Consider the following 58,766-nt stretch of genomic DNA (forward strand, 5'->3'; position numbering starts at 1 on the left):
CATAATGTACCTAACCTGGCTTTTTATGAGGAAAATCAATCACGACTGAGTTGTGCATGTCACGCCACTGCCCCTCCACACACCATCCAAGTATGTGCTTTTCTTTTGAAGGCTAATTTGCAGGGCCTTTTGTTCAGTCAAGGGCACTGCCACTGCTAAGTGCAAAGTTTGGTGAGTTCCTGGTAGATAGGATTCTTATGAAACAGTCATCATCTGCAAGTACATTCTCTGGGGAGGTATTTGGGCCAGGAAGCTACATACACATGTAGTATGTTTTGGAAAATTTTGCCCATGTATTTTAATTGTATTGACTTTCTTTTGTGTTGTTTAGATAAATAAACTTTTTTTTTTTTTTGTCCAAGTGGTATCTGTGCTTAATCTTTTCATCCATCTAAACCTGCTATTGAAATCAGTTTAGTGGATGTATAATTAAGCTAGATTTAATAAATATAATACATTATCTAGCTTTTACACACCATTTTAAAGTTATGAGAGAAATTTTTAAGACTTCCTAATTTAGGCTTTGCATCCTATGGCCATACAGTGTAGGAACCATGGAATAGAGTCATCTGTAGCCCAGGTCATCTTTTCAATATAAAAGTTCATCAGATACAAAAACAGACTCATATCTGCATGAAATATACAGGTGCTTTGGTGGATTGTTTGAGAAAAGAAAGAAAAAAACAAAAACAAAAAACCCCCACCATTTTCTTTTGCAATGAGTCCATTTTCCACTATGGCCCCGACAATGCATTCTCCATCGTAGTACTTCAAGATTGGGAAACTCCTCTAATTAGAACCCTTTAGTAATTTCTCTTTGCTCTTTGGTAAAATGTAAAATCCTTAATAAAACTAACAGTTTTCTGCCTATTGCTCCCATCTCATTTCAAGTCTTACTGTTCTATTAGCTTTTAAGTTCTTGAATGTATCAAGATCTTTTCAAGTTCACAACCTTCATATTTGTTTTTCTGCCTGGGAAGTTCTTTTCCACTCTCTTGGCTGGTTATCTCTTTTAGACTAAGTATTAGCTAAGACTTAGAAAGTAAATATCTGCTCCATCACTCATCAGGCTGGTATAATAAACATAGATAAAACCAGCTGCAAAGTTTATAGGAAACTATTTCTTCCAAGAACATTCTATAAAAAGTTCTAACAATCCCTCCTTTCAGTGATTACTATCTTCTTAATTGCTAAGGAAACTTTTCTTTAAAACCACAGACTATCAGAAGTTTTGTTATTTAAAACTACATTATTAAGAATAAAACATCCCACTCTTGTCTGGGAATGAGGTTCTTGAGAATCTCATAGGGAATTAGCCTCAATTTTCAAGCAAGGAAAGAGCTTAAGATAAGGGGCTTCTGGACACAACAGTCCACATCTACTTTAACTTTATGTAGTTTCCAAGAAAACGACCCTGGATTCTTCCCAGACCTGATGTTGACCTCTGATTTACTTTGAATCTATCCAAACACTGCTTCATTTAAATGTCGCCCAATGCCAGCATCCCTGGTGGTCTAGTGGTTAGGATTTGGAGCTCTCTTAAATGTCGCCCAAACTCCATTCTTACCCAAAATTCTACAATAACATTTATCTTTTTGTTGTTTGGTCAAATGCCTCACAGTTTTTCTGTGTGATCTCCCTCATTGCAAGTAATCTGACTTTGTCAAACTATACGTTGGCCCCTTGTGCCTATAGACTGGTTGGGCAAGGGCAAACGACACTTCTCCAAAGGGGTTGTTCTAATGTTTTAAAGATAAAATAGGTGCTCCTAATCTACTTCTCTCATAAGCACCTTCTGCTTTTCCTTCACAGTATATTGTATCCTTCAAGACCTCAAGGCAATGCAATAATTTGAACAAATATTGAGTTTAAAACATTAACAAGTTATATTTGTTCTACTCCACTGATAGTTTTGTAAAGTTGAAAGCACTCTAAATGCCCTGTTACTCCTTTCACTGGAGACTTAACGTTATTAGTTGTTAAGTCCCAAAGCCTGATGGAGGAGGGGGAAAGCTGAAGGGTCAAGAATGAGAACAGTAGAAAGAGGTAAAATGACTGAAATGAAACTATAATTTTGGGTTACTTCTGAAGCCTAAAAACTACCAAGTAGCCACTCAGTAACTATCTGTCAAATAAATGAATGAATATATGTGCCACTAAGCAAAATCACTTTAATATATGTATATTTAACATTCAATTTCTCATAAGGCTGTTATTTGCATCTTGAGGATAAAAATTCAAAAATAGTGTGTCCAGCTCTTGACATTGGATAATGTGGACACATATTTATCTTATGCCTGTCACCTTTCCTTTCTGACAAGTTTCTACTCTGCTCTATCACGGTAAAACAACCACGCTAGGCTGACGGGCCTCTTATCACTTTACACTTTCCTCACCCCCTCTGTCCTGTGACTTTTGGTATTTTGTTTAATCCTAAATACTCCACTTATTGCTCATGTCAAAAACAGATACCTTATCATTGGAATTTGATCTGAGGGCAGAAACTCCACTGCAGTAATTAGTTCAAATATTAAGAATCAAGAAAAACGTTTTTAAAAGAAATACCAGCTATCCATCATCTAAATCCTAAATCATCAACTATTTTTATCCATTCTCCTTTACAATTTTGAGTTTCTTAAAAATGTTTTATTGTATTCCTATGCAAAACAGAGGTAACAAATAAAAGTAGCCGTGTACTAAGTACCACTGCTTCTTGCTTCAAAGAAAGCATGGTAGATTTGCTATTACTTGCAAGACATACATGTAAAATATACATGAAATATTCTAGTTGTATGAGTAATAAAAATTACAAAAACTTCAATAAATAAAATGTGTGCCTAATGTATAATGTAGCAATGTTCTTACAAAGAAGTTTTTAAAAAATGGAATCTTCTTTTAAGAGCTTCTAAGGTTTGTGAACTTTAAAATACCCAACACAGAAATCTCTGGTTGTCTACTGCTTTCCTGAATTCTTGTCTGCACTATAGCCTAGCTATCCTGAATAAAGAAAATTGTCCAACCTAATGTTTCTTTCTGCTTGCTTTATTTTGCTCAGACTTTCATTTTCTAGATAACAACTATCCTTACACTATTATAGGAATATAAAAATAACTCCTGACTTTTCCATTCTCTTTCAGCACATGCATATTCATACCATGACTGCATGACCTTAAATATATTAGTTAACCTCAAAGAGCCTGTTTTCTCACCTGTAAAAGAGGATAATGATACCTATCTAAAAAGGTTGTAAAGGTTTTTGAAATAAAGTCAGTAAAGGTTTTAGTACAATCCTTTGTATTTGGCAAATGAATTGTAAATTGTATATTATCTACATTATGACCTTCATCAATGTCCCCTTATTAATTTCTGATTTTAGTAATTTGAGTATACTGTCTTTTTTCCTTAGTTAATCCAGCTAAAGATTTGTTAATCCATTGGTCTTTTCAAAGAACCATTTTTTTTCCATTGATTATTTTTTTCATTTACTTCTGCTCTAATCTTATTTCCTTCCTCTTTATGGCTACAAACTCAATGAATACAATATATTCAAGAATTAATTTTTCCTCAAATGCCTAAACTCTACGAATAAAGAAGTATTTCTGAGTCCTGAGGCCAAGAGCAGTCTATTGGTTAGATTTACTGTTTAAATCCTTATGGACAGCTCTCAAATAATTCACAACAGAATATTACTACGTCTTTATAAAGATATTTGGAAAAGGCAAGAGGTCGTGGACGAGAATATGTTAAGGCATCTTCTATTTTGTGAGACTTGTGCCAGACTGAAAGAGAGCAATACCATGGGCCTCCTGAGTATTTACAGGAAAAATTGAAATCTCATTTCTAGATTATCATGTCATCATGAGACATATCAGAATTTGGTCTGTTTCTGAAGAAAATAAGCAGGACAAGAACCACCTGTCATTCTATAAACACTGATTTTCCCCTCTTGAGAAAAGATCATGGCTGTAATTGACACAATTACTATAATGTGGGTTCCACAATTCTCCCCAAAGATGTAGCTCATATGTCCTTTTCTAAAGGTCTGCTCAGAAGAGTTACTTTCTCTCTGATTTTCATCTGCATCCCTTGCTTTGCTTTCACACTTCATCTTACCTGACCCAGGATGCCCTCCATTACCAGATACCTCATCCAACCCACCTACCCAGTGCTTCCTATGTTTCAGAATTATGATTTTTCTGAGTTAGAGACTCATGATCATATCTAAGGAGATGGGATTTTCTGTTAAAAAAAAAACAAAACAAAACAAAACAAAAAAAAAACAAAACTTCAGCAGAAATCGAAAAGCTCGAAAAGACATCCTTTAGTAGGGGTGTCGAACTCAATCAGAGAAGGGGCCAAAATCTAAAATCCAGCCTAAATCGAGGGCTGAATGGTTTACTGAACAGTCATAAACTGTCATTGTGATGGAAACGCAGCGGAGTGCAGTGATGACAGCGCGGTGCGGGCCACATTGCAAGGCCTGGAGGGACGGATTTGGCCCACGGGCCTTGTGTTTGACACATGTGGTTTAGACTAAGGGGTAGTTAGTCTAAAGTTTAGACTAAGGGGTTGTTAATGGATACTTACCTGAATTGGGAGGCTTTCTACAGAAAATAATGAAACACTGGTTTAAGCAATAAAGACATTTACGGTATTACCTTTGAAAAGAAGCCCATAGTTGGAATACTCCAGGTTTAATTCATCAGCTCAATAGCATCATCAAGGACTCAGGTCTTTCCACTTTCTTCTGAGTCATTTCATTGTGTTGGCTTTGTTTTTAAGTTGTCTCCTCTGTGGTTGCAAGATGGCTGCAGCAGGTGTCCAGGACAATTGCCTTTTCCTTGTGTGGATCTTCCTTTCACATTTTAAGAATGAAATTTTTAAAGATTATATTTAAAAATTTTGGCATCTCCGTGCTGTTAATCTATTTCATCTTTTCGAATCAAATCACCAATAGTATCTATTAAAATTAAAATGTCTGTGTAAAATAATTTATTTTAGTAAGATTCATGGAACAGTTGCTGAGTGAACTAGGGATTTTTAGGATTGGGGTGAGGAGAGGAGTGTAGACTATTGGAAGGTGAGAAGCTAGTAGGCTTAAATCCAGTGGGAACAGTTTAGACCCAAGAACAAAAGGTTTGAGCTAGGACTTCTTGGCCTCTTAATTTCTTCTCTTTTTTTTTTTTTTTTTTTTTTTTTTTTTTTTTTTTTTTTTTTTTTTTTTTACCACCTTCTAAAAGATTTGTATTCTATAACTTGTTTTGGCTCACCTTTCTTAATCTCATAATCTCATTCCATCAATAACAACTATTGCACCACCTCACAATATTCATTTTAAGCATTTTATTCAAAGGACATCATCTTCTTTCCTTCCAGCATATTTTATTGTGCAAACTGCAATATTCCTGTGGCTCAATAAGATCTCCAATTCACTGACTCTGTAAAGTGTTGACTGTTAAGCATCCCATCATTTGTCTCTTTCATTGTTCGGTGGCCAGAATTAAGTCACATGCTCTTTTGAAACCAAAACCGGTAAGAAAAATATAGGATTGGTTTAAAACAATCATGATTTTTTTCCTGATTTGGAGATAGAGAGATCTTCTTCGAATACCTACACCTAGAATCCAAGGCAAAAGGAAGAATAAATGTTGGATAGTTAACCAATAGTAACTGTATAGCAATAGTGTTAACGTTTATGCTTTTAGTCCTAGCTATGTGACAGTTTTTGAAGTCACTTTTCATTTGTCAAGAATAAGGTAGGTATCAGGAAAAGAAACACAAAAATAGCTGTTTTTATCAATCACATTCTAGAACTGGTTCTACTAAATTCTTGTTGGATGACTTTAAGTAAGGCATCTGACCTCTGTTTGTCTTAATTTCCACATTCACAACATGATATAAATATCTGTCATGGGATAGCTGGAAAGATAATTACACTGCATAAATGCAAAGCAGTATCATTTCCACATCTTAGCTGCCCACACTGCCTGTTTATTCTATTTTCATGTATTCATTCAGGTATACATCTTTTCAACAAATAGTTGCTGACAGTCTACTTAAAGTTAGATATTGGATGAATACTTTGGAATCAAAAAGTTTTCATCATGGCCCCTATATCTAAAGTATTAACCAATGAATTACTTAGCAGAAACTGTTTTAACTCTTGGAGTATAGAATCAATAAGGCAGTGTAAGATGTAATACAAGAAAGATAAAGTGGGGTAATGAGAGGTGTTGTGTAATCATAATGATTGCTTCAACTGGAATGTGAACTGTCCTGTTTACAAAAGTGCCTGCAGCCAAATGTGTGAATCCACAGGTGCCTACATTGCTTTTCTTAGCTTACGTATTGTTTGGTTTTAATATTTACTGTATGTAATATAGGCAAAGCAATGATATGGATTTAATAAATAATAAATTTTATAATAAAATAGTGAACAAAAACTGAAAGAAGATTGGTTCATGCCTGAGACAACATGAAATTGACATTAATGGACTAAGGAAAAAAACAGCTTTCCTGATGAACTAATAAAGAACTGTTCTGAAAGCTCTTCATTGTTTGGAATGACAAGGAAACATTGATGACTTTAAACTCAGCTAACTAACCGGTTGTCTTAAGAACCCAATAGCCCAAAGAGATTTTTCAATTTTGGGAATTTTTTCTCACATTTCAGAAAAATGTAAGATGTTAAAACACAATTACTTTTTTTTTTTTTTCCTATGCTTGTTCTTAAAAAAAATACAAGGGATAAGAGGGATTTTTTTTTTTTTTTTTTTTTTTTTTTTACCAGGATTTGGAATCCATTATTTATCTTTGTGATGGGATAACAATATATTTTGGATGAAGGGGATTTCTGGAGGAAATTATGTTTCTGAGCAACAATGCTGGCTTGTGTAGGAAAGTAATAATATGACAAGATTAGAAAGTAAATAGCTTCAGTTTACCCTATTAAATGGGAATAGCAAATCATTAAAATAATTTAAACTTACCATAATTTTGTATCTGGTTTCTCAAACAGTTTTGTGGATTTAGAACCAGCATTTGATGGGAAGGAAAAATTCCCAACCTCAAAGTCCTCCTAGGATGTGTCAGGCCACCAGAAGAAAAGTTTGTCACTACAAAATAACTCCCTTAGCAGGGTAAAACTATATGTCAAGTTTATAGCTTTGGTGTGGTTCAGGGGAGTTTTATTCATAAGTTGAAACAATTTACAACTCTGCTTAGCTTTGATATCTGGGGAACAATTGTGGTTCCTTTTGAGCAAAGGTATCTTGTAGTCTGCGAAGCTTGTGATCTACTCAGCCTCCATTCAAGCAAGGTTGAAGGGACTGCTGTTGAAGCAAGAATCACTCCAGCCCTGTCCATGCACATGGGCCACTCTTCTGTTGCCTTCTTCTACTGCAATAATAAAAAGTACTATATCAATAACTGGCAAAGAAAAGATAAAATGTTAGGGAAGTAAGATGCTGGAATTAAGACCTTCTTGGCCTACAGAGAAACTTAGTTGCTTAATGTAGTTGTGAGATAACCCATATCTATGAAAAACTGGCCTTTTTTTTTTTTTTTCAGTTTACTTGATTAAAGGAAAAGTGATAATAAGAAACACTCTAATGCTCCTTAAAAGTAACTCGGGGCCAGGAACTATACATAAAGTCTTTATGTAAATTGTCCAATTTAATCCTCTCAACAATCCATGACATAGGTTTATCCCCACTGTACAAAGGAAAACAAATGGAGGCAACAGAGTTTAACTTACTCAAGATCTCACAGATATTAAGGATGAAGCTGGAATTCAGATACCAGAAAGTCTAACTTCAGAAACTGAGTTCTTACTTTACATAGACAGCCTTTCCTTTTCCCCTCATAATTTAGCTTTTTCCTTTATTGTTTCTTCACCAGAAAAACCATCTTTTAAAATAAATATTTTAAAAGTACAGTAGAAAGCTGTAACTTAAAATACCATATATGACATCACGCAATCTTAAGACAAAATACCTATTTTAGAAGTCCTATGAATAATCTGGCAAAAATAATTACCCTATTCTTTAATGTAGTTGATTGAATAAAAAAAAATTCTACTTAAGACAAGTTGAAATAATGTAGGAAAACAGACTTCAACTTTTTCCTTTTCATTCTGAAAGGTATAACAGATTCAAGTGTTATATTCTCAGATCCTCAGAGCTGACCATCCAACTTTTAACATATTTCTTGTTTCTCTCAAATCATTTCCCATTTCTCTCAATTGCAAATCTATGCCATTTCCAAATTCCATAAGATTTAACTCTCATTCCATTTCTTCAGACAAGTTTTTGCCTACTGCATCACTGAAAAAAACAAACAAACAAAAAACTGAGGCTACCAGGCTTGAAATCCAGGAATTCTCTCCTACTGGACTAACAGATTTACCCATATACATCCTTTCCAATCTCCCCTCAGGTCTTCTCTCCTTCTGGTTCAAATCAAATTCTAGCAGTGCTCTTGGTTCCATTTCCTCCCATCTCTTTAAGGAACCTGAGTCATTAATTTTCTATCATATCATTTGTGCTGTTGTAGATTTGCCAAATACACTACTACCATACCCACAACTTCTTATGAGGGAGAGCAATCCATCCATAGTTTTTGCAAAAGAGCAGCTATATTTTATACCATGTAAATTCTATGTACCAACTAATTGGACAATGTGGGCAACTATTTCAAAGGGTAGCTAACTTATAGGCTGGCCAAAGAATTAAGACATGTTCCTGTCATGAAAAGATAAGCAGGGTCTGTCAGTTTCTTAAAACTTCTCAAAAGTGCTCACTGCTTTAAGCATGAGACCCATCTTTAAGTGAGGTGATTTTTTATTATTAAAAAAGTTTTGAAATGATCTTTGATGCATGTCTTGTCCGTGAATGTCATTCACTTTGATGTGGAAGCAAGTTTATATCGTATAGTTGCTAGAACGCTAAGAATGTTAATATTGGAATAATAATGTTGAACATTATTAATGATAAGAATACAACTCACAGAAGCCTATTTTATGGGTTTTAAATACATCATCTTAATACTATTGTAATTAACCAGTTATTATTAACAGGAAAGGAGCCAAGGGAAGATCTGCCCAATGACATAGGTATGTCATTGGGCAGATCTTCGCTAGGAAGCTACTACACTCCCCACGGGACCAACAAAGGGGAGATAGGCGCCTGCCCAGTAAGTGGGACATAGGGAAGGTGCTTACTCTCAGTCACACCTTGAGAACAAAATGGGCATGGCCACTACAAGAGTGCAGAATTTGGGATATTTAATTTCCTAAACAAAGAAATTTGCTCTCTTGGGCTCTTGGCACTCTTACTGCTTTGGGGACTCTTGGGACTTGTGTGACTCTGGGTTTGTAGGGCTACCTTGCATTTGCCTACATGGTCCACGGCCATGCAGCCCCCACACACAATGGACTAATAGACTGCAACTAGCCTGATGCTGAACCGGACCCAGCTCCAACATGGAAAGGAAACTGGACACTGGCTCTGCTTCTAGCTTTACTAAAACCCCAACTATACTTCCATGACTGAACTAAGAGAAATGGGATTTTGGAAATGGAGAAATCTAATTCCACAAAAATAAAGCTTTCTACCATATCTCAGCCTCCCATGGGGGCCTCCAGAAATGCTTATCCCAATGGTAACCCAAGTACCCAACTCCCATTAACAATGGAGAAAGATCACTCATGTTTTTTTTCTGATTACAATCTCTGATTCTTACAATAATTATATGGTGTAGTTCCAATATTCCTAATTTTCAGATAAAGAACCTAAGGCTAAGATCACTCAGTTAATGTGTGTGGCTGAGCTTGGAGTCTGGATCCAAAGTTTATGTCCTCTTTATACTATATCTGTTTTTGTTTTTTTCTAACCAAAAGTATAAAGGCATTGCTTAATTTTATCTTATCATTTGTCATCTTGGCTTGGCATCAAAATAACTGAAGTTGGTCTCTGTGTGTGTGTGTGTGTGTGTGTGTGTGTGTATGCCACTCACAGTGTTCTTGGTAACTTGGGTAATAAGAATCCAAGAAGGTGATATAAGGTTTTTCCACCTCACTCTTGTAGGAAAAAACAAAGGTTCCCTGCTGGAGGGGCTAAGAAATGTCATATCCTGCCTTGGCCGGTTTGGTTTAGTGGATAGAGCCTCAGCCTGCAGACCACAGGGTCCAAGTTCAATTCTGATCAAGGGCATGTACCTAGGTTGCAGGCTCCTCCCTGGCCAGGGCCCAGGAGGCAACCAATCGAAGTGTCCCTCTCACATTGATGTTTCTATCTTTCCTTCACTCTTCCATCCTCTCTAAAAATTAATGGAAAATATCCTCAGGTGAGAGTAAAATAAAAATAATGAAAGAAATGTCATATCCTATGAAAGAGACATCATGAAAATGCCTATAGAAAGTTATCATTTTTTTTCTATGGGGAAGGGAATGGAGTCTGTGTTGATGAAAATGCCTTGGTGGCTGCAGTGGCTGGCAGTGGCAGCAGCAGCAGGGTAATGGGGGTGGCGCCTTCCCCTGATCAGCCTGTCGCCTAAGCCATCAGTAAGACATCCCTTGAGGGCTTCTGGACTGTAAGAGGAGGCAGGCTGGACTGAGGAGACCCCTGCCTCTCCCCCCCTACTACCGCCCCCCCCCCCCCACACACACACACACACGAATTTCCTGCACTGGGACTCTAGTGAGTATATAAACAGCATAAAATTAACAGATGAGTGATTAAAGGAAAAATAAAATCAAGCTAGGGCCAAATATCAAATGCATGATATAGGTTCTGTAAATAGTTAGGGTCTGTAAAGATTGCTTCACTGGGAAGGAGTGATGCCTTTGGAAGACTTGATAGTTTCTTCATAGGTTAACGTTTAGAGGCACACCCCTCTGGATCAGAGAGGCACTTAAGGACAGAGTAAGCATGGAGATGACTTGCCAAGAGCAGTTTACTAGTGCCTTTGAAGGAAAAGCTACACTTACAAAGACTGACCTAAACTTCAACACTTACATTTTTTTCCAACTGGCCCATAAACTGGGGTTCAAGTGGAGAAAATAAGATATTGTTCAGAGTTACGATTGGGGGTGGGGTTGGGGTGGGGGAGTGTCAAAGATTTCTGAGCAATAACCAACAAACAAAAAAAAACCTAGCTGCTGATGTGAGTCATTTTGCATCGAGTTTGAACTTCTAACAGTGGCAGAGCTTGTTTGCTTCACATAAGCAGATGAACTCACATTTAAAAACGGAGTAAATCTGTTGGGCCATGACTCAATGCACCCAAATGATCCGGATCTTACTCTCTAGCCTTCAGGATCAACACACACAATAATACTCCTGGGGTGCGGCCTCACATATTAGTCAGCATTGCTGGTCTGGGTCAAGAGACCAAACCAAACGCTAAGGAATTAAATTTCCTGGAGAACTGAGCCTCCTTCCAGGTTCTCCTCCGCCTTGCTGTGAATTGTTTGTGTACAAACACCTAGGGCACATGTGTCAAACACAAGGCCCGCGGGCCAAATCCATCCCGCCAGGCCTTGCAATGTGGCCCGCACCGCGCTGTCATCACTGCACTCTGCTGCGTTTCCATCACAATGACAGTTTATGACTGTTCAGTAAACCATTCGGCCCGCGATTTAGGCTGGATTTTAGATTTTGGCCCCTTCTCTGATTGAGTTCGACACCACTAACCTAGGGCCTCAGAAGGCATGGCAGGGCAGGGCCCAGGGTCTGCACTATTACCAACCGCCTCGGGTGGACTTGATGAGATGGTTCAGACTATATTTTGAAAAGCAGAACAGAACGGGTAAGGATGGTGATACAGAGCCAGCTGTACAAAGGTGTTCCTGTTTTGCAACTGTGGAGGCTCAGGCTTTGTCCGGGCTTATTCACACCTTTGACCCTTCAGACAGCGGGGGCGTTGTGGCGTCAGCCCTGAGGCACCTGCGCCCGACGAGGAAACTCGCCCACATCCGGGCCAGCGCCGCCGGCGCCGCCCAAACCGCCGGTCCCCAAAGCTCCTCGGGCTTCTCTCCGGTTTCATTTGAGCCCAGGGCCACGCGGCTCCTCGCCTCTTCCCGCCGGCGCCCAAGGTCCATCACCAGCGGCTGTTCCTGGAGGGTCTCCACCGGAAGCGACGCCTAGTCCCGCCCCCCCTGCTCGCCGGAGCCGGAAGTCGGCGGCTGCCGCCCGGTCCCGCCCCCCTCGCGGGCCCACGCGCACCATGCTCCGCGGCGCCCGCTGCCTGCGCGGGGCTCCCTCGCCTCCCTCCGCGGTCCTGGCGGTGGCTCTGCTCTCGTCGCTGTCGCGCTGCTCCCTCCCGGAGCCGGAGCCCCCCGCGGTCTCGGCGCTCAGCCCCTTCTTCGGCACCAAAACCCGCTACGAGGATGCCAACCCCGGGCTGCGGCGCGACCCCGTGTCGCCGCGGCGCGACCCGGAGCTGCTGGAGGAGACCTGCACCCCGGTGCAGCTGGTCGGCCTCATCCGCCACGGCACCCGCTACCCGACGGCCAAGCAGATCCGCAAGCTGCGGCAGCTGCACGGGCTGCTGGAGGCCCGCGGGCCCCGGGCCGACCCGGCCGCCGGCAGCCGAGACCTGGGCGCCGCGCTGGCCGCCTGGCCGCTGTGGTACGCGGACTGGATGGACGGGCAGCTGGTAGAGAAGGGGCGGCAGGACATGCGGCAGCTGGCGCAGCGCCTGGCCGCCCTCTTCCCGGCCCTCTTCCGCCGCGAGAACTACGGCCGCCTGCAGCTCGTCACCAGCTCCAAGCACCGCTGCGTGGAGAGCGGCGCCGCCTTCCTCAAGGGGCTGTGGCAGCACCACCACCCGGGCCTCACGCCCCCCGACGTGGCAGGTGACCTCCGGGGGCGCCGGGCCAGTCCCCTGCCCCCGATCCCGGACTTCCCCAGTCCCGGCCTTTCACTCCCCTCTGTCTCTCAACCCCCATCTCTCCCATGGTTTGGTCTGGATTTGAACTTGGACGACTTGGCCATCTCGCTTCTCATACATACCCCATTTATTTGTTCGTTTATCAGGTGTGAATATGGCATCTTCCACGTGCAGGACGTGGTGGTAGTAGACATCAGGGGATCCAGGAGGAAAAAGAGACCGACCAGGGCCGTTTCTGATCATCCATTCCCAGATCGAATTGCCCCCTCTGAGCAAACAAGCCCTCCTTTTCTTCCCTCCCTGGCTGCTCGTTCTGCAATTGGGCACGCTTTAAATACCATCTAGAACTTTCTTCCTCAGGCTTTGTTTCTGATACTATTTGGATTTTTTTTTTTTTTACATCATTCCCCCCCCCCAGATGTTGGTTCTAGACCTATCTCCTATATTGGGAAGATATTCTCAAATTTTCCTTACTGATCTGCTTTTTTTTTTTTTTTTTTTTTTTTCCTGTTTTGTTCTTATGTGTACTGTAGAGTGACCTTCGTTGTAGCTGTGGTCCGTGGTAACACGCAGTACTTCACTAATTTATGTCATTACTTATTCTTTTGCAAAATTTGAGATTCCATCTGGCAGAGCCCTTTTAATTTAAAGGTGGGAGAGCTGAGCCCAAGAATTTGCCCTGTGGACTCAGGCCCAGATTCCAGGTCTTCTGTTTCCCAGGAATTATGCTCCCCCCTTCAGAAAATGTTCAGTAGACACTAATAGCAAACATTTAATACCTGCTATGTGTGCAACAGCTCCCTGAGGTGGATAGTATTTTTTGAGAAACAAACACTAAATAATTTGTCTAATTTGATATAGCTTGCTATGGACCCAGAGAATCTGATTTAGAGCTTGTCTCTTAATCCTCACACTATATAAATAACTTCTGTTTGTCTGTATCTTAAGGATAAGAGTAAAAACATCACATTTTTGTGCCGGAGACATGATCGAGTGTGAATACTTTTTTGATCAGTTTTAAGGTCAGAGTTGAGGAGAGACATCACTTCGTTTCCGAGTCCAAGTGCAAAATGAAGTAGACTGGTTTCTCATTTCTCCAGTAGCATCCCTAAGCAGTGCAGCCGTAGCCCAGGGTTCTTCCATGCCTTGTGATTTATTTGGCTGACTTGGAATTAGTCATTGTTGAATTGTGCTTTTTAGTTATAGCTAGGCCTTTTCTATTAATATGAGTGAAAATTCCCCATGAAGAAGTTAAATTAACTGAATGTTGAAAGTAGAATATACTTTAGTATAGCATAGTTTATACAAGGTGGGGTAAAAGTAGGTTTACAGTTGTTCATATGGAAAACAATACAATAAATAATAATACAGGAATAAACTCTGTTTTGCATACTCACAACTGTAAACGTCTTTTGGCCCACCCTGTATAGTATAGACAAAAAGGGGCCATTGGACCTTCTAGGTGACATTGGCCTTGAAGTACGAAGCCAGGAATCAGAAGAGTCCAAAATAAGCCTACCCCCCTCACCGTTTTCAGTCTCAGAATAAACATTTTTGCCTACCTAATTATTATCTGGAGACAATTTGGCTGTTGTGTACATTTGGGCTTTTAAGGGAGGACATAATTAAATTTTGTATTCTTACAGAAACAACAATGCCTTTGTTTCTGTTTAAAGAGCAGCAGTATTAGATAATAGCAAGGATGAAATATCCTGACCCACCTGGAAAATTGTGTTTTGAGATCACAGAAAGATGACAGATCACTTACTTTCCTACTTAACATGCTTTCTTAAGAATTGTAATCTAATTTGCAATTAAAGTGGGCAGAATTATACATTCAGGTCCTGAAGTGGATATATATATATACACATATATATGTGTGTGTGTGTGTGTGTGTGTGTGTTTTCCACACCCATCTAAAGCAAAACAGTGTAACTAGATTTAATTTTCTCATTTTATATACAGAAATAGTATACTTGTGTTCTTTTCATGGTCAATGAAAATTCATCCCAGTGGTTGATGCATGATTATGAATGCTTTTTCCAATACATACTTGTTCCCAAGTTGAGGAAATAATACAACTTGTAAAATTTTAAATGGGAAATTTGGGGGAGCTTCAGTTAGAAAACAAACCAAATCAGAAGCTCCTAGCACAATGAAAAACAAAAGTGTAGATGTATTTTGTGCCATTGTTAGTAGTAGGGTTGAGGAAGTTAATTTAGAAAATAAAATGTTTTTAGGCTTTGGCTTAGAGTAGAAAAATAGATTATATCTTTTGAATGATCTCTAACCTAGTAATTAGAAATTTTGCTATTTTGCCCAAACCGGTTTGGCTCAATGGATAGCGCGTTGGCTTGGGGACTGAAGGGTCCCAGGTTCGATTCCGGTCAAGGGCATGTACCTTAGTTGCGGGCATATCCCCAGTGAGGGGTGTGCAAGAGGCAGCTGATCGATGACTCTCATCGATGTTTCTAACTCACTCTCCCTTCCTCTCTGTTCAAAATCAATAAAATATATATATTTTTAAAAGAACTAAAAAAAAAAGAAATTTTGCTATTTTTAGTTTTTCAAGTTTTCTGTGCCTAACAGAAATAGTACTTACATAACACATTTTTGTATGTCTTATGACTTTCATGGCTAATTTTTTTTTTTTTTTTGCTTTCTTTAAGAAAGCATTCATTTGAATTATCTTTATTGTGTAGTTTTGTTATAACACATTTTCTTTTGATACTCTGTTTTAGTCTTCTCTAGCTTATACTCATGAATTACTATTACGAAAGGGAGTAGTTTTGCCCTATATCTTTTTTGAATAATATGTGCTTATTTTAAACATGAATAAATGGGTTTTTAGTGTTGTTTTTTTTACCCTTGAAACAAAACATTCATTAATTTGAAATTGTCGCTTATGTCTTTTCAGACATGGAGTGTGGACCTCCAAGAATTAATGATAAACTAATGAGGTTCTTTGATCATTGTGAAAAGTTTTTAACTGAAGTGGAAAGGAATGATACGGCTCTTTATCATGTAGAAGCCTTCAAAACTGGACCAGAAATGCAGCACATTTTAAAAAAAGTTGCAGCTACTTTGCAAGTGCCAGTCAACAATTTAAATGCAGGTAACGTACCTATTATCTTTCATTTGAATTCTGAAGTAGTTAAATGGTTTTTGAACTCTGAAAATGGAAAAAATATGGAAGAATAAAGTTATTCCTTTTAAAAGGCCCACAATTGAATCTACAATAAGAAAATAATATTTTGCCCTGACCGGTTTGGCTCAGTGGATAGAGTGTCCGCCTGTGGACTCAAGGGTGCCAGGTTCGAGTTCAGTCAAGGGCATGTACCTTGATTGTGGGTACATCTCCAGTGGGGGATGTGCAGGAGGCAGCAGATTGATGTTTCTCTCTCATCAGTGTTTCTAACTCTCTCACCCTGTCCTTCCTCTCTAAAAACATCAATAAAATATATATTTTTTTAAAAAAAGAAAATACTTTTTTGGTCATGCTTAACTATTTTTAGATTGAAATTCTTTGAGTTTTATGTAAGTTAATGTACAAGATTCTTACTATACTGGAATTTTTTTGAAGGCAGAGGTATATAAAGTTTCAACTTTCAGCATTATATATAAAACAAAAATTATTTTTTCTCATACAAGTTATCTCCTCATACAAGTGCTTTTAAAGCAATTATAGAAGTACGTGTTCATGTTTTGAAAGGGTTAAGTTTTAGAAAGTGAAAGGCACAGTAGTGTGATTTATTTTATTTTTTTAGGCTTTAAACTTAGAGATGCCGAGAAAATGGACAGTGGTGTCTGTCATAAAGTATTGAAGTAGAGATGAGCTGACTGCAGTTTATCATGCAGCCTAGGAGACTTGAGGGTGAAAGTGACATTATTAATAATTATGCCAAGAAAGCAGATGGAAAACCAGGACATATGGTCACTTAGAAATGGGAAGTTAAGAAAAAAAATAATAATTTTTTTAGGAATTTGTAATGCATAAGAGTAGGTGTTGACAGATATTCATACAGAGATTGTGGATTTCATTATATTGTGAATAAATTTCCAAAAGACTAGAAATAGGAGATATTGGAGATAAAAATGTAGACTTGAATCTGACAATCGTGGAGACTGAATGCTTAACATTTAAAGGATCAAGCAAGTGAAAATGCCTAGATGAGTTTAGCATTTAAACTTGAATTTTTTCTCTTTCTCCCAATTGTTTGGTCACTGCCAGTTTTAAAAATTATTTATTTTATTAGGAAATAATTCAAGCATATACATAATAATAATGGCTAATATGATGAATGTTGTTATACCCACACTTACTTTTATCAAATTTTAATATTATGCTTCAGTTGTTTTAAGAATATTGAGGTCTTTTGGTTCTGCTGTAGGATCTCATTCATCTCCTTTTCTCCCCAGAGGCAAATTGTAATAAATTGAGCATTTAAATCATTCCTTGCCAATTTTTTTGGTGTTTGTTTTGTTTTGTGGTGGGTTTTTTTTAGATTTTTAAAATAGATTTTTAGTGAGAGAGGAGGGAGAGGGAGAGAAACATCCATTGTCTGCCTCCTGTACGCCCCCTACTGGAAATCAAGCCTGAATCCTGGGACTGGAGCTGTTGTAGTACAAATTTTTTTTAGTTTAATTGGGCTGAAATTTAGATATCCTCATGGTTTCTCCAAACAGTTCCTGTTCCTCCCCTTTGGATTATACAGGGTTAGCCTTAATCTTTGATAGCCAGGAAGAAAGTGGCAACTAACTTTATCCAGGCTGCACATGGCATTCTATGGATTTTTAGCCTTTGAAAAATTGCGAAGTAGTAACCTACAAATTTTACCTTTCCCCCCTCAGATTTGATTCAGGTAGCTTTTTTCACCTGTTCATTTGACCTGGCAATTAAAGGTGTTAAATCGCCTTGGTGTGATGTTTTTGACACAGATGATGCAATGGTAAGTGTTAATTTTGCAGTTTCTATTCTTTTTTGCGTGATTTGTTGCTGCTTAAAGTATCTTCTCAAAAAATAATCAGAGTATTGAATATTAACTATCTTTGACTAACTCATAATTTTTCTTACCTAAAGATAGGGCCCACCTACTTATAACTAGTTTGGGTTCATAAAACTCTGGAAAACATTCTTCCATTGTGATTTGATTTCTAGGCCCATCTATAATTAAAAACAAATGTAACCCAATATCAGATTTTATTGCTGGAGAGGATTAACTCCTTTTTATAGGAAGCCAAGGCTCAGAGAGGATGAATGATTTTCCAAATATCTGTTTCTTTTGTAACAGTTTGCATGATAAATTGAGTTCTGTTCCACCTGGTGATGGCAGTAATTCATGTACAGTTTCTTTCTGCCTACCGTATTTTTCGGACCATAAGACGCACATTTCCCCCCCCAGAAGGGGGGGGGAAAAGTCCCTGCGTCTTATGGTCCAAATATAGCCTACACATATACTTTTAAAAAAAAGTTTTTTTACTTGCCCGGCTCTGTGTGGTCGCTGTGTGCTTGCCCGGCTCTAAAATGGTTCTAAATGCTGCTGTTTACTTTACAGGGTTGATTACATGTGTTTATGACTGTGATGTTGGGTTTTAATGCACATAAAATATTTTAGGACACTATTTGTTTCAGAATCTTTTTTTCTTCATTTCCCTTCTCTAAAAACTGGTGCGTCTTATGGTCCGGTGCGTCTTATGGTCCGAAAAATACGGTACATCATATTTTTTCCTCCTCAGTCATATACCTTCTTTGGAGACAGGCCTCTGGTAACTTTTAGGGAGGTAAATTCTGGCCAGTTTTGAGATTTTAGAAGCCAGAGAGGTGAGGTGGGAGAGCATTAATTTTTTTTTTTTTAAGTATTGAGGATTGCAGCATTGGATAGAATCCTGGGGATGAGATAGGATGTTTTTATGTACGGCTCATTAAGGAATATAGACTTTTGAAACCTTAGTCATCTTTATCTCTTGCATACATATGAAACCTTCAATATTCCATATGAAAATAAATTAACTTCAAAATTTAACCTCAAATTTTGAAAAGTGGTATACTATTTTCCAGATAGAAGCAGGCTTTTAAGGTGAGAACTAATGCATCTTTGAAGGTAAAGGAGGGCTTTATTTTGTTCTCACAGACAAGTGACCAGCACGCAGGTTTTGTATGTTATATTGTGCCAATGTGCAACTAGGCTTAGTGGCTGAGGTGGAAGAAGGGGGAAGGGCCCTCAGTAGATGATTGCTTTAGGATGCTAAGCACTAAAAGTAATAGGTGTGTTATATTTTCTCTCTGTGATCTTTTTCTTTGTCCTGGGTACCCAGGATCTTTCTCTCCTCTCTTATCTCCACAACTCATCTTTTCAGAAACTTGTGTTCTCTCTTTGTTATGCCCTTTGCTTAGGATGATGATAAAACTTTCCCTTTAAATGGGATACTTTTAAAGTGAAATGAACACCATTAATAAGTATGCTGGTACAGATATAAACTGAGAGTTATGGTCACCATTTATATATGTGTCAAAATAGTGCATTTCCCTTTTCTCCCTACACATATTGCTCTACCCTGACTGTCCTTCCTGTCTACTTAAAAGGATCTGTGTAATTATATTGGGTCCACCTGGATAGTTTAGGGTAATTTTCCCATCTTAAGGTCTTTAACTTAATCACAAATTCTCTTTTACTATGTAAAATAACATTCAGAGGTTCTAGGGATTAGGATATAGACATATTTGAGATAATTTATTCTGTTAACACATATATGTAATCTTTTTCTTTTGCAAACCTCAAGAAACTTCACCCTTAAATACTTGGGCATGCCTCTCAACAAGAAGATTCTCCTACATAACCATAATAAACTATAATTATATATATAGAACACATGTCTTTAATAACCCACTGTTCTAATATACTGAATTCAAGTTTTCACATTTGTCTTAATAAAGCTCTATATTTGTAGCTATACATAGGTATATATATATAATAATTTTTATTGATTTCAGAGAGGAAGGGAGAGGGAGAGAGAGAGCAAAATATCAATGATGAGAGAGAATCATTGATCAGTGCCTCCTGCACACCTCACACTGGGGATCAAGCTTGCAGCCAGGCATGTGCCCTGATCAGAATTTGAACCGTGACCTGGTTCATAGGTCAATGCTCAACCATTGAACCAAGCAAGCCAAGCTCAAGTCTTTTTGATGTAAAGTTTTAATAGTGCAAATAGGATTTTTAATTTTTTTAATTTATTTTATAAATTTCCAGTTATAACTACTGTTTCATTTCTTTAAAAAAAAAATAAAATTGGTTTTTATTTATTTTATTATTTTTTAAAATATATTTTATTGATTTTTTACAGAGAGGAAGAGAGAAGAATAGAGAGTTAGAAACATTGATGAGAGAGAATCCTCAATCAGCTGCCTCCTGCACACTCCCCATTGGGGATGTGCCCGCAACCAATGTACATGCCCTTGACCGGAATCGAACCCGGGACCTTTCAGTCCACAGACCGACGCTCTATCCACTGAACCAAACCGGTTTCGGCTACTGTTTCCTTTCTGATACCATTTTGTTTTATTTTCTGAATAGATTTGATAGAACTTTAATTTTATTTTATTTTTACTTTTTAAAAATGTTTACTTTGGGCTTTTTGCTAACTTTCTGATTTAGATGCCTCTTTATTGTATGTTTAGTTTTGGTTTGGTTATATGGCACTAGCCTGCTCTTGCTTATTCTTACTTAGTTTCTCTTGCAAGCATGTCAAACTCATGGCATTAAATGAGGCATATGACCCACCGCCTGAGAGTTTGACATGCTTGCCTAGGGTCTCTTGGGAGAATGGCTCATAACTACTACACAGGCTCTCATGTACCTCTATTGGGTTGCAGGTTTTAATTCTCTAGTTTTGGTTGTTTATCTGATCAAATAATACTTGAATACAAAGTTTAACTTTCAGGTAAAAAAAGACTACCGTAATCACCAATTCCTATTCAAGACAACTCCACAGATTAATTACTGTTGTTAATTGATATATATCTTTCCACCCTTTTCTATGCTATTTATAATCTGTATTCTTAAAAATGCAAACAGTCTAGTGTCTGAGTGTGTTTTGGTAACAAATGGTCATTTTACTATTTTTATTCTTAATTTGTTCTTCTCATTCAGCAGTATATCTTGGAGAGCTTCCATGTCAGTACTTGTAGATCTGCAGTATAGAATTTTTTTCATTGATATACATATCAATGAATTTTTTTTTTTTAATTTTTTTTTTAGGGAGGGAGAGAGAGGAAAGGCCAGTGAGAGAGAGAAAGAGAAACATCAATTGGCTGCTCCTGAGTGGTCCCTATAGGAATCAAGCCAGGTTCAACGCTCTCACCAGAAATTGAACCAGCAACCTTTTGGTGTATGGTATGATGCCCAACCAACAAGTTCACACTGGCCAGGACAACAGAGTAGAATTTTTAATAACTGCATAATATTCCATAGGATGTGTATACTATAGTTTAGTGAACTCTCTATAAATGATATTTTGTTATTTCTGGAATTTTTTTTGATTCCTGTAAGCAGTGCTGCTGTAAGACATTCTTGTATGTTCTCTCCTGTGTTCCTCTGTGAATATTATTTTATTAGAATTGGAATTAAATGGGTCTTATGATATATGTTTTTATGGATTTTGCCAATTTGCCCTTTGAATATCTATAACAACATACATTCCTTTCAGCAGTACCAGTTTTCCATATTTTTGCCAAACTGATACATTAATCAAAGTAACTCATTTCCTGATTTCTACCTTTCTAAAATTCTTAAACATTCCTGATCTGTTCTTGGCATCTTTCTGTACTGTAATAATATTCCATGTGTATCTTTTATGTTTATATATTTTTGCTATCATCTTAATATAATTTTAGAAGAAAGGGGATGTGAACACATGTCTTTAATAACCCACTGTTCTGAACTGTTATGGATGCTGGACTTTTGACCGTGAGGTCTAACTTGCTTTTATATGCTGTCTTCTAATTCCACAATTTAAATTTACATGTCAACACATATCTCTGTGTGGCATAAATCTTTGGGTCCAATTAGTAAGTACTTGAAACGGTAAATGTAAATTAGGGAATCTGTTACATGAATAAAAATGTAATGATTTAAAAATGATTTAAAAAATTTTTATTTTTAGGTATTAGAATATTTAAATGATCTGAAACAATATTGGAAAAGAGGATATGGGTATACTATTAATAGTCGGTCCAGCTGCATCCTGTTTCAGGATATCTTTCAGCACTTGGACAAAGCAGTTGAACAGAAAAAAAGGTAAAAACTTAAAAAATAATTTTTTTTTAAATCTTCACCTGAGGACATGTTTATTGATTTGAGAGAGAGAGAAACATTGATTTGTTATCTCTTGCATGTACCCCCACCAGGCATCAAACCTATAACTCGAGCCTTTTGGAATCGAACCCAAGGCCTTTTGGAGTACAGGATGATATCCAACCATCTGAGCCACACTGACAGGGCATGATGTATATTCTGAATGCCCAGTTAAGCTTATGGAAAATATTTTTTTATGGGTGATTTTTAAAAATAGGTTTTGCTTGTGTATTTGGCTCTACTCAGCAAAACAGCCTAGATTTGCTATTTAACCATTGTTGCTTTTTGGGCGGCTATGATTAGAAAAACAGAATGAATTTAACAAAGAAATGTGATGTACCTGCATTTTATTCTACTATTTCCTTACCCATTATTTCTATCAGTGTATTTCTATTCTGCTTTTTCAAAGTAAAGTTTATATTCTGGAATGTAATTGCTTGCCTCATGAGATCTTTTTGTGAGTGATACTTTCAGACACCAAAATTAATTGCTATAAATATTTGTTATTTTCATTGAATAACTTTCATTATCCTTTTTCTAACTTTTTATTGACTCTCAAATCTCTGGTATTTTCAGATTTCCACTGGATAAGGGTATGGCTTTTAAGGTTGTGTAGTTCCATATTTTAACATAAGATGGCAGCATTGAAATAAATGTATAAAATAGCCATTTGGTTAATTAGCCCACTTTAATAGGAGAGCTTTGTCTTTTAAAGTTCTTAGAAATGCATGTAGATTCTAAGTCCTCAGAACCTATTTTTTTTAAAAATATATTTTATTGATATTTTACAGAGAGAAAGGGAGAGAGATAGAGAGCTAGAAACGTCGATGAGAGAGTAACATCTACCAGCTGCCTCTTGCACACCCCCTACCAGGGATGTGCCCGCAACCAAGGTACATGCCCTTGACCGGAATCGAACCCCGGGACCCTTCAGTCCGCAGACCGACGCTCCACCACTGAGCCAAACCGGTTTCGGCCTCAGAACCTATTTTTAATGATCTTTTTGCTAACTTTCTGAAGTCAGTGTTCCAGGGAATTTTAGCTCAGTCTACCAGGAGGTGCCAACTCAGTTTTAGTGCTAGTTATTGAAAGAGACGATCTAAATGAGGGGAAAAAGCAATGTACTCTGAATGCAGATTCAAATGGCCAAGTTGCTTCTGGAAAGATACTTTTTGACTCTCAGTGGAACTTTGTTTATTTCACTGCTCTCTCCTCAGTGCCTATGAACAAGTGAGGAATGCAGTTGGAATGCTCAGTGGATATGAAGGACTATCCACAGTTCTTTTTCTTCAGTATTCCCTGTTTTAGTCAATGACACCATCAACCTCCCAGGCAGCCAAGCACAAACCCATGCATTATTTTTACTGTCTATCTCATCTACTACATCTACTCATAATATTGTGATTTTTTTTCTTTTGACTTCCAGTTTTATATCAATCTCCCACTTTTCTTCACCCCCACTGCTACTGTTATTGGTGAAAGTAGTGTCCATCTGTTACTAATGGGAGTGGGCTTCTTGCTATATCCTGAGAAAATGAATTTTCTGAGATTCACAGGGGATGATGAGATATTGTAGAAAGTTTTATTTCTGTGGAAAGTTTTATTTCAAATTCTTTAGTTTTCAAGGTTTAATTTCCCTCATTACCACCAAAGAAGAAGTCCCATTTTGCCTTATCAGGGCTGAAATCAGAGCCAGTGTCTAGAATTTTTTTCCATATTTGCACACTCCAGTCCAGTATCAGACTAGCTTAGCTTGTGTTCCCAACTTCAGTCCATTAGTCCATTGTGTGTGGAGTCTGCATGGCTGTGGGCCCTACAGGGGAAATGGGAAGAACCGGGTACAAGAGAGCTCCGTGAGCCAAGAGCAGTAAGAGAGACGGTTTCTTTGTTTAGGGATTATGTCTTCCTAAATGTTCACAGGCTTGCATTGGCTGCACCCATTCTGGCCAATCCATGGTTCTCCAGGCTTGACAGTCAGACAAGTACCTTCCCTAGTCACCCCAGCTTCACTGTATATGCATCTGTGTCCCCTTTGTTGGACTCCTTTACCCCCAGTGATCTGCAAGCTGCCCAATGGCCACGCTTTTAATGTCTGGCCTTCCCTTTGCTCCTTTCCTATTACCAATCCCTAGCTAATTACATAGGTATCACTACCAGCTCAGTTTATGCTAGCTAATATTTTCTCCTAGATTTTAGTACCTGCCTCCTACGTGCTTTCCTAAATTTCAGTATTACTCCGTTCTAACAGCTTATGCAGGCAAAAGGTGAATACATTTAAATTACTGTCTCAAAGAACTCATGTCTGGTTTGGAGGATATTTGTAAAATCACTAAAAAAAAAAAAAAGTGCTGAAGGAGAATAAATTTGAACTGGGGTTTGATAAAGGCTTGATGGGAGGGAGGAATCTTTGAGATTGGTTATTGAAAACTTCTGTCACTAACCTCAGCCTATCAACCCTTAATATTTTTTATTTTTTTAAATAGCCTTATTGAGGTATAGTTGATATAAACAGCACATACTTAAAGTGTTCAAATTGATGAGTTTTTATATATGTTTATACCCATGAAATTGTTACCAAAATTATGGTAATGAAATATCCGTCACATGCAAAGATTTCTTTGTGATTCTTTGTAATCTACTTTCCACCCTCCCTACCCCACACCCATTCCAAACTGGGCAACCACTGATCTGCTTTCTGACGCTATAAATTAATTTGTGTGTTTTTTTTAGAATTTTATATACTGGAATCATAATACATACATTTTTATTATTTTTTTTGCTTCTTTCACTCAGCTCAATATTATGCGATTTATCCATATTGCTGTGGCTATCAATAGTTAATTCCTTTTTAAGGCTGAGGAATATTCCCTCCATGGGTACACCACAATTTGTTTCTCCCCTCTCCTTATGATGGGCATTTGGGTTGTTTCCAGCTTGAGGCTATTAAAAATAAAGCTCCTATGGACCTTTGTGATCTTTATATGGACATATGCACATCATTTCTCTTGGATAATATCTAGAGCTAGAATAGCCGAGTCATATATAGTTGTATGTTTAACTTTTTAAGAAACTGCCAATGTCTTCCCACCAATGTATGAGAGTTCCTATTATTCTTCATCCTAATAAATACTTGGTATAGTAGATCTTTTTAATTTTAGCTTTTATAATGGGTATTTTATAGTATCTTATTTGGTTTTAGTTTGCATTTCCCTAAAAATGAATGATATTGAGCTGCCTTTCATATTTTGCGGGGCTCCCCTTCTCTGTGCTGCAGCCTGGAAACTCCAGGCAGTAATCTGGGACACTTGTTGGGATTCACCTGATTTGCCTTCCTTCACTCTTACTCTATTGTTGAATGTCTGAAAAATGCTCTTATATTTTGTCTGATTTTACAGTAGTTCAAGGCAGGAAGGTAGATTGGTCCCTGTTATTCCATCTTGAATGGAAGCAGAATTTATTTTTATGTCTTTGCTTGAAAAAAAGTCTTTATGCTTGAGCCATTTTAGTTCTACATTTGTGTTAAGCTGTCAGACAGATGCTTCTCCAGATGCCTCATTGGAGCTGATATTTCAATCAGATGTATAAGAAGATAAAAAAAAAATTTCTGTTAATTTTCTTCCCAAAGCTACTCATATTTCTGGCAGTTCATGTTGCTTATTTGTGCACTTACATAAGTAATGGGATTATTTGGATCATGTTTAAAAACACTTCTTTCATAACATTAGTTGAGTGTGAAACTTGAATTAAGAGCTTAGAAAGATCTAAGATGAGTATATTTAGGGGAAAAACATGCAATTATTGATTGTTTTTCTGGTTGAACTTTTTGAATGATTTGAAGTGCTTTTTTTGGAGTGTTTTACCTATTTTGAAAAACATATAGTAATCAGCCTTTATTTAACAACAGAATTTTAGACTTCAAATTAAATTTCACTTTTAATTAAAGGTTTAATAAAATTTTACCAGCTTATAATAGTAAAAGAAGGCTGTAATTTGGAGCACTGAATTCTTATCTTGCTAGATAACATTAGGCAATTCACTTGTCTTTCTTATTTCTAAAATGAGATAATTTGACTACTTCTCTACACTAAAACATTTATTCCAACAGTGTATTTCTATATATACATTCATATAGATTAATCACTTGTTTTCTTATATTTGTATTGATACTTTACATTTTTTAGAATGTCCTTCCTTGGGACTTGGGTATAGATCTCAAGAGCCTAGCAGATGTGTGACACTCTTTGTTGGGAGACAGAGCAAAAAATAGTGTGTTCCTGAAAGGAACAACTTACTTAACAGAAATACTGATTTATTTTACAGAAACTTGGCACATACTTTTAATGGCCTTTGATAAAAATTAGATCATAAAGACTCTCGTGTATTTACTTTGACATCTTTAGAGTTATAAAAACCAATAAAAAAGCCCTACCTGTATTTGTGACCACACACAAATTCCATAACTCTTTAACTCCCACTAATTGAAGATATTTAAGTCTCCAGTTTTGATGTTTGGATATAATTTAGAATAGAAGTATTTTTCCATTTAACATTTAATGCTACTTTGTAAAGAAAAATTGAAATGTAAGTCATCTGAAAGGGTAAACTGGTATAAGCATGAGCAGCTGTTTAAGATGGATTATGTTAACTCTTTGGAATAAAAATAACCACTTTTGAGTCATATATATTCCCATGACAGTAGGTTTTTTGTTGTTTGTTTTGTTTTTAATAAACTCTTCTTTAGATTAGTTTTAGGTTTATAGCAAAATTGAGCAGAAAGTACAGAGAGTTCTTTTCCCATACACTCCTTTGCCTACCCCTTACTATTGACATTCTATATCACAGTGGTCCATTCGTTATTGATAATCCTCCAACGAAACATCATTATCACCAAAGTCAGTACTAGTTTGCATTAGAGTTCACTCTTGGTGTTGCACATTCTCTGGGTTTGGACAAATGCTTAATGACATGTACCCATTATACAGAATAGTTTCACTGCCCTACAAATCCTCTGTTCTTTGCCCTATTCATCCTCCTCCAACTCCAACCCCTTGGAAGCACTGATCTTTTTACTGTTTTCATAGTTTTACCTTTTTGAGAATGTCATATAGTTGGAATCATATGCTATGTAGCCTTTTCAGATTGGCTTTTTTCACTTAGTAATATGCAGTTAAGTTTCCTCCATGTCTTTTCATGGCTTGAGAGTTTGTTTCTTTTTAGCACTGAATGTTTTATTATCTGGATGTACCACCATTTATTTATCCATTCACCTACTAAGTAACATCTTGGTTGCTTCTAAGTTTTGACATTTATGAAAAAAAAGCTTCTGTAAATGTCCATGTTTAGGTTTTTGTATAGATATGTTTTTAATTTACTTGCATAAATACCAAGGAATATAAGGATCATGTGGCAAAAGTATGTTTACTTGTGTCAGAAACTATCAAACTGATTTCCACAATGGCTATATCATTTTTTTAATAAGATGCCATTAAGCCCTTTTATTTTTTATATATTGTTTTATTGATTTCAGAGAGGAAGGGAGAGGGAGAAGGAGATAGAAACATCAATGATGAGAGAGAATTATTGATCAGCTACCACCTGCACACCCTATACTGGAGCTTGCAACCTGGGCTTGAGCCCTTGACCAGAATTGAACCTGGGACCCTTCTATCTGCATGCTGATGCTCTATCCACTGAGCCACTCAAGCTAGGGCAGCTATATCATTTTGCATTCATACCAGCAGTGATTGAATGAACTCCTATTGTCAGCACTTGGTGATGTCAACTTTCTGGATTTTGATGTGTAGTGGTATCTTGTTATAATTTGTAATTCCTTACTGACATGATGTGGAGCACCTTTTCATTTACTTACTTGCCATCTGTATATCTTCTTTGGTGAGCTTTCCAGGTCTTTTGCCCATTTAAAAAATATATATCTTTATTAATTTAAGAGAAAGTTGAGAGAGGAAGGGAGATGGATAAATAGAAACACTGATCGGCTGCCTCCTGCACGCCCCCCACTGGGGATTGAGCCTGCAATCCCAGGCATGTGCCCTGACTGGGAATCAAACCAAGGACCTTTTGGTTCTTTGGTCCATCCATGCTCAACCTCTGAGCCACACCAGCCAGTTTTTTGCCCATCTTTTAATTGGGTTGTTCTTTATTGTTAAGTCTTAAGAATTATTTGTATATTTTAGATAACAGTCCTTTGTCATAGGTGTCTTTTGCAAATATTTTCTCCCAGTTTGTGACTTGTCTTCTCATTCTCTTGACATTGACTTTAGCAGAGGAGAGTTTTGTTTTTTTAATTTTAATTAAGATTAGCTTATCAGTTAACTTTCATGGATCATGCCTTTGGTGTTATATATAAAAGTCATTGCCATATCCAAGGTTATCTAAGTTTTCTCCTTTGTCATCTGCTAGGAGTTTTATTGTATTGAGTTTTACATTTAGGTCTATGATCCTTTTTTAGTTAATTTTTGTGAAGAGTCTAAGATCTGTCCAAATTCATTGTTTTTGCATGTGGATGTTTAGTATTCCTGCACTATTTGTTGCAAAGACTATTTGCTCCATTGCTCCAAAGGAGCAATGTATTGTCATTGCTCCTTTGTCATAATTATTAGTTAGGTGTTTTACTCCTTGAAGAAGATTGCTTTGTCATATATATTCTAGTTTCAACACTTGAACCACTAAAGATTACTAAGTTGAATTTCAGCTTATAAAGTAGAATAGTGAAGAAAAGCAGTTATGTTTGAGACAAGTGACTCATAGTTTAAGCTGTTATTTAATGGAAATACTTTTGAGTTAATGCAAAAAATACCTAACATTCTTTTAGATCTTGTAATTTATTTAAAAGTGTGCTAAATTCTGCTTCTTACTCTTAAAACCCAAACTAGACATTCAGTGAGCTCTGTATTTTTTCTTGAAATGCAAAAATCAAGAAGAATGAAATTTTAAAAAACATTGATTCTTAGAATGGGTCCCAGCTTTGGAGTTATTGCATCATGGCTAGAGGACTTAAACTGTAAACCAGTATTTCTTTTTCTTTAACTTGTATCACTATTAAATTGCATTATATTTACATTATGGAAGTGGTATTAGCTTTGATTTGCATATGCTCAAATGTATAAAGAGATCTGGGAACTAATGAAATATCCTATGTGAGATAGCATGGAGTGATGTATGTCCTGTGTAACACATTTATGTCCCCTCTGGAGGGTAATCCTCATTCCTGTTATATTGATTATTGCCTTGTGTGAATATATATGTTGCCCGATCTTTCATTTTTTCAAGAGGAGCCAAAAAAAAAAAAAAAATCTGGATTTGTAAGAATCTGAAATCACCTAGTTTTGAAATACTGACAAAATAATGCAAAATTGAAAACTATTTATGCAGGTGAAATCAAATATAGTTATGGTCTGAATGATTCTGCTTTGGGGACCTAAGGGGATGCTTCTTGGAAATAAATACAAGGCTTTAGATGCTTTAGATGCCCTGCTTAATGTGTACCAGTTAAGAAGAGAGGCTTACAAACACTTGTTGATGAGAATGTTGTATGCTTCTAAGTGTAGAAATTATTTTCTTTGACACAGATACATAGACATTCTTTTTCTCAATTTCTCATTTAAGGTCTCAGCCAATTTCTTCTCCAGTCATCCTTCAGTTTGGTCATGCAGAGACCCTTCTTCCACTGCTTTCACTCATGGGCTACTTCAAAGACAAGGAGCCCCTCACAGCATACAATTACAAGGAGCAAATGCATCGGAAGTTCCGAAGCGGTCACATTGTACCTTATGCCTCAAACCTGATATTTGTGCTTTACCATTGTGAAAATGCTAAGACTCCTAAAGAAGAATTCCGAGTGCAGATGCTATTGAATGAAAAGGTGTTACCATTGGCTAACTCGCAAGAAACTGCTTCTTTGTATGATGATCTGAAGGACCACTACAAGGACATCCTTCAGAGTTGTCATACCAGTGAAGAATGTCAAATACCAAAGGTGAACAACACATCTGACGAACTATGAGTAACTGGAGAACATTTTTAATTTATCAGGAATCTATAGGGTGTGATTACATGCTTGGAATAGGTGGGCAATCCCTGGTTACAGAAAGCTTTCACATTACTTGGGCATTTCTGTCTTCATAGAAAAACATTGAGTTTCTTTTTAAATCTGGACATGAACGTGTAAGCAACAATTCTTCACTGGAGCAGCTCTCTCAAGGGGAAAAATATTCAAAGAAATAGGTGGCATTGCAAATGTTTACAGAAGTTAAATTCTTCCTATTTTTACAAGAAATCTCACACTGAGAATATGTTTTCAAAATAATGCTTGAAAATGCTAGAGTAACAAAGTATGTCAGTTGAATGATCCATAACTTGATTGAACCAAGTCCAGGAACTTTACCAGTTGTGCTGCAATTCTCTCTTTTTCCCCCTCAAGTAGCATAGTACTAGTATCATCTTTCATAATCAGAAATATTTTGATAAACTGGGAATATCATTTTGGAAGAAAACTAAGATCTCTGAGAATTCGAAACAATATGAAGCAGTCTGATGTAAAGGGACACTTTCATTGAAGAAAGACAAAAAATAAAATACAATAAATGTTTTTGTTAATAGTATTTATAAAGTATTTGAAGACTTTTTAATAATTACTTTTAGACTTCTATTAAGTCCTACAAGGCCAGTGTTTAATTATCATACCTAATTTATATATATAACAATAGAAGGACAAAGAGGACTATTAGCAAAGTTTCTTTAATCCATTGCTTAGCAGTTTTTAGCATTCTGTCACTTTGCTTTGGTTTTTATACAGGGTGTCCCAAAAAATGTATACATTTTGAGTAATTATAAAAGCAATGTTTATAAAAAGATATTTCATTTTCAAAATGTAGTAGAATCAGCTGTTAAAATCAATTTTGCTATTATATCTTTTGAAATACATTTTGGTTGCCTAATTTTTTTTTATTTTTGTTTATTCAGAGAGGAAGGGATAGAGAGAGAAATATCAATTGGCTGCCTCCTGCATGACCCCTACTGGAGACTGAGCCGAAAACCTGAGCATGTGCCCTGACCAGGCATCAAGCCTTGACCTCAGGAGTCAATGCTCAGTTACTGAACCATACTGGTCAGGCTCTTTTTTAAAACAAAGACTTTATTCTGGCTGACTTAGTTTCACAGATATGAACCCATTTTTAAAAAGAGCTCTGAATTCTGTCAAATACCATGAAAGTTTTTGCTATAATAAGCAGAATTCTTGCCCGGCAGGTTTGACTCAGTGGTGAGAGCATTGGCCGGCAGACTAAAGGGTTGTGGTTTTGATTCCCCTGAAGAGCACATACTTCAGTTGCTGGCTCCACTCCCCACCCTGTCGGAGTGTGCGGGTGGGGAGTGGAGCCAGCAATACTGAGTGTGAGACATCAGTATTTCTCTTTGTCTCTTCCCTCCCTTACACTTTCTAAAAAAAAATCAATGAAAAAAAGATCCTCTGGTGAGGATTAAACAAAACAAAATTCTTGGTCTTTTCTACTCTTCATGTTGATAAACAATCAGTCATTAATGATAAAAGTTTGGGATTTGAAGCAGCTTTGACTAAATCAGGCAATGTAAGGCAATTTTTTTGTAATTGAAATATTCTCATATAAATTTTAACTTCTTTAAAAAATGGAAGTCCACTTTATTAAAAATCTAAGGTGCATCACAACTATATATTGCAACTATAAAAATAAGATGCACAGATTATTGATCTTCAAATTAATAATGGTCCTAAAATAGATAATTAGCTGGTAAATCCTGTTGATCCATCAATATACTGCTGATTGTTCCTGCAAAAATGTCTGGTGCTTGCTTTTTTTAGAAACTATGTAAATAGGTAGACAAGAAGAGAATAAGGTAATGAACATTGATGCCCATTGTCCTCTTTTGTAAAAATTAGTATTATAATATTTGACTTAGATCCAAATAAGAACAATTCAGGACTTCTATGCATTTCCTGATGCTATTGCCCTCACTCCTTGCCAGCATAAAATTCAGTAATCACCCTTCCATTATGTGCTTAACTCTGGAAGCTTGTAGTATTATTGTGGAAGTTTTAAAATCCTATATAATAAAAGAGCTAATATGCGAATGAGTCAATCAGGAGGAGGCTGGGTGTGCATCAGGCGCACATGGGTGGGCAGGGCTATGCACAACTGGTCACCAGGAGATGTATGGAGAACCTCTTGGTTCCTCCAGCTCCTGCTGGAGAAGGCAGAGACTCCCTCCTGACTCCCACAGGCAGCAGAGGCTCCCTCCTAGGGTGCCGGGGGCTTGCTCCCACCTCCCTCAGAAGCGGTGCGGCTCCCAACAGCTCCTGCATCAGGCGGCCTATTGCATGCAATTTTGTGCACTGGGCCACTAGTATTCTATAAGAGGACATACTGTGCATATTATTCTTGAATCTGCTGTATTTGTTTTTTGAGACTTGTTAATCCGTCATTTGTCACAAATTAGTACCATCAGTTCATTAATACCTGTTGAGTACTTTTTACATACAAACACTAGATCCAGTCTGTGGGCATCTAACGCTGAATGAACATAGTTCTTATAACTTTGATGTGAAAGTTATAGCAGTTGTTTAATTTCATTATTAAATAGAACGATGTCACCTTTGTAGTCATTGCTAAGTAAAATATTTCAGGATGGAGAGTAAAAGTGGTCTATTTTTGCTAATACAGAGATGATAGAGATAGAGATTATTCTGGTGCTATTCTCATTTTGGAAATGCCTGAAATAAGAATATCTTGATGAAAACGAAAGGTCTTACCCAGGATAGGATATATCAGAAGTTGAACATCAAAAAAATAATCTTTGGCTAACAAGAGTTCATTCATAATAGGTGACCAAATTACTTCAGTTAAGCCAAATTTAATCCTGTCCGACATGACATTTTCGTCTATGGACATTCACCATTTTTCTGTCTAACCTACAATTTCATGAGTGCAGTGTATGATACTTACTATTTTTTCTAATCATTTTGAAGTTTCTGCTCTCCAAAACACATAATCATCCACTGGATACTATTTTTGTATATACTGTAATCTTGATCTTAATTTTAATACTGAAAGCAAAACCCAACTTGTAAAGGAAAAAAAGCTTTTTTTTTCTCCAGGTATAATCAACTTTTATGATATCTTTACTTGAATGCTTTTCTTTTTTCTTTTAAATAGATTGTTTTAAAAATATATATATTTTATTGATTTTTTTTACAGAGAGGAAGGGAGAGAGATAGCGAGAAACATCGATGAGAGAGAAATATCGACCAGCTGCTTCTAGCACCCCCCACACACACACACCGGGGATGTGCCCGTAACCAATGTACATGCCCTTGACCAGAATTGAACCTGGGATCCTAAAGTCCTCAGACCGACGCTCTATCCACTGAGCCAAACTGGTTTCGGCCATGCTTTTCTTTTGTAAACTGTAGAACTGATAGAGGCCCTTAAATTTTGGAAGTTATAAGCAACAGAACTAGAATATATAAGTATAAATTTTGGGGTTGTATTTCTCTAAGGTGGCATTTCATATGGTTCCTTAATTATCTTTGGAATTTGGACTGTCTTCTCCCAAATGTAAACTGAAAATAAATATTTGCATTGTCATATAATTTGCCTATATCTAATTTCTGTACTTCACACATCACTTAATTCTCTTCTAATCATTCATTTTCTCAAGCATTTTAAGCAGCTCAACTTACTTTTAAGCACTTTCACATTAATCTGTTAAGCTATTTTTAATTGGTGTGTGTCTGATAGTATTTTTGAGAAAATTTCACAGCAAGAAAAAATATGTCATATTTTTCCAGCTATAAGATTTGTAGTTAGAGCTCAATGCCTGGCAGTTTAGGAGGAGGATAACTTAAAACTTTGTTTCACTATCATTACTTAGGTAATACATGTTAAGATAGGATTCTTAATTTTATTTCTAAAATTCATAATTTAATATTTCCCTGTACTATTCCCAGATTTTATTATTTTTTAATATTTTTCTTTATTAAGTTATTACATATGTGTCCTTATTCCCTCATTGCTCCCCCACATATACCCTCACCCCCCTGGTGTCTGTGTCCATTGATTAGGCTTACCTATATTCATGCATACAAGTCCTTTGGTTGATCTCTCCCGCTTATGCCCAACCTTCCCTACCTTCTCTGAGGTTTGATAGTCTGATTGATGCTTCTCTGTCTCTGGGTCTGTTTTTGTTCATCTGTTTATGTTGGTCATTATATTCCACAATATTCTCAGATTTTAAACCATTATTTAGACCCAAGCATTTCATGTTCACACTTTTGTTTGTTGTACTGGGAGAAAAATATTTGTTCATTAAAATGGCAGGCTTCCAAATTGAATAGTACTCCTAGTATAATGAGAAAATTTTATTAGAATATTCATTTTACATTTCTGAAATGGGGAATATGGAAAATTAAGTTGGGATAGCAATCTACAGATTCTCAGCTTTTTTCATTAGAGTTTATTCTATCAACAAAAAATAAAATAAAAATTAAAAAAATCCAGTTTTGATGTAAATTATATAAAAACTATAGGCCCAATTAACGAAATTCTTGCAAGAGTAGGCCTTCCCCCGGCTGCTTGCACCAGCTTCTGCACCAGCTTCATCTGGAAGGTGATCCGGGATATCCGGTCTAATTAGCATATTATGCTTTTATTACTATGGATATACTGGTGAAACATATCTTTGGATACATACAGATGAGAAAGTTTTCTTTAATGAGAAACATTCCAAGTTGGAGATAGGAAGAACACGAATTTTGCTCCAGCCATTCATTCCTTTCTTTTCCTTACAATTTTTTTTCTATTCCTTGCCTTTCTGGGAAAGTAGGAAGACAAGTCTTGGCAAGACAATGTAGAGCTTTTTTCTTCTGTCTGCAGTGTTGCTCCCTGAAGCTCTGTCACTCTTTGCAATATGTAGATTAGGATGAGAGCTTGGTTTTCTAATTTAATTATTTTAAATATAGTTTTGTAGTTTCCTTAAGGAATGCTACAAGTACTACCCATGGTGGGAAAAATATCACTGACTTTCACAGCTTTTCTTGCTACTTTAGAACGGGATAGCTAAGAGAGATCGGAGGAAAGATACTGAGACTTAGGGGGCAGAAAACTGAAGACATGAGATAGAAACAATCCTTGGCTTTTCCTTGCTGAGAGAGAAAACATGAAATTCCTTGTCGGGGAATCAGAAGTAGCTGGGGCCTGGCCAGCATGGCTCAGGTGGTTGGAGCATGGGCTTGTACACTGAAAGGTCTCCGATTCCTGGTTAGGGCACATAACCCAGGTTGTGGATTCGATCCCTGGTTGGGACTTGTACAGGGGGCAATTGATTGATGTTTTTTCTTCACATTGATGTTTTCTCCCTCTCTCTCTCTCTCTCTAAAATCTATAAAACAAGATACTTAAAAGGAGTGGCTGGGGTTTTACAGCATCTTTAGTATGGTTGCAAGCATCAGGTCTTTCTATATTTACTCTGTTTTTTTCCCATACATACACAGCTTTTCACTGGAAGCACTTGATGGCTTTTCTTTGGCATATCTAAATTGCTGGTATTGCTACACTCATACTTGGGGGCCATTATTAAGTAAACTAAGGGTTGCTTGAACAGAAGTACTGTGACTACAGTGGTTGATCTGATAACGGAGATGGGTGTTTGGTGACTAATAGGCAGGGAGCATATACAATGTGGATACACTGGACAAAAGTGTGATTCACATCCAGGTGGGACAAAGTAGAATGGTATGAGATTTTTATCAGACTACTCAGAACAGCACACAGTTTAAAACATGAATTTTTTATTTCGGAAATATTTTCGTTTAATATTTTTGGACCTCAGTTGATGGCATAATTGAAATCATGGAAAATGGAACTGGATAAGGGGGCCATCAGCTTAGCTTTTTAAAAAGTATAAGTGGGGCCGAAACCGGTTTGGCTCAGCGGTAGAGCGTCGGTCTGCGGACTGAGAGGTCCCGGGTTCGATTCCGGTCAAGGGCGTGTACATTGGTTGCGGGCACATCCCCAGTGGGGGGTGTGCAGGAGGCAGCTGGTCGTTGTTTCTCTCTCATCGACATTTCTAGCTCTCTATCTCTCTCCCTTCCTCTCTGTAAAAAATCAATAAAATATATTTTTTTAAAAAAAGTATAAGTGGAGCTGGCCCAGCTGGCATTGCTCCGTGGTTGAGCATTGATCTTTGAACCAGGTTCGATCCGGTCAGGGCACATGCCTGGGTTTCAGGCTCAATCCCCAGTGTGGGGCATGCAGGAGGCAGCTGATCAATGATTCTCTCATCATTGATATTTCTATCTATCTCTTCCTTTCTTAAATTATATATATATATATATATATATATATATATATATATATATATTTTTTTTTTTTTAAGTAGAAGCGTGGCTGGAAGACTCCTCCAATCCACAGACCTATAGGAGCTTCAAAGCACTGCCTTATTAAACAGCTCTAAAATCTCTTTGGTTACTAACTACTTTATAAGCAGTATTGTAGATAGGGGTACATGTATTTGTTAGCATTTGCCCAACACAGATGTGTGAAGTCCACTTTTTTTTTTTTTACTTTTTTTTTTTTTTAATATATATTTTTATTGATTTCAGAGAGGAAGGGAAAGAGAGAGAGAAACATCAATGATGAGAGAGAACCATTGATCATCCGCTCCCCGCACGCCCCCCACTGGGGATCAAGCCCACAATCTGGGCATGCGCCCTTGATTGAAATCGAACCTGGGACCCCCCAGTTTGCAGGCCTAGGCTAGACCAGGGCTGAAGTCTACTCTTAAGAGAAAGATCCTCTCATGTTACAGAGCCATAATGTTACAGGCACTTTAAAATTCTCAATACTTAGCAATGTACCTGATGTTAACTAGGTTATCTATAAAATAAATTATATGTGTGAAGTAATAGTTGCCATTGGGTAATTGAAATATCTTCACCAGCCAAATACTATAGAGAAAGTGCATTACCTGTTATTTCACTTACTTTTTTTTTCATTGTAAACTATGAAGATGATAATATACAACCCTCTTTGCAGATGAGGAAATTGAGATTGAGAATGAAAGTGCATTTTTTATACTTTAAGCACTATTCAAATTTGTTATATTAGTGATAAAAGTGGAATTTGGACGGAGGTCATTGGGGCACTTGGGTATGTAGATTGTTTGAATAATACACACAGATTATAAACTACTTAAATCTCTTGATTCTGCTCACCACTGCAATTAAGATGCTTTTGAAATGACTGCCACCCTTTGACCTTTCCTGTAGCCATTGGCTGTAATTGTGAGGCCAAGAAATTGCACACTCAACAGGAAATGGAAGGGAGACCAAAGTAGTCAGAGTCTCTTACATAATGTTTTCCAAGACAAATCAGTTTCTTCTGTCTTCCCAGGCTCAGCTGACTGGACCATGCACCTGTTGTGGAGGCTTTCTGAGTTAACGAGGAGGGTGGGGCAGGTTGGTTGATTATTGTAATATGAACCATCTCTTAGGATTGTACCTACTTTTCAAAGCAGAGCACGATTCAGACCTTCTTGGAGATTCTAGACGGGTTGAATTCCAGAATAACGGGAAATAGAGGTACAGCGTGTACTTACTAGTACTTTCCTTTCCATTGTTTCTTTCAGCAAAGCAGCTCCTTATGTCAGCCCTCAGAGCCTCACTCCTGTAGAGCCCATAAAGCCAGGCTCGCTGAGCACACAGCAAGCAGATGCTTTACCATATATGAACCTGATACAGAATTCTAAGGGATGAAAAGGCAAGATTTGCCACAAGTTGCATATGGTACACAATGGCAATGATCTCTGCCCTGCTCCATCTACAAAATGAGTGTGCCACTTGGACTCTCACTGCAGTAACAAAGTGTGTTAACAGCAAATACCAAATGACCCCTCCAAATGGTTTGTTTGGCTCTTTTTTTTTTCTTTTTTTTTTTTCTTTGTGTGTGTGTGTGTGTGTGTGTGTGTGTGTGTGTGTTGAGATAAAATTGGTAGATAATGTTATATTAGTTTTAGTTGTTTAACATAATTCAGTCTTTGTATACACTATATAATGATCTCCAAAATAAGTGTAGTTACTATCTATCACCATACAATTGATCCCCTTTACCTATATCACCCATTCCAGCCCTTTTCCCTTCAATAACCACCAAGCTATCCTTTATATTTAGGAGTTTTCTTTTGTTATTTAGATTCCACATATAAGTGAAATCATAATGTATTTAACGCTTTCTGACTTACTTTGTTTAGCATTTTACACTCAAGGTCCATCCATGTTTTTCCAAGTGGCAAGATTTCCTTCTTTTTATGGCTGAGTAGTATTCTAAATCGCATCCAGCGCAGCCAGGGGTGAACCTGAGGAGTGATGGTGAAAGATTAAAGAAGACAGACAAGAGAATACAGTTGGGGCTAGGTAGGATCACTGTGCCTAAATGAGGCACAGTGACACAGCCTTGTAAGCCATAGCTTTATCTAACAGTCAGATCACAAAAAGCAAAACAAGGCGAGTGGTCAGCATGTTTACAATGTTCTAACACATGAGTTGATTTTTATGCAAAGAGCAAAGGGCAGCAATTGAGAAAGTGTTTGAGCATAATTATTACAATTTCAGGGAACTGTGAGGTATAATCAGTGTAAGCAATATACCTGTTGCAGAATAGGAATAGATGAACAAGGTATGGTTCTTGGATCATAAAAACAATTACCACATACCAAGGAAGCAATATATGTGTATTGCTTTTTTTAAGAACTGGGAAATAGTGTTATGAGTCAGAGATCCATTTACAGGCCAGATTTCCCGTCGCCTGGTCTGTATCGAGGCCAGGCAACATTACGGAAAAAAAAAAAAAAAACCCACAAAAAAACTTTTTTTCTTTTGACCCTCACCCTTAAAGGCAGCCCAATTGTTAAGGAGACACCATGGGGCAGGAGGAGGAAGTGATTTCCATATATATATATATAAATATATATATATATATATATATATATACACACACACACACACACACACACACACACACACACAATATATACCATATATATATATACCATATATATATATATATATATATATATATATATATATATATATATCTGATTTTTTACAGAGAGGAAGAGAGAGGGATAGAGAGTTAGAAACATCGATGAGAGAGAAACATCCATCTGCTGCCAAGGTACACGCCCTTGACCGGAATCGAACCCGGGACCTTTCAATCCGCTGGCCGATGCTCTATCCACTGAGCCAAACCGGTTTCAGCATGGATTTCTGGAAATGCTTTTGGCGCTACCCATTTTATCTCTTTTTACCTGGTCAATTCAACTGGTGATTGATTGTGAGAATTTCTATAACAGGAGGTAGAGCACGGGATAAAGTGCCAATTCAGTTATTCCTTAGAGTTCTATGTATCTTCATCCAGTTTAAAGGTATGATCTTAAGAATGGGTTGCCACCCAAATGTTGGCAAAGAACTGACAAATCCATCCACCCATTTTTGGAGTGTTTCTCTCCGTGGCTTTTTAAGATGAAACCTTCCATCTCAGTGTTGACAAGGCGCATTTTGACAAAGGATTTACTCCACTGCTGACGGATAGGTTTCCCAACACCAGTGATGAGAAGTGACGGGAAAGATGAATTAGAGAGAGAGTGAAGAAGAGAAGAGACCAAAGTTACCAAATGGGGATCAGGCAGAGTAGGTCTGCCTCAGGCCACTGGTGGTGTGTGGTTCTTGACTTCATGCTGGAAAGATTGCACAACACGAGTCCAGGTGATTTTGAGAGAACGTGTTTATTAAAGCTGGGGACAGTAAAACAAGGATAGGGCTTAGGATAGAAGAAGCAATAGGAAAGAGCCTTAGACAGGTCTGCTTTGGCTCCCTAGAAATGCTATAGGAAAGACAAGAGCCAAGGAAGGGCTGCTATTGAATCACTGAAAAATCAGAGTAAAGGAGCCTTGGAGACAGGTTCAGGGGTTTTGCTGCCTGCTGGCCCCCTGATGCAAGTCCAGTGGGGGCCCCCAGAGTTGTTGTTTTCTTAAGTATGTGCCCAAGAAAAAGGCACAGGCACGCTCCAAAGAGGCCACACCTCTGTTGCTTTTTTTACAAAAAATATATATTTTATTGATTTTACAAAGAGAGGAACTGAGAGGGACAGAGAGTTAGAAATGTCGATGAGAGAGAAACATCGACCAGCTGCGTGCCCGCAACCAAGGTACATGCCCTTGACCGGAATCGAACCCGGGACCTTTCAGTCCGCAGGCCGACGCTCTATCCACTGAGCCAAACCGGTCCCAGCCCCTGTTGCTTTTTATTTACTAACTAAACCAACTAAAGAGGTAGTTTTTAAAAGCCACAAAATCTGAGACTTTCAAAAAACTAATAACATTCATTCAGCCAATTAAAGAAACCAAAGCTCCTGTTCTGACATGCTAACTTCTTAGAGTAGCTTAAGACATCAATTCAGGGACAATAAGAAGGCTGTACAGAACAAGCAAAGCTGGGATCTAGTGTGACATTTGCAACTAAGTAGCCATGTGATTTGAGGAGGGTGACTTAGCACCTTCACATCTCACTTTTTGTTTTCATCTAGATGACCAGAGTGCCATAGAGCACATGCTAGTGATAGAACAAGAAAATACATCTATCATGAAGTCTAGAGGGTTTATTTTTTTTCTTCCTCTTTGAATTCTGTCGTTTGTTTTAAAGTACAAAAGGCTCTGATGGGTCAAATTAGTTCAATTTCAAAACCCCCAAGTAAAAATGTAAATCAGGTTAATGTGATTGATTTAATTTTTAAAGATCACAGGGGTAGTTGAGTGGGAATTTAAAATGACAGCTCAAAAAATCAAGCCCTGCCAAAGCCGGTTTATCTCAGTGGATAGAGTGTCAGCCTGTGGACTGAAAGGTCCCAGGTTTGATTCCGGTCAAGGGCATGTATCTTGGTTTCGGGCACATTCCCGGTAGTGGGTGTGCAAGAGGCAGCTGATCAATGATTCTCTCTCATCGATATTTCTAGCTCTCTATCTCTCTCTTCCTCTCTGTAAAAAATCAATTATATATATATTATTTTTTATTTTTTTTAATCAAGCCCTATTATGATTGTGAAGAGCCTAACCTGAGCTTTCTCTTCATGGACCTCCAGCCTCATTTTGGACCTGTGTTGGCATAACCAATGGTCTGGATTGGCCTGGAAAGGAAGATCGTGGTGGAACATCTGTTTATTGTTCTAGCATTTGACCTCACCTCAGCTCATGGTGCTTGAGTGGATTATTTCTCTTGCCTGAACTTACGCTGAAATCTTCCTGCTTGTGATAAAAGGCAGGCGAATCATTTCCCAAAGCAAACAAGCACAGGCTATCTACCTGCATCTCCAGTCTTGTGACAGCCACTTTTTCCTCAATTCAGATCAAATGCTAATTTTCTCCTTTGGGCCAATGACAGTCCAGGGACAAGAAATATGAGATTCGTAGTGACTTGGAACTGAGGGAGAGGGACTGGGGCATTTGTTCCTTGTGTTAAAACCTAAAACACAGTCCCGGCCTGGGTCAGCACTGTTTTCTGACCCTAGCGCTGGAGAAAGTGAAACCGGGGAATACAACCAAAATCACCTCCTGTTTTGATCCCCTCCGTCACACCCTGCCCTCACGAAGGGTCAGACTAAAGGGCACAGCCATGAGCATGAAGGGAAGGAATTCAGCTCTCAGAGAGTAGAGGGCAGGTTTGAGGTGACCAGGGTCAAGGGCTTGAATCCTCTTTATGGTTGTGACTGACTAACTTCTAAACTGACGTGGGTAGGTTTTAGTATCTGGAAAGAGTGCTGCACATAATAGAGGCTCAATAAAATAAATGTTGAATGAATTGAGTGAGTTAAAGTTCTGAGCCAGGTTTGGTCGTTGCTTTTGACTCTGTCTTCTTTTTTTTTTTTTTTTAATAAGTTTTTATTTTATTTTATTTATTTTTTAAATATATTTTATTGACTTTGTACAGAGAGGAAGGGAGAGAGATAGAGAGTCAGAAACATCGATGAGAGAGAGTCATCGATCAGCTGCCTCTTGCACAACCCCCACTGGGGATATGCCCACAACCAAGGTACATGCCCTTGACCGGAATCGAACCCGGGTCCCTTCAGTCCCCAAGCCGACGCTCTATCCATTGAGCCAAACCGGTCTCGGCTGACTCTGTCTTCTGACGTTTTTCTCTCCCTCCGATGGGCCAGCAGTCCCAGGGCTCACACTTCCTGAGAAAGCCTGGAGTGAGCACTCGGTGAGGGACACGTGCTCTCTTGAGTGTGCTGCTTCTTTGCTGACTAGCTAGGTCTTCCTGCACTCCCTCTTCTCTGCTGGCATAGTAGTCAGATCCAGAGCAACCTGAGTATGGGCTTTGGGAGGAAAGAGCTGCAGGCCCTAGGCTTGCCTTGAGTCACATAGAAGAGATCTTCCACAAGCCCAGTTTACTGCAGTTGGGGGTGGGAGTGGGGGGGTAAAGACTTACAATGTTCATCTGCCTGGCCTTGTCGTTTGTCCTTTTGTTTCCCATAAAACTTAATGTGGAAAGGGGGCCAAGGGGAGGAAAGGGAAAGAAGAGATATATTTGAAATCCCAAATTCCTGCCATCCTTCCCTCTCTATGCAAATCTCTGCTCTTTTTCAATTTGACTTACAATATCCATGGAAATCTTTTTGGAGGAAGCTATGGTCAGAAGCTGAAACATTGCCCATCCACATGCCAACTTACTGTTCCCTTGATTTTAGTCATGCTGACAGGCAAGAAAGAAAAGCAAGAGGAACTAACAGATTATGGGCATACTGTGCCAGGCCCTGGACTAAATCATTTACGTACAGCCTTACTGGTCCTCACAGTAAACCATGGAGTGATACTATTAATGTTTTCATTTTACTGATGAGGAAAATGAGGCTCCAAGAGAAGCACCCTGTCCAAGATCAGGAAGGGTTAGGTCTAGGAGACACATTCCAGCAACTTGAGCCAGTGTTCCTGTTACATGCGTGTCCTCCCCCCCCCCCCCCCCCCCCCCCCCCCCCCCGCTCTCCTGCATACTGAGGAACAGTCAACAGTGTGCTTACCACTGCCCAGCCTGGCTGACACACAAGAAGAGTTTGCTTCTGAAGGGGAAGGAAGTTCCCCTGCTTCCCAGGACACATCCCACGCTATATGGTTGAAGTTTGGGATTCCACCCTTAGACAGACTTCCTTTTTACTTAAAAGCTTTATCCAATACACTTAGTGACACACTGATTGCATCAGTCATTTCCTTAGCGTGAAAGAATAAATTAGTTGATTTCCTGAGTGGATTGTTCTATCTTTGTGCTTCTACCAAGAGTTACCAATTGAATCTAATAATTATTTATCTTAATAGAAATTATTTAAATCTGAGCTTGTCAATCGTTTCTAAAACATTTATTGAGTAATATAAATAGCTATGTATGTAGCATTTACATGTTATTTTGGAAAGGGCATTGACCCATAATTATTCTTATCTGGAATAGTTTTTAAAAAGAGCCAAAGAACCTAGATATGGTAGGACAACTGAAAGCCAGAGGGAGTGGGTGTATTTCTGTTCTCAGTGAAGTAGTGGTTTCTTGGAACTACAATAAAATGAATTTCAGTTCAGGATGATGATCAGGTCAGCCAAGGGACAAGATGCCATATTTGTTTTCAGTAACCTAATGGAAGGCCCTTGGAATCACCAGGTCTGTCTAAAGAAAAAGGAAAGACATGGAGAAACCCTGCATTCACCAGAATTATAATTTACTTATAGATGTTAAAAAAAAAAATAGTATCTGGAATATATTCAAGGAAATGCTTTAAGGAATAACTTCCCATGTGCCAAGCACATGTATCTTTAGCATATAAAATGACTTCATTTGTCATACAAAACTGACTTTTTAAAATGACTGGTTTGCAATTTGCTGAACTAGGAAAGTAAAGCTCAAATTTTCTTCACTTCTTCCTTTTTCTCCTGCAGATATTTATGAATATTAAACCTGATTTATCCTGGATGTTCCATTCAATATAATTGTGCAATAACCTACGTTATAACTGTGTCAAAGGTCACAGCAAGACAGACTCTACGAAGACGGTAACTGGTAGGGTTTTTCCTAAGTTTAATTGTAAAGGGTTATGGTTTTCTCTTTGTCTCTCCATAGAGGTTAGTTTCTAGTATCCATTCTTTGATGACATTTTTCATAGCGATACAGGAGATCCATTGTCTCCCAGTTGGCAATCCCAAACATGTTTTAGCAGAACTCACCTAAATCTGATGCCCAGAATTTGAGCTTTAGTCTTCTAAGCATTTACTTAGACTCCACTCCTATGCCAGGCACTGGAAAAATGAAACTCATGCTCTTCGAGGGAGACAGACCCTTAACATCACTGCAATACAGGTTGAGGGGTTAAATAGAGGCATAGGATGATCCCCTCTTCATGGGAGGTCAGAGAAGCTTCCTCAGCTGAACCATGAAGGCCAACTAGCACTCTCATGGTGAGAAGAGGCAAATGGTCCCAAGGTCTCAGCTTGGTGTAAAGCTATGTTTAGGGAACTTCAAGAGTATGTCCTTTTATCTCACAATTATAAAATTTCAGTATTTTTTTATCTAACTCTGAACATGATTGTGGCAAATTTGGTTTTCTTGAGAAGTATGAAAACAGGGTCTTTGTGTTTGGACAGATATAATTTCAAATCCTGATTTGAAGCATGTATCAGCTATAATCTTGAGGATATTACTATCTCTGAGCCTCAGTTTCCTTATTTGTAAAATTAACATATTCTTATTTTGTGTGCTTTATAGGGATTATGAGTGATAGCATTTACATAGACCTATAATAGGATTGTGAAATTTGGTAAATAAAAATACAGGATACCAAGTTATAGAATTTCATAAAACAACAAATAATTAAGTGTAAATATGTCTCAAGATTGCATGGGTCATACTTACACTAAGTAATTATTTGTTGTTTATCTGAAATTCAAACTTAACTGGGCATCCTATACTATTTTATCTAATAATAAACACTAATAAGTGAACTGTCGCTCAACAACTTGTGGCAATATGTTTTTGTTGTTTTGGGGTTTTCAGTGCTGGGAACAGGAGTTTTGAAATACAAATATGGACTCTACATAGTATGCAAATGTGGATGCACACACATATGTGTGGGTTGCAGAGGGCAGTGAGGAAATGAAGGGTGTTGTTAATGGTAGAATCCAAAAGCTTCTCCGAGATTGTTGAACATATTCTCTTAAGAAAATTTTTTTTTCATGGTTACCAACAACGTCAACAAGTCTTTAAGAACCATTTGTTTAAGGGCCGTGCCAACAGGACCTGGGTTTTGGCACTTTCCAACTTTAAACATTTCAGCACACTGGAGTGGTATAGTGGTTGGCCTTTCTTCAAGACATAACAGCTTTTGAGCCCTTAATGTGTCAGACTCTACAATTACTCTCTTCTCACTCCTAATAGCACTGCCAGGTCTCAGATCCTTAGCTAATGGATGGGTGGGGTACTTTACAGTTTATACCAGGAACTGTGGGGAGGGATTCAAAACAAGATCAGTCCCCTTCCCTCCAAGAGTTTATCATCCTGCCGAAACCAGTTTGGCTCAATGGATAGAGCATCAGCTTGGGAACTGAAGGGTCCCGGGTTCGATTCTGGTCAAGGGCATGTACCTTGGTTGCGGGCATATCCCCAGTAGGGGGTGTCCAAGAGGCAGCTGATCGATGACTCTCTCTAATCAATGTTTCTAACTCTCTATCTCTCTCTCTTCCTCTCTGTACAAAATCAATAAAATATATATATATATTTTAAAAAGTTTATCATCCTACTGAGTCTGAAAAAGAAAAGATAGGTAATTGCTAAATTGAGTCACCTCCTGTTACAGATGTTCTATGAAAGCCAAGCTGGTTGGAGAAGCCCAGAAACATGTCATGATTTAAAAATATCAGTGTGGGCTGGATTCACTGAAGAAGGTTTCATTGGGTAGTTTAGACTGGAATGGACCTTAAAAGAAGAAGATATGGATGAGCAGAAAAGTGTTTTCATCGTCATCTAGTATCTGCCGTCTACTATGAACCAGGCACTGAACAAAGATTTTATATACATTCTGCATATATGTTTCCAATAGCCCTTAAAACTTTATTTCTACCTGATCCAAAAGCCCCCCTTTTTTCCCTGCAAATAAATTTGAATATTACCTTCTCAGGGAGACCTTCTCTGACTATCCTATCAAAAAGCATTCCCTCCTGTTCCTTTTTATCTCAGGCCCCTGTCCTTTCATAGCTCTTATGGCAACTAAATGTGGATTTATGTGAATTCAGTGTGTTTGATCCGCCTCTGTACAGTCCATGGGGATAGGAACTGTGTCTTTTTTTTTTAAATTGCTGTTGTGTTTCCACACACATTTTAAATAATTATAAAGACAGTGTTAATTAAAATACATTTCATTTAACAGTTATCAGCTATTAAAGTGTGTGTATACACTTTAGGGGGACATTATATATATATATCAGGGATGCATAATTTCAGCTTAGAAAGACTCCTGGTTTACAACTGTAAAATAAATACAATAGCCATTGCTTCCTTTTCATGTTGAAGGTGTCTAGGGAAGAAATAAAAAATATCTTAAGGATGACAGGGAGGAGAATAGAAATATGATAGTGGAAATTTTGTGAAATGGCGACTTTTTGTGCAAAATTAGATGAAAGACCACACACAGACTGGCAGCCATGCCCTGGAAGGACCTGCGAGATCAACTTCAGATTCCACTAATTTTTAATCAAGGGTGCTCTGTGGCAAGCCTTGGGGTAGAGGATTTCTCCTGCATTATCTGATTCAATCACCACTCCTTTCATCTCGGGTTTCCCCTTTATCAAACTTTTATCCATTATCAATGAATGTCAACATTTTACTTTTTATTACCATTCTTCTCTGGAAGTGCTAATGAAAAGTTAAGGTAGCCTGCAGCAAAGCTTGGTTGTGGTAGTAGAAAAATGGAACTCCAACAATGGCTCTAGTCTAATCCCTGAGACCTCTTAGGTTACATGGCAAAAGGAAATTAAGGCAGCCTGATAGAATTCAAGTTTCTAATCAGTAGACTTTAAGAGAGGCAGATTAGCCTGGATTCTCCTGTGGACCCAATGGAATCAATCACAAGGGTCCTTGAATGTGGAAGAGTGAAGCAAAGCGGTAGGAACTCAGCCAGATGTCGCTAACTTCTAAGATGGAAAGACACCATATTGCAAGGTATGCGGGTGGCCTGTAGAAGCCGGAAAGAGCAGGAAAACAGATTTCCCTGTGGAGCCCCCCAGGAGGGAGTGCAGCCCTTGTGACCCCTTGACCCTGCTCAGATTTCTGACCTCAGGCACTGTAAGACAATACATTTGAGTTGTTCCTAGCTACCAAGTTTGTGCTAAAATGTTACAGCAGCAATAGTAATACACCTGTTTATAGCCTTAAATTGAGAACAACCACTCTACAGATGATCCTGCAGATTGGTTGTCTTGGGGGTGGGATGGCAGTGGAGTTCAGAGCCATCTCTGTGACGGTGGCCTGGTTGTTAGTGAACTTAGAGTGCTTTGAAGATAGAATGGCTCACTAGCTGACAACAACAATGGTGGGAGGCCATTCTTTGCACAGACTTACCATCTGACCCAGCAGTTCCACTCCTAAGTGGAAACCTGAAAGAAGTGGAAACATATGTCAACATAAAAGTATACAAAAAAAAAAAAAAATTTGCAGCTTTATTCATAATAACCAAAGGTGGAAACAAGCCAAGTATCTACCAACTGATGAATGGACAAATAAAATGTGGTGAATTCATACAATGAACTGTTATTCAGCCTTAAAGGAAATGAAGCACTTAAATGTACTACAATGATTATTAATCTTGAAATCATTAAACTTAGTGAAATGGGATGGTCACAGAAGATCAGCATATAGTATGATTGCATTTATATGAAATATCCAGAAGACAAATCCATAGAGAAAAATTCAGAAAGATCAGTGGTTGCCAGAGGCTTGGAAAGAGAGGAAAAAGCAGAGTGACTAGTAACGGGTATGGAATTACTCTTGGGATAGAAAATATTCTAAAGTTGCATGGTGGTAATGGTGCCAAAACTATATGAATATACAAAAAATATCACTGAATTGTACACTTTAAAAGGGTGAATGTGATGTGAATTGGGTCTCCATAAAACTGTTATTCAATGCAGGCATACTTGCTTCACAATAATTTGGACTCTGTTTTTGAGATATCAGCATTTTACTTAACTATCCTACCTAATAGAAAACTAATAACTAGCAAGAATCAGCAAATGAATAATAACTAGTGGAGAATGTGGGAGATGAAAGGCTGGGAATGTAAAAAGGAGCTTAAAGCAAAACAAAGCCAATTTAAAAGGTGTGGGAGGTTGTCAGACACAGCCTGCCTGGTGTGTGGTCTGGTTGAGGGAGAGGCTCTGTCTCAGGGCCCCCTCAGGTCTGTATGTGGTTCGCTGCACAAGGGCACCAGGGCTCTGCCGTGGCGAGTAAAGGCAAAGATTAATCTGTTCTCGGTTCCCAAAGCCATGTGCCCTGTTGCACCTCAGGGTGCATCTGTCCAGAGAGGGCACCTTTTTCTCAGCTGCACAAAGATGGCACAAAGCTTAGTGAGAGCCCTTATTACAACAGTAAAGCAAGAGATAAGTGGTGACAGGCTTGAGAGAATTGGGCTTTGAAGAAAGGGTTCCATTTGGACATGTAAGTAGGTACCAGGTAGCAGGGAAGATGACATTTGAGATATTGAGAGAGAGAAAAAAGACACGGGGATGCATGAAGATATATTTAGGGAAAAGCATGTAGCCCAGTTCATCCATTTAGAAAGTATTTACTGAGTTAAGTATTGAGGGCCAGTCCCTGAGCTAATTTCAGGGACCAAAACAACACCAAGATAGAGACTCTGGCCAAAAGGGCCCAAAATCAAACAGGGGAAAGAAGCCAGCAGTCACACTGTAGTGAGATCAATGCTGATGGTAGAATGTTTAAAAGCCTCCAGGTGCCGAAACCGGTTTGGATGCCGAAACCGGTTCGGTTCAATGGATAGAACGCCAGCTTGGGGACTGAAAGGTCCCGGGTTCGATTCCGGTCAAGGGCACGTACCTTAGTTGTGGGCATGTCCCCAGTAGGGGATGTGCAAGAGGCAGCTGATCGATGACTCTCTCATCGTTGTTTCTAACTCTATCTCTCTCCCTTCCTCTCTGTACAAAATCAATAATAAAATATATTGGGGGGGTGGGGGGGAGCCTCTAGGTTCTCTATAAACAGAGAAAGAGTGATTCATGTAGGCATTATTTTTCATTGTCCCAGATGGTTAGAAGGTAATCCTGGCTGGTGAGTGCAGCAGGGAGAGGAAAAAAAAAAGTGACTGAAAATATTTTCCTGTGTAAATAAAACAGATTAGGCAGTTCTCTGTTTGGAAATCTTATTGGATGATAGACCTGGAAAATAGGTTCTCTGAGGCTGATTTATTTTATGGCTAATTGCCTCCAAGCTATTGTCTTAAATTAATTTGGACGTGAAAACACTATAAATGGCATATATTATGTTTTATTTTTTGCTTGAAGTTTGTATCCTCAGAGTAGAAGGTCAGAGAATTTCTCATTATTTCAATGGAAGACAAGAGAGGACAGCTGATTTCATAATCACTTGGTACAGAGCCACTAATTATGACTCATTAGTTTCTTAGAGATGTGGAGATATGTGGAAAGGTGACTGCTCAGATTGAAAGTAATTGAAGTATCAAGTGCATTCCCAACCTGGATCCATACTAAATTTTTTTCTGTGAAAAGTTGCTTTATAATATCAGATAATATTAATTTAATGGCTCCAGGATTCACATCAACTGAATATTTAGGGGACCCAGTACAAAATTTTGAACCCCACCCATGCTAGATCATCAGACAAATGAAGTGTATTTGAGGTCAAAAGTTTAATCCTCTAAACCAACTTCATTCAACTCTAGGTTGTATCTTACATCTCATAATCCTTTTCTACAGGTAACCCAGAAGCTTCATATTATTTTAAGGGTGATAATGTCACAGGATAGTGTGAATGAAAAAAAGGGGGGAGAAAGCGCTCTTTGTTAAATCTGACAAGTTTCGTGATGGGAAGTAACCTCACAGGGTGATCTGATCATAAATTCCTCACGGGGCAGGTCATATCATGGTGAGTAGTCACGTCCTGGGCCTATAAAAAGCTTATCTTTTCTTTAAGCAAGCCCTGTCCATTGTTCCTATGCACCTAGGTTAACACACCTCTTTTCCGGACCTCTCAGAGGTGTCAGCACATAATCTTGTTAACCATCCTGTAATCCAAGCATAGAGTCTTCCCAGCCTTGCTTTCTGCCACCTTCCTGTAAACTTCTTTCATTCCAAATGTGTCAAGAGAACTGCAAATCTGTTATTCTCAGAACACTGGCCATCTTGCTTCCCGCCATGTTAGTTTGGCTCAAATAAACTCTTGGGAAAATCCTCCTCATGTTTGGATGCTTCTTACAACGACAACAGAGAAAGGAACTGATCAGAATGAATGAGTAGCATTGTCAACGAGTTTGTAGAATGCTCAAGGCCCTAGTATTACCTGGTTCTCATCTCATGGGAAGAGGCTGAAATGAAAGGACCTAAAATTGCAAGGATCATGTAGTGATTACAAGAAAGGAAGGACCTGGACCCACTGAAGCAGGTGGGCTTACCCTGGCCTTGGCTTACCCACTCGGCCCCACTAAATCCAGAGGGTCTGCCCTGGCCCCCGACACCCCAGTAGCCAGCCAAAGCCAATGGGCATGTGCAGGCCACAAGGAGATGCCCCTTAAGCGCCTGGCTCGGGTGGCCCCATGGGACTGAACAATGGGAGAGACAGTTCTTGGTTGGATACCATGCCCAGGGCATGCTTCAGACAGCAGACTAAAACCTACCCCTAGTCTTCCTGTGAAAAAGGCCTGTTCACCTCATATCTTAAGGCTACAGAGGAGCTCTCGGGGATGCAGGTGAGGGTCGCCATCTTTGCACTCTCCCTTGGCCTCACTACAATTGGCTGGGTCCTCCCAAAAAGAAGCTTATACACTCTTCTGGAGCCCCAAGTTTTTCAAACTGTCACCGAGGGGGCAACTCCAATTCACCAGGTCTGGAGGCCAGCAGGACTATATATATTTGCATAGTTTAAAAGCTGCTGCCTGGCCGGGACCGGTTTGGCTCAGTGGATAGAGCGTCGGCCTGCGGACTGAAGGGTCCCGGGTTCGATTCCGGACAAGGGCATGTACCTTGGTTGCGGGCACATCCCCAGTAGGGGGTGTGCAAGAGGCAGCTGATCGATGATTCTCTCTCATCGATGTTTCTAACTCTCTATCCTTCTCTCCTCCTCTCTGTGAAAAAGTAATAAAATATATTTTAAAAATAAAAATAAAAATAAAAAATAAAAGCTGCTGCCTGGGGCTCTGGCTTTCAATCCATCTGAAGCTGGGTGCTGAGTGATATCCCACCCTTTGCAACAGGGCCAGAGCTTGGCACAACCTCAGCCACGGGGACCTATCAGGAATTCAGGGAGGGTGCTTAGACAGTCACGAAGGTTCCAGGAACAAGGAATGAGGGCAAAGTTGAACAATAAGGCCACTCCTTCAAGACTAGGAGAGGTAGCTGTTTGGCTTAGTATTAAAAATAAACACAGAGAGACAAGCAAAATGAGGAATATGTTTCAAAGGAAAGAAGACAGAATCCCAGAAAAAGAAGGTTAATGAAATAGACATAAGTAATTTATCTGAAGTGATGAGTTTAAAACAATGGCCATCCGTATGCTCAGAAGACTCAGGAAAAGAACGGATGAACAGTGAGTCTTCTGGCTCCACTTAGCTTTCAGCCCCCAGTGGTTCCCAACGTAGTGCCCGCACTCCACAGGGGGGCAATTTGGTTTTTAAGGGGGGCAATTCGAGAATGAGTTACTAACAGTGAATTTTTTGCATTTCTATGGTTCTAGGGGCCTCATATACAGTCTATAATTATAGTGATATATTTATGCATTTCAGTTCTCTATTCGTTTTGAAATTTTATTTGCTATTTTTGCTATTATCACTTCATATTATTGTTGTTGTGTGTTTTGTGTTTTTTGGTGTGTGTGTGTGTTTTTTTTTTTTTTAACAATTTCTTAGTAATTTCTTCCTTAATACTTCAACTGTCCTTTTGTTCTTTTATTTTTCACTTTCATGAATGCCGTGTTCTTTGGAAGCTTGTTTAGACCAAGTTAATGGCCTTTTAGGCTTCCTCCACATGAATAGGAGTTCACTTTTTGAATAATAAGAATTATATGTCATGAGAGGGGGCATCAGGATTTTAGAGTTGCTTAGGAGGGGCAAGGACAAAAGTGGTCGGGAACCACTGATCTAACCCGCTAGCCTGAAGAAGGCCTGCAGTTGATCTGCCTTTGGACAGTTGCCTTCCCTTTCCTGTTGGTTGTTTACTGCACTCACCTTGTCAGACTGGAACTTCAGTCCCTACCTTTAAAGCCCCCGTGTATATGGTGCCCTTATATGTTCTGGTTGTTATTTTCAGGAGGAGATAGATTTTAAGGAAGAATCTACTGGCTCCCCCCCGTGAATATTTAGGTTGCCTGGCCTGTTAACAGCCCCAAAGATGGCACCAGTTTACTCAGTCACTCTTCAGTGAAGAAGAGGCTTGTTGGAGAACACCCCAACATACTCCTGGTTTTCACACCTTTGTGTAATAACTTGCCCTTGAGTGTGCACTAGGCTTAGTGATTTGCCTCTAAAAGCAATATGGCAGGAAAAATGGGATGCTACTTCTGAGATTAGGTTATAAAAAGACTGTGACTTCAGCCTCTCTCTCTCTCTCTCTCTCTCTCTCTCTCTCTCTCTCTCTCTCTCTCTCACACACACACACACACACACACACACACACACACACAGAAGTTCTCCAGCCAGCCACCATCAGAACCTGAAGCTCACCATTAAGAATTTGAGTGAGCTTAGCAATAGAGCGTCCCCTAGTTGGGCATTAAGATAACTTTATGCAGCTCCAGCAGACACCTTGACTATATAGCCTGTGAGAAACCCTGAGCCAAAAGCATTCCTATTCCTGACACACAGAAGCTATGAGAAAACAGAAAGCGTTTGATTTAAGTTGCTAAGGTTAGGAATCAAGTGTTATGCAGAATAGGTGACTAATATACCTAGCAAAAAGGTGAATGGATCTACAACAAGTCCTGGCAGGCCAAAATGTTTATAGAATACTGAGGGTTCTGCATTAATGGGAGGGGCCTAGAACCACATTCTAAATGCAAACCTAAGGTTCACGGATGTTAAGCAGCTTGTGAAACCAAAGCTCACAGATGTTAAATCACTAGACTTCACACATTAGTGCCATGTGTGAATCTAGTAAGAAACAGGATCAAAAAGGTGCAATTGCATAATTTTGTAGTGGAAGCAATTGATTTATTTTGTGACATCCCCCCTTCCCCCGCAATAAGTATCTCAGACACTGAAGTGAAAAATAGATAGCATTCTCTATGCAGGGCTGGGGAATGGCAAAGTTGGGATGCTGAAAAGTCAGAGAGGAGAGGGAAGGGATCCAGCAAGGCAATGAATGGTGGCTGTCTTTTGGTTTTCATTATTTATATCCTGGAAGTTTTCAAAAATAAGTGTTAACACATTCTGTAAATGTGTGAGCATTTAATTCAGCATGAAGACGAAGAGAAGTATTGTAAAAATGTAAGTGATGAATAGGAAAGCTGAATTGGATGCATGTGGTAAAAACCCATCAAATCTAACTTTAGCCAAAAGGATGATTTCTTGCCGCTAGTAAATAAGGCCAGAAGTGTGTCTAGCTTCACCCAAGGCTGAATGTAGGGGCTTGGATGATGTCATGAGGCTATATATTTTTTTTCTTTTGGCTTTTTCTTTTCTTTCTCTTGTTTCACTTTGCCTTGTGTATTGACTACATTTTCTCTTTCCCCACATTTCCCTCCTCTACTGTTTTATGTATGTGTGTGCATGAGTGTGTATAAGTGGGGTTTTTTTTTTTTTGAATATTTAAACACATCCTTAAATTTAGACTTTGTTGAAAGTCTAAATTCAATCTCTTTATTCTCCAACTCAAAAACTTAAGACACTGTATTTCTCTCCACACTCTTCCTCCCAACTCCACGTTACTACTCTCTGACATTTTGGTTCCAGCTTGTTTTTAAACACACAAGTTTTTAAATGTACTCATTTTGATTTACTACATTTTTTTAATGTTTTATTTGTTCACTGTGACTTTTTGCATCCTTCCTTTAAATTCACTTTTTTTTTTTCTTCTTACTAGAGTACATCTTAGGTTAGTTTTTTACAGAGAAAAAAATTGGCTAACAAACTTTCAAATATTTGTATGTCTGAAAAATCTCTTTATTTTGCCTTTACCCATGGATGATAATTTGGCTAGACATAGAATTCTAATTCCAACATGACTTTCCTTTACTTTTTTTTCAAAATGACTTTTCTTTAGCATGTTGATATCTGGTCTTTAATGTTGCTGACTATCTTCTGATCATTCCTTATAGACATTCTGTCTTTTCCCTCTGGTAGCTTTTATAATGTCTATTTTATCTCAGACGCTCTGGAATTCTACATGATGTACCTAAGAGTGTATCCCCAGTTTATTCTGCCATCCACTTAATGGAATTTTCCATTTGAAGAGTCCTTTTCCCCCACTTTGGGACATTCTTTATATATATATATATATATATATATATATATATATATATATATATATATATATATTATTGATTTTTCACAGAGAGGAAGAGAGAGGGATAGAGAGTTAGAAACGTTGATGAGAGAGAATCATCAATTAGCTGCCTCTTGCACACCCCCTACTGGGGATGTGCCCGCAACCAAGGTACATGCCCTCAACCGGAATCGAACCCAGGACCTTTCAGTCCGCAGGCCGACGCTCTATCCACTGAGCCAAACCGGTCCTGGCAGTTTTGGGACATTCTTGCTAGCCCTTCTTCAATATTGTTTTTTCGCTGCTCCTTTGATTCTCTGTTTCTGACGCTGTTAAATATATATTGAAGGCTCAGGGTGTGTCCTCCTGGAACTTTTCTTTAATGTTTCCATTCTCTTTTTATAAGCTGCATTGTGATAGAAATAAAATTGTTGGACCTTCCAGTTGACTCATTCACTCTCTAGCAGTTAAGAAGCTGCTATGAAGCTCATCTATTAGAATTTTTTTTTCAATAACTGTGTTTTTTCATTTTACCATTTCCAGTAGATTCTAGTTCTAGCTTCAAACTTTTTCTTGTTTGTGACTTTTATTCCCACTTAAATTTATTTCTTTGGGGACTTTGAGAATATTCTCATTGGGAAGCTCACCCTCCACCTTAGTATTCATAGGCACGGAACAATAAAAGTTTGTTTATATTATATATGGGTTAAACTGAAATAAATGTCCCAACAGCAAGAAGCTTGTAAGGGAGAGAGACCAAGAATACTTCCCTCCCCTCTCTTTCTATTTTCTATCTTCTGAGAGGGTAACACATGGTGATGAAACAGAGAGGTTTCTAAAATGCATTTGACCCACTTAGAAATAGTTGGAAACTCTAGCCAATTTGGCTCAGTGGATAGAGCATCGGCCTGAGGACTGAAGGGTCCTGGGTTCAAATCCGGTCAAGGGTACATGCCCGGGTTGTGGGCTTGATCCCCAGTAGGGGGCAATGATTCTCTTTCATCATGGATGTTTCCATCTCTCGCTTCCCCTCTGAAATCAATAAAAAATACATTTAAAAAAAATAAAAGAAATAGTTATAAAAAATTTTATTTCTCCAGAGAGGAGCTAGGAAGTTATTTTCCTTTCTCTCCTCCTTCAAACCTTGACAAGAAGCCAAAAGGCAAATAAAACAAGGACTGTTTGTTATGATAAGATAGCTGAAATATTATGACAAGGCAGACTAAGGCAAACACACAAAATCACAAGAGCCAGGACTGTCGGCATGCACAAGTTTATCATCTGAAGCTTTAACAGCTGCACAGAGCCAATGACAAGAAGTGAGAAGAAACTGCGTCTTTAACTTTGGAAATCTGAGATTGATAATCAAGTGAAGTAGTAATCTGGATTTGGAAGAGATTTAGCTTTTTCCTCTTAATACTTCTAGTTTGAAACCCGAGTCCTGCTGGACAGGCTAAGGAATTTGAGTTTCTTAAGGCTATGTTGAGAAACTCACATTGGAAGCCTCTAGCTTTGCTTATTGTTGCTCAATATGGAACAAAAAGCATGAACCAACTGGTTCTGATTAGGTGTAGTGCACATTTAGGCCTGCTGATATGGATGCAGCCTATGACAGCCAACTTCACAAAGGTGGAATCAACTGTTGCCTTGATGATTTCATCATTGCTAATTATATTTCCAATTTCTTCTCATGCTCCCAAATGGTGTTTTATGCTATAAAGTTTGTTTTTCTTATGGTTTCATTTGCTCCTCCTTTCAGCAATAAGACATTTTTGAAATAATCATTGATAAGTTAGAATTTTGCCTGACAAATCGGAAATACCATGGAGCAAGATGGGAAACGACTGAACTGTTTCGTTTCCTAGGAGTTCCTGAGGTTACTGTTTGAGTAACTTATCTCAATAAACCGGCAGTGTTAAATGACAGCCTTAAGTAGTTTTAGTTTTTGATTCCCTGTGTGCCTTTTGGAAGACTTGTTCTATCGTGATATCCAAGCAAAGGAAATAGATTGCTTAGGAATCCCGGAGCTTGCTTTGCATTGTAACCAGAGCCACTGTCAGAATATGTTTGTGCACTGGGAAACCTGTTTTCCAAGTGGGTTTTCCTTGTATTTGGGGGAAACCGTTTTGTGCCAATCAACAAAAATATCTTCTAGATCCTGTTGGAGCTGAAAATTAAAGTTACTACTGATATTTCAAAATTAGATTTTGTTAGAAAAAAATTTGTGCAGCAAAAATGATGGATAGATGTTATTGTAAATACGTTCATGCTTTTCATTTTCAAGGGAACCACTGTGCTATACATACCACTGGCTTTAGGCACCAGGTTAGAACACAGCTTTTCAAATTTTATGTTGAAGCCTAAGGAAATCAGACATTCCCATTACCCGAATCCCTCCTTCCAGCCTGTGAAGTGAGTTGCTTCTCTGAAACCTGGTTGTTTGTAACAAGTCCCCTTGTTATACATGGGCTCTCAATGGTTAGTCCGTTTTAGAATTTTTCAGAAGTGACCATAGAACTGACTCAAGCTTTCTGAGTACATTGGTTAGGGGTGTTTTGTGGTTTGACTCACAGACCTGAGGTTACTCCAGTTTTGACTAGAACTGCCAGGTTTGCCCTGGCAGATTTCAATATTCAAACATGTGCAAGGCACTGTGCTGGAGGGAATAAAGGCTGTGGAGATGGTAGGAACAGTCCCTGCTTAGAGTACTCAATAACTTGTCATAAGATCTTGCTTAAAAACGAATTTCCTTCTGGTTTTGGCAATGAGATGGGCCAAGCTAAAGCCAGTAAAAAACAAACATTCTGATTCAAAATAATATTTCCCAATTACCATTTCAACAGTATACAGTCATATGAAGCATTGACTCTCTAAAACATGCAGGTAGAGAGGAGCGACATTTTTAAAACCAACAAATAAACAACCTATGGGGTTACCATGAGCATCTCCATAAGCAATCATACGTGAACATGGGGCGAGGCATTTATTAAGCACAGAATAATAATTGGTTGAATACCAGCCCAGTGCCTTAAGCTTTCTAGGCTATCGCAAGGAGCTATGGCTGTATAACAAATTATCCCAAAATTCAGTGAGTTGAAGCAGTGACCATTTATTATTGCTTAAGGGTCTGTTGATCTTCTGTTTGTGGCTGGACTCACTCATATATTTGCAGTCAGCTGTGGTACATGTGTGGGCAGCACTTCAGACTTTTGACTGAGCTCATTCATTGGTGTGCTGGTTTAGCATGGTCCTGGCTGGATTAAATTCAATGGCTTCTTGTGGCCGCTCATCCTTCAGCAAGTTAGCCTGGGCTTGTTCACATGGCTCTGCCTTCAGGAGAAGCCAAGTTCCAACATCATCCAAATAAAGTCAGGGTTTTCTCCCAAGAGGAAGAACACATGGCTATTTGTCTGTTGGTTAAGCTGCACAACAGTGTCAGCCATAGTACTTGTAGGATAATGAAGAGGAAGCACCCTGCATCCCTGACTTATTAAAAAAAAAAATTAAAAAAAATCTAATGTTCTCTGAGTACCTAATGTGTGCCAACTTTTGTGCTGTTTGTAGATGATTTACTCTTATTTCAGCCTCACAACAGCTGTCTGCAATACTTAACCATCGTCTCCATTTTACAGACGAGAACACAGGAGTCGAGTGACCTCCCCAAGGCCAGTAAGTGGAAGACCTGGGACTCAAACACAGTAACCTAGGCGTCCTTCCCATGGT

The 58,766-nt window shown here is 38.5% G+C and overlaps 1 protein-coding gene and 1 long non-coding RNA gene across 3 annotated transcripts; one reads left to right on the top strand and one right to left on the bottom strand.

Moving 5' to 3' along the window:
* Positions 1 to 4,840: 4,840 nt before the first annotated feature.
* LOC118719256 lies at positions 4,841 to 11,488 on the bottom strand. 2 transcript variants are annotated; one of them, XR_004988075.2, is made up of 3 exons: positions 11,240 to 11,488; positions 6,990 to 7,398; positions 4,841 to 4,960 (listed from the first exon to the last, which is right to left on the bottom strand). It is a non-coding gene; the product is annotated as an uncharacterized LOC118719256 (long non-coding RNA). The 2 variants fall into 2 exon arrangements; XR_004988076.2 differs by lacking the exon at positions 11,240 to 11,488 and adding an exon at positions 11,016 to 11,161.
* Positions 11,489 to 11,758: 270 nt separating this feature from the next.
* MINPP1 (multiple inositol-polyphosphate phosphatase 1) lies at positions 11,759 to 30,865 on the top strand. Its single transcript, XM_036438467.2, has 5 exons — positions 11,759 to 12,856; positions 15,809 to 16,006; positions 17,743 to 17,840; positions 22,054 to 22,187; positions 29,871 to 30,865. The coding sequence occupies exons 1-5, from the start codon at positions 12,226 to 12,228 to the stop codon at positions 30,265 to 30,267; spliced, it is 1,458 nt and encodes a 485-aa protein (XP_036294360.1). The 5' UTR covers positions 11,759 to 12,225; the 3' UTR covers positions 30,268 to 30,865.
* Positions 30,866 to 58,766: the final 27,901 nt, after the last annotated feature.

Source organism: Pipistrellus kuhlii, unplaced genomic scaffold, assembly GCF_014108245.1.
Source record: "Pipistrellus kuhlii isolate mPipKuh1 unplaced genomic scaffold, mPipKuh1.p scaffold_m20_p_15, whole genome shotgun sequence".
NCBI classification, from domain to species: Eukaryota; Metazoa; Chordata; class Mammalia; order Chiroptera; family Vespertilionidae; genus Pipistrellus; species Pipistrellus kuhlii.

What these genes read in the sequence shown, in the direction of transcription:
- MINPP1 (XM_036438467.2), top strand. Translation starts at nt 12,226, where the DNA reads ATGCTCCGCGGCGCCCGCTGCCTGCGCGGGGCTCCCTCGCCTCCCTCC. An exon ending in AGTCAACAATTTAAATGCAG is followed by an intron (nt 16,007 to 17,742) that starts GTAACGTACCTA and finishes TTCCCCCCTCAG; the next exon opens with ATTTGATTCAGGTAGCTTTT. An exon ending in GCAGTTGAACAGAAAAAAAG is followed by an intron (nt 22,188 to 29,870) that starts GTAAAAACTTAA and finishes TTCTCATTTAAG; the next exon opens with GTCTCAGCCAATTTCTTCTC.